The sequence below is a fragment of the Oreochromis aureus genome, linkage group 3 (assembly GCF_013358895.1).
Source record: "Oreochromis aureus strain Israel breed Guangdong linkage group 3, ZZ_aureus, whole genome shotgun sequence".
NCBI lineage: Eukaryota > Metazoa > Chordata > Actinopteri > Cichliformes > Cichlidae > Oreochromis > Oreochromis aureus.
The window spans coordinates 76,648,739-76,720,827 of NC_052944.1; the positions used below are offsets into that span (position 1 = coordinate 76,648,739).

Sequence of the window (72,089 nt, forward strand, 5' to 3'; positions counted from 1 at the left end):
TGCTGACGGTGGATCAAGGAGACCAGCGCGTAGGCTGCAGGCCCGGATGTACTGTCTACATCGGCTGTCTCTCACCCTTTACCCACCCCTGTTGCTTGTCATGTGTTTCTTTGGTGTATTAAGAGTTTTTTCATGTGCTATGTGCAGAGGTGTTTTTTTTCTGTTCTCAAACTGATCTCCCTATTGGAGCTCAGTCTGGGGGGAGTTATTTTTTTCTCCTTATCTTTCCTCATGTTGTGCATTTTCCATTGTCATACCTCTCTGACCTGTCTTCCCCATGTGATGTTTTTGAGTAATGTATGTACGGTCGGAGGGTAAGATGGCGCCGCCATTGCGTGCAATAGGTTGGCAGCCTTAACATGAAATTTCCCCTTGTGGGACTAATAAAGGTATATCAAATCAAATGATAAGCTTCATGTTATGGACACACAGTTTGAGCACTCAGGTCACATCAGAGCATCAGGCCGTATAGTGTGAGACCCTGCATCGTGACCTATGAACTTCTAACCCCTGATATTTAATTGTACAGTTTGAGCAGGAGCTGAATAACGTTCCTGAAAAAAATCATAGTGTTTGCCCAGCTTAATGCAGACTGTTCAAATTAAACAAGCTGCTGTTTCACATAATAAACCCCGTCAGCCGCAGTATTGCCTTCTGTTTTAACAGTTAAAGCAGTAGAGACGAGCTGTTTGCATGTTCGTGGAACTCTAGTGTCATTAGGGTTGCCAACTCCCTGAAAAATAAATAAGGGACACCTCGTGGCCAGGGCCAGGCGACGCAGTTGTCTTCACCCTTCCCAGTGTGGTGAATTTTGTAGCTTTTTTTTGTGTGTGAAATTATTTTTTTAACCATTTGACTTGAATTTGATTTAAGTAGATGCATATTCTTTGTGATATGAACACATGAGAAACAAATGATCATTTAGCCATTTATTTTTAGCTCAAAATGACAACATTAACACAATAAAACAGGTCTGTTTCTTAAACAGAAGCCTGTCATAATTAACTTTTGAGAATATAAGTAAATCTTTCTTTAAAAGAACTCTGTCCTGCTTAACTTAAAATTCTATAAATTAATAGAAAACAATAGAACAAAAAACATTCTTGTAACAGTGCACATTTAGTGCAATTGGCTTCAGTAGAGGTATTATTTCAGCTTTTGCTCCCGTTTGTAAACCTGCTTGTTCCCATGATTACACATCATAACTCATCATCATTATTCATCTATGTATTACTTTTATGTATTAGTCATCTATTTGTTGTAATCATCTATCCTTGCAGTTGTTTATTACACAAAATAAATTATATTATCACACTTCTGGCCACATAGCGCTGATATTCACTGCACATGCCCATATTAACCTTAACCAGAGGGTTTAAAAACAAACAAACCAGTGTTTACATACCATATCTGCTTCTGCCGTGGCCTGGTGGACAAAAAATTGGTTAAGGGTTCCCCGAGCTTTCACGCCCCTCATGTTCTTCATGTGCCCACCATTAGAAGCATGCCTAAGGAAAAAGTGCACCGGCACGCAGTACAGTGCGCTTTATAGGTGTTATGGTGACCTTTTTCCAGCCAGGTGTTTTACTTTTCCCATTCCTCCCTGTACTTTTGCAGCCTTTTTTTTCCTTTCTCGGAGGGGAACAAACATTGCTGGTCTGATGCTGGGCTTACACTGTTCAATTTTTGGTCCATTTTGAGCCGATTTTTGAGTCTTGCGATCGTGTAGTATATGTGGGGTACGTCCTCACGCGCAAACGTAAACGTCGTTGAAAAAGACGGAGCAGCACGGCTGTGCAGCATGTGATCTGGACACAAGCGATGGAGGCACAGCTTGTAGAACTTTGGAAAGCTCATCCGAGCCTCACAAAATTATCACGACCACAACAACCGTGAAAATATTTGGATTTACATTGTTGCTCAATCACAGCTGCCTGATCAATGTTTTTCATTAGCAATTTAGCAAAGTTGATGGTGGTGGTGTGCGTGTCTGTGTGAGTGAAAGACAGAGAGGGAGAGCGAGCGACAGCATTTCTGTTATAACCTTCATTTTATGGACGCACAGTGTGAGCACTCAGGTCGCATCAGAGCATCGGGCCGTATAGTGTGAGACCCTGCATCGTGACCTGTGAACTTCTAACCCCTGCGAGTCAATCGTGCAGTTTGAGCAGAAGCTGAATAACGCCACTGAAAAAAATCGCACAGTGTATGCCCAGCTTTAGGTGTACTGTCGTCTGAGACTTGCACCGCATTGTCGGCGTTTGTTTCCCTGTTGGCCATGCTTCTTGTTGTGGTCATCGGTTGTCTTCCGGTATTTCCTCCGTAAGCGACCTTTCCTCGACCAGTGAGATAAACGGTAATCTGAATTGTCATACTCGAATTGTCATAAGTGTGCTGTCAGCTCATTGGTCACAAAGCAGGAGAGGGGCTGGGAATTATGTTTTCAAACAAAGCATTAATTCCATTAACATTTATAGACTACTTTTGATTCTCACTGTATTACGGGACAAAGTACGTCCCTTATTAGCTCAATACTGGACGTGTACTTTTGTTTCTAAATACAGGACGATTCCGTTTTTTAAGGGACGGTTGGCAACCCTAAGTGTCATTAACCAGACAAGCTGTTAGCTTATAGCTCACGCTAGCTAACCAGCGAGCAGTTAAAAAGACAGCTGAAGCTGCACAAAACACCCACAAACTTATCTCACTACAACGTAGCACCGGAAATATGACTCGCAGCTTGACACAGCTGCTGTAACATAAGACTGACATCCAGCTAACCACAGCTAAAAAGATATTTAGAGAAAACTAAATAACCGTTTCCTCAGGTTACATGAGTTGAGTTGTTTCACGCTGAACAGTTGGTTTGTTTTGGCTCTCACCGAAGACACCAGCACTGCAGACACAGCTGTTCTTTTGTGCTGCGTTTAAGCGAAACATTCTTTGTATGTGAGGAAAATGCTGTTCATCCTCTTCAGCTCTAGCGTAGACTCTGCCATGTTTTCGTGTTTCTTCTTTCCGTGTGTCCGCTACTGTGAAACGCTTGGGCCGCTCTGCCCGCCACAGTTTCAAACTGGTCATGTGACTGTATGGCCACATCTCATTGGTAAAAAAGTTACCGGAAACTCCACTGGCAGCATATTATCTAATCCAGTCTTTAAGTCTGATGTCACTAGCCGTGTCTGGCCCTAAACTCCGCTGCAGGTTGAAGATATGCGTAGCTTATTTGTGAGGTTAAAAATGTGTAGATAGCAGGTAGAATTGTTGTGGAGAAATTGACACTGCCCTGGATGTAATAAAGGCCTGAGTGTGTCATGAATTTAGGAGTAGATTTCTAAGAGGCCCTCCCCCACTTTGGACTGTGAAAGTAAGACAAAGAGAAGTTACTGTTGAGTGGAAATTCCCCATGGGAGACCTGGGTGAGGGTCTCAGTGTTTGTAATATGTTAACTCTGTTTTCTCTGTTGTGTAGAGGCATTTGGTGTAGTTTGGGTGAGGAGATTACTTTTATGACCGGCAGGAAGTCACGTACGCAGAGACACACAGTGCTTAAAACTGTTACACTCCCACACCTATGTGCACACTTACTCACGTGCACTCACACATACACACAGGTACGTGCACACACAGGCGCTCATGTGCTCGTACCATTGACTGTAGACAACATGGACGACGCGACAGCTCCCCAAAAATGAAGCCAAAAAGTCTCTATCGCCCCCTGGTGTCTGGCTGCAGTATAGGTCATAAACCCCGCCTCCTCCATGTTAGCGGATGGGACTGGGGTCAGACTAAAATAAATTTTTTCTCCTCAGATAATTTTTTTCCAAAGATTCTTTCTTTTGTTATCAATAGTTCTCATCATGCTGATTGATGTCCAAGGGGTCTCCTCTCCCATAAGTTTGATTCTAATTCCTACCGCGGTGATGTTAAATTGGGGTGAAACGTCAGCTTTGACTGACAGCTGCAGTCACGGAGAAACTTGCGTGTCTCTGTTCGGGAATAGCAGATAGAGCGTAGGCTCTGAGAGGAGGGCCAGCGTTTACGTTACGAAAACACGACCGAGTGTTTAAACCTGACATCCTGAGGTGTTCTTCAGTAAACTGTACTACCCGACTGAAGGACCCGAGGCCCCGCTGCACTTTTTCGGTAAGTTAAACATGTTTAACTTACCGAAAAAGTGCTAATCCGTAACTACCGTCCTTAGCTAGCTCCTGAGACCTAGCTAGCTAAAATAAGCACTTGGCTGTCAGGGTTCGTTTAGCTAATCTGTGAAGGTGAATGAATTTATCCTGACTAAAGAAATCAAGAGAAACGCCCCAGGCTACGCAGTCACTAATTACTGTTACTGTACTTTTATTACAAGTATTATACTTCAAAAAACAACAGGCTGCACCCTGCTGCAGCTCCTGTGCAGAGGTGAATATTAAATATGTGCAAACAACAGCATGTTTTCAGTCTCTTGCCACATCTGTAAAGACAGTAAAAATGTTTTTTAAAAAAGCTTGTACTTCAGTAACTCCTCATTAATCAGGAACTATGGATTAAAGTACTGTAGTGTACTGTAATACTGAAAAAAGAGAAGAATGCAAGAGAAGAACTTCAGATCCTGAGTGTGTGAGGACAGAAGAATCAGCTTCATTTCAATTTTGAGGGATAAAATTTATATCTGAGTTTGATGGTTCTGTTCTCTTTGTGATTACAGGAGCTGCCCTCAGATTCAGACCTCAGCACCACCCAGTGACAGCAGACAGATCATCCAACATGTTCACATGTTAACTGCAAAATGAACTGATGAACTGACAGTACAAAGGTTAAAGTACCACATGTGCTGTCAGTGAAAGCTGCAGCTGTTTTATTGATAAAGTTAAAGACAAAAAAACAAAAGGATTAATCACTCATGTAACTGTGTCACTATGAATCAGCATTAACAGGACCTCAGTTTGGTGTTTCACAAAGCTGCTGATCTCAGTCCTGCACAGCTTCCGTTTTAAACACTTGATGTACTCAGCTGCACGAAGAGCACATGAGATTTTCTCTAACACAATTTAATAAAACATGACGAAGGTCAAAGGTCATCAGTTGTGTGTTGAACTACAAACTTGTCATCTGGAATTCTTTCACAGTTTTTTGCAGATAGTGTTATTTACCATAAAGTAATTCAGAGTTATTCATCCCAGAGTAACCAGAGAGGATGATATATTTTTAAATATATAACTTTCTACACGACCGAATATATTATGTTCATGGAAAAGTCCAGAGCCTCTGAGGATTATCGAAATATTTATAACATTACACAAACAAAAGGTCTCCATCACAGTGTTCATGAAATGCTGGGTTTATCCATCTCCTGGGGCGGGCCTACGGAGGAGTGCTGAAGATTTCCCTGTGAGGGAGCTGCTGGTGAAGATCATGAGTCCTGCTTGATCAATGCCATGAGCTTCAGTCTTCCTGTTGTTTCTTAAATGATGCCTCTTTCAGTGGGTCAACAGAACTTCTGGCACAGGACAGCTGTGATGAAAGAAAGGGAAGAAGTTTCTCCAAACCTCTGGACCCAGGAAACCCAGCTTGGTCCTGATGGTCTCCCTCACTAGTTTCTCTCCAGGGTGAATGTAGCTGTTGATATAATATGGATTATTATTAAATGAAAAGAACAAATCGCACTATACTACTGAAACCTCATGCTGCTGTTTTTAAAGTCTCCATGTTACCAGGCTGTAGAGGGCTCTGAAGATTTAAAGAGTTTTAGATCCATTACACTCACAGCCTTATGTTAAAATCTCAAAGGACAGCATTATATTTTTTATATTAACAGTAACTCTGGGCCTCTGTAGAGTGTGCAGCTGATCTCATCGCTGTCTAAAAATGGATAAAAAAAACATAAGAAGTGCTGTATCCTTCAATAATACAGACTATTAGATTAACAGGTGTGTAGCATCGCTAACTAGCTAGCAACAAGCCTCCAACACAGTGCGTATGCTAGCGGCTAATCTAGCAAACGAATTAACAACAGAGTGGTTTTAGAACTATAAGATGATAAGCTGTGTGTCTTTTTTTATAACAGTGACATGGTTGTATTTACCTTAATTAAACGAGTCGTCAGTCGCGGTAAACCAACAAAAGAACTGGAGCAGCCGGGCTACGTAAAAAGTGTAGGGGGGCGTGTTTGCGGTCACGTCCAGGGGGTGTGTGGGCGGGAGCGTTACACAGTCGCTCCACCTCAAGTCACTACTGCGCAGACTCTGGCTGTGTCCGAATTCAGGGGAAGGATGCTCATAAGGACACTACCTACCTACGTCACAAGGTAGTGTCCTTAGACGGACGGGTAGGGCGTTTATCAATATGTGTACTTGTGCGTACTTGCGTTCTCGTATACTCGTGATACGTCATCAGTTGGAGACCAAGTACTGTTCCAATTCGAAGGACGCATCAAGCCGAGAACGCGAAAAAGTCCTGGATGTGTTCTCGCTCCGCCCGTTTTATCGAGCATGCATCGGTGTGGACTTGGTACAGCTAAATATCCCAGAATGCATTTCGTCCAAAACTCAACAGCGGACTCCCGGCACATCGTTTTCAACCCCCCGCCCCCTGCTCGCGGACTTCTCACTACTCAGGTTAAAGAAACTCCAGCAGCTGTCTATAGTATTGAGTGTCCACTAAAATAGAAATAAAAGCGTTCTAACATCTCACCTGCTTGTTTTTATTAATGTATGTAGACGTATGTACATGTACACTATTTTTATTAATAGAGGTTTCACTACTGAGGTTAAAAATGATATATAAGTCACTTAGATCACTTCTAAATGTTAATGTTTGCTTTATTTCAGTGTTTTATTTGTTCCTGAGTAAACCGGTTTGGCTGTGATTACAGTTAAGCTTCATAACATGTTACTCACAGTTAAATTAGGAGGGGACGGCAGTAAAAACTCCCGACCTGTGACATCATCCAATGTACATATTGTTCCAATTGTACATATCGCGAGTCCGTGCTCGCGTTCTCGGCGGGTACGTACTCCCGTGGACCCAGAAATGTTGCTCCGTTGTTTGGACAATTTTATTTCTCGAGGAGCTAGAAAAACCTTATCGTCACCGCCCGCACGTTTTGTACCTTAGGCTCATCAGAGACAATCATATCCAGGTAAAATAATTTCCTTTAATCTACACGCATTTAGGAATTACTTAGCTAATTACACGGATAATTGAAATATTGCCGGCGTTGTGCCAAAAAAGTGTTCGCCTGCCTAAACCGATTTCCAGTGTTTCCGAGTGTAATATGTGTAATATCTTTATGTATATTGGTAAATAGACTTCGGTGAACATGGTTTACTAAGGGGTTTTATATATACAATAATTAGCTGTTGTTCACGTATCTTTATAACGCTGGTTATAATGTAGGTACAATTGATATATTTGTTGCGCTGTCTGCTGTCCTCTTGGCCAGATTACTCTTAAAAAATAAATTTCTAATGCCAATAAGAGTTTTTTTTTTAACTGGATAAATAAAGGATATATAAAAGTCACTGCCAAAAACTGATTGCAGCTTCTACCTTGTTACAGGAATGTTGCTGGTGGCTCAAGGTGACTTGATATCACTTATGAGGGACACATTTGACATGTTTCACGTATTATAGACCAACAAGTTATTCATAGCAGGTTAAATACGAGCAATGAGTTTAGGGCAAAAACCGGAAATCAGTTTTTGGCAGACGATCATTTTTTGCCACAACATCGGTCATTCTCACACATGTACTGTATCATATAAAATATATAAACTAAATATCTTTGAAACGTATAGAATCTAATCTTTTGTTTGTTTGTTTTTTTACATAGCACTTTATCAAACTGTTGTCTGCTACAGAGTTACAAGTATTATACTAATAATATAGCATCCACCATCTCCTGCTTGCATATTTCTGTAAACATCTTAGTGGTGTGGCAGCCATGAGTGAGCCAGCCCTGCAAACCCTGTGGATGGAGGATGCAGTGGACAGTGGGAGGAAGCATCCTAAAGCTCTCTTTGCAGACCACCCTGTGTGATTCTCCACACCAGAAAAGACAAACCGCAGGTCTCAGTTGCAGCAGCCCATCCACGTCTGATCTTGCTCGGGCAGATTCAGCAACACTGCCAGAGACTTCCTGTAATCTATTACAGTTGTTAAAGAAACGGTCCAGGAACAGGTCACTCAGGTTAATCCTGTGTGTACAACTGAAAATATTGTTTTTCCATCTTTACATACTGTGTATTTGAAATATTCTTGTTTAATTGTTATTGTTATTTACTTTGTTGGTATCAAATAAATATCCAAGTAATATTGTTCAAAGTTAGCATTATGTTCATACGTGTTACAAATGTCTGTAAATCAAATTGAGTTCAGTGACAATTACTGTTTGTTTGAATCAATTTATTAATAACATAAAAACCTTTAAACTAATGCAACACATATAACAATGTAACAAATATATTCAAATAAATAAATTTCTCAATACATAACTCATTTGGGAACTAATCTTTCTAGAAGTGAAAACAGTCTGTCCGTCCTCTCCCTGCTCTCCTCTCCTCAGCCTCTCTTTGCTACCTCATGTCCTCTCTGATGAGGTCTAGCAGCTCATCATCCCTGTCTCTTTTCCTCTTTCTCCCTGTCGTAGGTGGCTGAGCCGCCCGTCATCACTGTCGTTTTGGTCACCCACTGCTGCGCTTTGGCCCTGGAGTGTCCTCAGGGAGAGGACATTAGGACAGGAGGCGTAATGGAAGGCATCTGTCCTATCACCTCATCCATGAGGGCAAACCAGGGCCAAGTAGCAGCAGTGGGCTTCCCACTGACCCCTCTCCTGAGCCTGGATACTTGCAATCCTAAAGGCAGAGGAAATCAAAAATGACAGCAGGCAAATAAAAACACCACAACAACTCTTAGTAATTGCACATTTATTAACTTGTGTTCTTGAGAATTATCTTCTTGATAACACACATACGTACTTTGTATTCTTTAAAGTTTTCTCATGTCTTCTGGCCTGCAAGGGGGTGACTTTCCCCTGCAGGCCCATCTTCTCCAGAATTGTCCTGATCACACACAACAAATAAGAGAAGAAAGGACACCATGGCAACTATGTTAATCCCTAAGCACAAAGGTTTTCACAGCAGAACACCAGAGGAACACCGTCTGGACATCACAGGTTCTGTACAGCAGCGGTCCGTGAGTCGTTTGGTACCGGGCCACAGAGTTAAGGCTCCGGTGTGAAATTTATGGTTTTCAGGGGTTTTAACGTTAACTCGGTTTCCCTGGGTCTTTCCCTTGTTGTAGTTGTGCGTCTTATTTTGAAAGAAATATTTACACGTTACCATAGCGACCAGAGAGCATTAAGCGGCAGAGAGGAGGATGTTACTGTCAATATTGGCGCATTTTCAGGAGGACGCTGCTAATAAAGTTACACAATTACACAGTACAGTCACGTTTATTATTATATTTACAAAATACCACAGTTTTTGTCTTGGTCGGATCATTTTATGTGGTTGTATTTATCCACGATACCTTAAAGGCCGCTCCGTGTCTGACATAAACCGGTCTGTGGCGCAAAAAAGGTTGGGGACCGCTGCTGTAGAGCATGAGGGTTAATAGGACCGTACTCATATGAATATGATGCGTAAATTGATTTATTCTTGTACATCCACGCCGTAGCGGCCCAATTCTTCACCCCAGTGAAGAGGTGATCGTTTTCTCCTCGTTTTAATAAATTAAGCCGTTTGGTCTTTGTTCCTCACAACATATCACCAATTCGAAAAAAATCAAAATTAGCTGTATGTAAGCGGCAATACATGAAAAATCGCGGGACCCCCGATACAAGCTGGTTTATGGTTATTTTAAAGAAAAGAAACATGTCTATGCAGATACCCAAAGCTTAACGAAACGACCGATATAACAATTTAACTTTTGTACAACCAGATTTTGTGTTTTCCTCTCCTGCTTCGACCACCATCGTTATCAGAAACAAATCTCCTCTATGACCCGCAATGAATCCTGGGATATAGTAGGACATGAAGGATACATCGGACCATCCTTAGAATTCAGGGCAAAGTAGGACGCATTTGACGTCATTGCCTCCAAATATGGCATTGGCGCATCCTTTCCCTGAATTCGGACACGACTAACCCTCAAATTCGCGGAAAAGTAGGACACATTTGTCGCCACATTTTGAGTGCTCTTTGAATTCGGACAGTCCTCGTCGCGTCGCTGTGACGTCATTGCCTCCAAATATGGCATTTTAAGCATCCTTCCCCTGAATTCGGACACAGCCTCTGGCTCCAAATTTGCAAGATGGCAGCCTCCACAAGCGGGGTATTTTGGCTTCATTTTTGCACAATGGTAGGAGGCGGAGTCGCGTCGTCCATGTTTTCTACAGTCAATGGGGCATACACACAGACACAGAGTTTGCAGCACACCGTGGGGGTTTTATGATGGGGTCACTTCTATAAAGCTGGATGTAACTAACAAAGGAGTGAAGATTTTTTGCAGAGGGACACCGGTCTCGTCTTCCCTTCTAGAAGAATGCATGCTTAAATAAAGATGAATAAAGGTTTTGTGAAATAACTACTGAGTTCCGGTGCCGTCTCTGGATGCCTTGAGGAATAAAAGAACCAGAGTGAAACTGATTTCGCAACAAGGTCCATATATCAAACGATCACTGTGGCATTACTGAGAGTTGAAAAACTGTTTAAAGTCTTTCATCTTTAATAAAATGATCAGTGTTCTGCTCTACCAGGTGTAACAATTGAGTTTAACATCCAGGCATCCATGAAAACGGAATTTATCACATTTAACGGAGTTAAAAGCGATGAAAAATGTCAAGAGAAAATCCATGGGCAGTTACAATAACAGAGGCTCTGACTCATTTTATAGCTCTGGATGACCAGCCAATGCCGGTCTTGGAAAACATAGGATTGAACCGTCTTCTCAGCATACTCGAGCTGTGATATGAAATTCCCAACTGCTGTCAGTCCTCGGTTTAATGGCACAGTGGACTGATGAGGAGTTTGTTCGTCAATGCCAAATATTTTCGTTATTTTGTTTGTTTGTTTACAATATGGACACTGCAATAATTTAAAAGTTTATTTTATTCTCAAACCTAATTTGTATTTATTTTATTCCAAACAGAAGTGTTTATTTATTATTCTGAAAGCTGGAGACAGTGCCAATAGTTCAGTGATATTTTGTTAAATTACAATGTGGACACTCCGCAATAATTTAACAGAAGTGCTTATGATATGATATACCTTTATTAGTCCCACATGGGGAAATTTCATGTTAAGGCTGCCGACCTATTGCACGCAATGGCAGCGCCATCTTACTCATCCGACCATACATACATTACACAAAGATCACAGGGGGAAGACAGGTCAGAGGGGTATAACATGGAAAAGCACAACATGAAGAAAGATAAGGAGAAAAAAAAATAACTCCCCCCAGACTGAGCTCCAACAGGGAGATCAGTTTGAGAACAGAAAAAAACCACCTCTGCAGAAAAAAAACACCTTTTTCACTTGAAAATTTTTTGTGGTCATTTTTATTAACATTTTATTTTTTATTGGCAGAGAATAAAATAAAACCTCTCTTCCAATGTATTGCATTTGTGTGTGTGTGTGTGTGTGTGTGTGTGTTTGTGGTAGAAGTATCGTTTTTTGTACTCTGTATCGGCAAGTACTCAGATCCAAGTATCGGTATTGTATTGGTTTGAAAAAATTGGTGTCGTTGCATCCCTAATCTAAATACAATATAGCATGTCCTGACTGGGGGGTTTTGGAAAGAAATTAAAACATACAGCTCTGCTATGACTCCCAACATAAATGAAGACAAAAAACTAAACAGCAGTGACATTTGTAGGGTTACTGAAGTTTGGCTAGCTGGTATATCAGGGCTCTAGGCTAACTTTTTGCCATGGGCGCACCAGAGTGCACCTAACTTTAAAAAGTTAGCACTCCATACAGACAATATTCATTTCTAAATTATTAACTAACAATCTTGTGCTTAAAGTGCTTTGTCAATATTGTAGACAATGTTAAACTTAATCATCATCTCGGCCTCCTCGACCTGTTTGGTGTTGCATGCTGCTGAAAGGCAGTGGGGAGAGGGGACACTTGGGCAGTGCATTTATTGCAGCATATAATGTGTTTTCTAGATACACTGTGCTTTTTCAGCATTCAAAGATTGATGGCACCGTGTCAGAGCACTGGCTATGAACTTAACAAAAAAGTTATCAATAGTTCTTTTCATCTTTTCTTATTACCCATAGCTACATCCACTTCTGTCAGGCCTAGGCTACTCACTAGGGCTGCGTATCATCACTGATTTCTATAATCCATTCGATTCCGGTTCTCAAAGTCCTGATTGGATTCAATTTAGCCTCAGACAGTCAGAAATATTATAATTCTGATCACATAGATGGAAACACAGCGCGGACCCGACGCATCAGAATCGGTGAGCTCCGACAGCGTGTCCATCTATGTGCCGTCGGGTGAGAAAGCCGAGAAAGAAAAAGCTGATTCTGATGCGTCGGGTCCGCTCTGTGTTTACATCTTTGTGTGGAGTCCATGTACCTGCTCTCATTTACTGTTTACTGGTTGTAGACATAGTTTTGTGAGCTTTACTCTGAGAATCTGACGTTTCTGGCAAAACACATTTATATTTAAAAGTCGATTCAGGATTTAATGAATCGATAACGCTTTATACAAGCTACTCACCTCCCTCTTCCAACTGCACTTTCAACTTGACCACGGCCAGTCACAGAGGTCCCGCCCCTGACTATCTCTGATTGGTTTAGTCCACAATAGGTGGTCTGATGTTGACCACACGGAGAGTTGCAGAGATTTTTTTTTTTTTTTTTTTTTTGTTACCCGAACAGTTGGTCGGACTGGTGCGACCAAATATTTTTTTTAGTCGCACCATTGAAAAATATGGTCGCATTTGTGACCAAATTGGTCGCACTCTAGAGCCCTGTATATAATGATGTGCTACGTGACCGCTAGCGACACACAGTAGCGGTTTTTGATACGGACGACACGGGCGGTTGCCCGGGGCGGCATTGTGGTGGGGGGCGGCATCGCGGACATTGGCAAAGAAAAATAATAATTTTTTTTGCTCGTACTCATGCTTCCCCGACGTCAGCCAGCGCATATTGGGAATGTCATAGGCATCAATCGGTTTTCTATCGCCCATTTGCTGGGAGTAAGGGCGCCCTCGTTTGCGAGGTGCGCCTGCTGCGCCTGCTGCGCACGGCACAGGGAGGAGAGGGCGGGGGATTCTCTGGCTTTCTGGAGCAGCATCTAATAACCAACTCGCAAAATAAAACAAAATAAAAACAAAACAACAAACACAAAACCACCAGACATTATGATGCAGACTTATAATTTGCACCGATGTTTTTTTGAAATTCTATACGCGAAAAGTGAGCGCGAGAGCCCTCGGTGCGCCTGCTCGCTGCTGAAGTCAAAATAAACTTTATTGTCATCTCCGCTACATACAGTCCAGTATATAGAGAGACGAGACGACGAGGCTCCAGTTACAGCAGTGCAAGTAAACAAACAATAAATATAAGAAGAGTAAGAAAATAAATACACACTTTAGGACTCGGGGTAAAGGGATCAATAACAATTTAAAAAGTATCATTTACAGTTTGATGATTTAAAGTCTCACACACAACCCGTCAAAAGGGGAGGGGGGCCGGCTGCTTCCAAATAGAGCACATTTCATTCATAATGTTGTAAATCCAAACCCATTATGTATTCATGATAAATAAACCCTATAGACAAAGTGAATCTGTGAGCTAAGGCAGCGGTCCCCAACCCCCGGGCCTCGGACCGGTACCGGTCCGTGAGTCGTTTGGTACCGGGCCGCGAGAGTTGAGGCTCAGGTGTGAAATGTATGGTTTTCAGGGTTTTTATCGGTTATTTTGTTATTTTGTTATCGTTTTTATCGTTAACTCGGTTTTCCTGGGTCTTTTCACGTGTGTTATGAATAAATCTTCTTTTTTTCGGTACCGGCACTAGTTTTATTTTGTTGTATTTATCTGCGATACCTTATTGCCGGTCCGTGAAAATATTGTCGGGCATAAACCGGTCCGTGGCGCAAAAAAGGTTGGGGACCGCTGAGCTAAGGTGTAGGTCTGTTAGGTTATGTTGTTGTGATCCTCGAGTTGGGGGATGGGTTTTCATACTGGAGTGCAAAATTAAAACCAATGGAAGATGGACAAGAAACGTTCAAAGCCATCAGGTGCTCAGTTTAGAAAAAACAGAAAAGAAGAGGAGGAGAAACAAGCAAAAGATACAGGTAAGCAGATGTGTCATTGGATGGCAGGTCATCCTGAAACAATCAGAATCAGAATACTTTATTAATCCCTAAGGAAATTATGTGGGTTACAGTTGCTCCGAGAAGAAATTCTAAAAATAGTAACAGTAACAGACTAAACTCCAAACAATACAATATGTTACAGATTTTACACATTTAAGAAATAGCCAGGGGTGGATCTAGAAGGGTGGCATGGGGTGGCAACTGCCACCCTAAAATGATCCCTTGCCACCCCAAGTGCCACCCCAGTTTTGCATATGACAGTGTTGTTTATTAAAATAAGATAGCATTAACAGTTTGAGCGTAGTTACAGTCAACAGTGAATATAAATGCTAAAACTGAATATATTGCATAGTGTTACCCCCCCCTCCACCATTAACAAATGGTTCAGCCCATAGCAGGACCGGTTTTTTTCTTGTTTTCAGTAGCAAGCGATGCTTATGATTGTGCCAGAGCACATTTTGAACAACACCATGGGAATTTCGGATTTTACACAGGTGGTTGGATGTTACACTCTGGAAATGGAAGGAAGGTGAGTGTTATTAACCCTCTGTGGTCCACAGACACGCTGCACCTCCAAATCACATGACTGATGTAAGCTGGCATAGCAACAAGCTGCAGCCACGCTGAGTCTCTGTTTCAGCCCATATTGAAAGTTCGGAGTTCAAAGTTTTTAAATTTTAATTACAGGCCAGTAAATCCAGAGTTATGATAATATATATAAGCCACGCTTTTTTCTAAATACTGTCGCCACGTTTTTGTGTGTGTGGGTTTTAAGCATTTTCTAAGGACAGCGCGAAAACAGTAAAGAAAGAAAATGCACCATGTCGACCAATTAAAAAAAAAAAAAAAAAAGTCAACACGTGGGATTTGGTTGTTTAGGAAGAGGGGAGAGTTTTGGGAGTGACGGTAACGGCAGCAAGACAGAGCGAGCGAGTGAGACAGAGAGAGAGAGAGAGAGAGTTTTTAGATGTGGGAGATTTGTGACGTTTAGTGTGGAGTGTATACTTAGTGTGTTGTGTTGTCTTGTGTAGTTGTTCTGTTGTGTAGTCGTTTTGTTTTGTGTGTCAGTGAGGGCACTAATGAATGTCACAGAGGCACATTTGTAATGTAAACACTGTCACCAAGTAGAAAACCAGCGGAGTGATACACCTGTTGTCAGGCCTGCAGGTTTATCCCTGTGCTGTTCTCCTCTGTCTTTTGGTGGACCATCTTTTTTTTTACTGGCACACATCATTTGTGGGGCATCTTATTGCGACACCTGATTGTTCTCTCATTTTAGTTTTAGTAATATTTTTAATATTTTTAAAATGAAAAAAAAAACAGCAGGTGTATTGGCTGCATTTTTAGATAAATAGTTGTATATGTTTACAAAATGTACAATTTATATTTTCATTTCAAGTTATAAAAATTTACTCAACATGTCTGTGGGTTTTTTTTACAGTAAAAAATACTACTAGGATTTTAAGTTCTTTGTGTGATTTCAGATCAGTAATACTAATGCAGTATGTCAGTGAAAAAAACAACTAAATTCAGTTGAGCTGAAAAGAATGATACCAAACAAGGCAAGGGGAAAAAAAATCAAATGAAACAATTTGAGGGGGAAATACAAACGTAAACTCAAAAGGAGTCAAAAATGGCCGGTTGTATTTCAGACCTCAGTGGGTTAATCCAACAAATCATGAAAAATTAGGTTTAAATTTTTGCTCATGACAGTGCAGATTTCTGACATTTTGTGTAATTTAAGCTGTAACAATGTGACTGTTTTCTAACAAAAAACAGTGTGAAACTTAAGTTAGACTTGTATTTGTAAATGAACCGCCCCATGTTGTGTAGCTTTCTGGATTTCATACTTATTGGGCTACATATTTATTTATTATACAGGCTGTACAGTACATAACATCAAAACTCACATGTTTTATGTAACTAAAGTGTTTAATTATGTGGGCTACAGACAATAATTAAGTTATAGACTATATTTATATGAAAAACGTGTATACTTACTGCATTTGAATCATTTTAACCATATGTAACCACCTGCATATGTGTTTGGGGGAAAAAAAAGGCTTTGATTTTGCCACCCCGTTTGATTTCTTTGCCACCCTCATGCCACCCTAAGAAAATTTCTCTAGATCCGCCCCTGGAAATAGCACTGATATATACAGATCACTCAGTTCTAAATATCAAGGATTAACAGAGGTGATTATAAATAAATATCAAGAAAATTGGGGGGGGGGGAGCAGAGGGAGTGTTCGCCCAGGGCACCAAACAGGCTAGGATCGCCACTGGCGACACAGCTATGTTAGCATAATATAATATTATAAAAGTTAACATGAGGGTTCTCGGTGGTCAGGAAGAAATGTAATCACAACGCAGGATGCTGTAAAAGGACTAAACTTCAGCCAGGAGAACAAGTGAGATAATCCATCCACAATACGAGGTTAGTCATTCATATACTGGGCTGGGCTGTAGTTACATCTTAAGGTTTTAAAAACTGAGCTTAAATAAATGATTAGCGGTAATAAAAGCCGAGGGAGGTCAACAGTGATCACTGACTGTTTTTAGGAGCTTTTTGAGATTAAATAGAAGAAAATACAAAACATGTTAACAACACAAAAGCCATATTAAACGCAGACTACTTTAGGCCCGGAAGTAGGATTCGTCACATCATCACTTAAAAACCGGATATGTTAAACTAATTTTTTTTTTTTAAAGTAACGAGTCGAATTTTGCAAATGTAACGGAGTAAAAGTACCGTTTCTTCTTCACAAATATACTCAAGTAAAAGTAAAAAGTATCGTGCAAAAACGGTACTTTAAAAGTACATTTTTTTTCAAAAACTTACTCAAGTAAATGTAACTCGTTACTACCCACCACTGTCCAAGGCAACAACATTTTAAGGTCCATATCAGCTTAGAATGATAACATTTCAGTATCACTTTCTGCCATCTTTGATTTTTTTTCACGTTCTAATTTTTCGTCTTGATGCATTCTCAATCATCCAGGAAAGTAAATGTCCAAAAGTTGATTCTGTCCATCTGGACGTATTGTTTTCAGTGGGAGAAACGCTCCATCACTCATTCAAGTGACTTCTTCAGTCTCAGCTGACTGCAGGTTTCCCCAATCTTATAAACAGTACATTTGCATAATGAGTAAAACCTGCCCACTGAAGGAACAATGGGCTGGGAGGTCACTTCCTTAATCTTAATTATGCAAATTCTCATGAGCATCGACCATGTACTGACACATCAAATTCACCAGAGAGGAGGATAAGGTTAGCCTTCTTAGACTGTGAGATTTCCATCAGTAATGTGGGACATTACATTACCCTGGAAGTGTTTCAGTGAAACTAACACTGCAGATGAAATGTCTAAAGCAACAAAGTTTATCATTCGCACATTACAAAGTGAAACATTCAAGGAAGAGTACAGATGTATAAAAGAAAATCAGCCACTTCCAAAACAAAGCTGTCTTCAAAGGTTAAATCCAGTTATTAATGAAGATGGGCTCCTCAGAATAGGAGGATGATTGGCACCTGCTAACCTAACAAAAGATGAGAAACATCCACTCATTATCCCAAATGCTCAACATATAGCTGTTATTCTTATTAGATACCATCATGAGAAGGTCGCACATCAAGGGCGTCACATAACATACGGAGCGCTTAGAGGTTCTGGATTTTGGATTATTGGCAGTAAATGGCTTGTCTCTTCTGTTATTTACAAGTGTGTTCTCTGTCGGAAGCTTAGAGCACGACTTCAGACCCAAAAGATGGCAGATTTACCCGTGGACAGGCTGACACAAAGGCCACCGTTCAATAGTGTCGCACCAGAGGAGGAAGTGTAGACAGTAAACGCTGGGCTGTGCTTTTCACCTGCATGTCCACGAGAGCTGTGCACATTGAGCTCATTGAATCAATGTCAACATCCAGCTTCATCAATGCACTAAGGAGACTTTTCTGCATCCATGGACCTGCTCAAATACTCTGGTTCGATAGAGGAACAAATTTTATAGGATCACATTTGATCACAAAGACACAGAACAAAACTCATACCTACAAGAGAAAGGATGCACATGGCTGTTTAATCCCCCACACTCGTCACACATTGGGTGGATCATAGGAGAGACTTATTGGAGTTGCAAGGTGCATCCTAGATGGTATTCTGTTGAAAGCCGTACATATCCAACTAACACATGAAGTGTTTAGTACATTCATGGCAGAAGTAATGTCAATAATGAATGCAAGACCACTTGTACCAGTCTCAACAGATCCAGACAAACCAAACCTTCTCACTCCAGCAGTGCTTCTTACACAAAAGGTCAATATATTATGTGCACCAACAGGAAGTGTTGGACCACCTCTACTCAAAGCAATGGAAGCAAGTACAGTGTTTGACAGACTCTTTTTGGAAACTGTAGAAAAGTGAATATCTTTCAACACTAAAGCAAGGGAGTAAATGGACCGATGATAAAACAAACACAAAAGTTGGTGCTGCTGTGTTATTGAAAGATTCTCTCGCACAGAGAAATGACTGGTCCATGGGAAAAGTTGTAAAAACATTTGAGAGCAAGGACAATAAGGTTCGAAAAGCAGAAGTAAAGACTGTGAAAGATGGAAATGAAAAAGTGTTTTTGAGACCCATCGCTGATATGGTTTTACTTTTATCAAGTGATAAATTTGATTGATCAGTGGACTTTGATGTTCATGTGAATTTGTATAATTATGATGAAGGAAGTGACCTCCCAGACCATTGTTACTTCAGTGGTGTTAGTGTCAGTTATTATGCATGTTATGTTTATAAGATTGGGGAAACCTGCAGTCAGCTGAGATTGAAGAAATCACTTGGATGAGTGATGGAGCGTTTCTCCCACTGAAAACGCTACGTCCAGATGAACAGAATCAACCTTTGGGAGATTTACTTACCTGTATGATTGAGCATGCATCAAGATAACAAAGTAAAAAATATATTCAAATAAATAAATGTCTTCTTGCATATCCCATTTATGCAACTGGTCTTTCAAGAATTAAAAACAGTCTGCGTATCCCAGGGGTCGGCAACCCTAGGCACGCGTGCCACCGTTGGCACGCGAAGGGTTAACTGATGGCACGCGCGACCATAGCTGGACTGGACATCGGGCATACCGGACATTTGCTCGGTGGCCCGATGATTTTTTTTTTTTTTTTTTTTGTTGGTGGCGGATTGGCCAGACGCTGGTCAGTCTGTAAAAACAACTCGGTTGTTTGGTGTTGGCCATGGCGGAGCTTCCACAGATTCAGTAAAATTAACAAGTGGTGGAGGCCAGCAGGTGGATGAGGGAAGGGGAGGCAGGAGGAGAGACCCGAGGCAGCCGCCGGTCAGAGCGTCAGGTGAACTGAACTTCAGGTAAGAAGTTATGACCCGCAGTCTATCTGGGTCAGATATAAACCAAGTTTAGGTGGAGTTTATTTTCGTTGTGCTGACTTTTTACAGTCAGTTACAATAACTCGTACTGCGTACTAGCTAGCATGACGGAGTTTCTATACTGCTGGGCGGGTGCTATGATGTTACTGAGTGAACTTTATTTTATTCATAAGGTTAGTTAGTAGAGTTGCCAACCGTCCCGTACAAACGGAATTGTCCCGCATTCAGAGAAATTATTACGCGTTTCGTGTTGAGCTGAGAAGGAACACAGTTTGTCCCGTACTTCAGCCAGGATGGAAAAAGACACAAAGCTGGAATTATTCTGTGTCTTTGCTGCACAGCTGCATCTTCTTCTCCTCTCATTCTCTCCCCTCTCTCTCCTGTTGCTACTTCAATCATGAAACTGATCAATGATCAGCTGATCAGCTTTGCTCTCTATTTTGTTTATCGCTCACTTTGCACCAGAAAGAGGAAACCGCCGGATGTCGCACTAAACAACAGCAGCACGTTTAAGCTTGATCAGCTGTTGTTAGAATTTATTTAATATTAATTTCTAGAATCAGCTGAGGTTTTCTGGAGCCACAGCTGTAAAAGCTGCTGGTCATGATATCGGTTTGGTTATCTGGTGAGAGGGAAACATGAAGATGAAACCAGGAGATGTCCTTATTGAATCATCAGAGCTGAACAGGTGATGGAGAAACAGGTTTACCTTTTAGGTGACATGAATGTGTTGAAGGGAAGTTATCAACTGTTTCTGAGAGACAAATAACACCAGGATCCTTTTCTAAGTAGCTGACAGCTGGTAACTGTGCAGGGGCGGATCTAGCAAAGTTTTGCCAGGGGGGCCAGGTAGGGCATTAACAGGGAAAGGGGGGCACAAAGAAATACTTTCTTATTCTCATTTAAAATGTCTGGCTGTTATTAAATAATTATCTGAAGCTTACAACCAAAGTTTTTATCTGACGTAAAATGAATAGAAATCATACATTTACCAACAAGACGGTGTACATCACTGTCACAACAGCGTTTGTTTTCATTCAAAGGCTTTATGGCTTTAATATCTGGGGGGCCGGTCTCTAGTCAAAATGCATCCATAGACTTGAGACACAATGCATTTTTGGGACTTTCAGGTGTATGGACCAATGTTTTATTTTCTGATCAAACCAGAAATCTTTAATGAGCAGCTGGATTTGTCTCGCATTAACTGGCTGAGTTAATGCCAGTTAATGCGACATCGAAGCAGCTGGAATCCACAGCTGTGCGTGTTCATGGAGCTTGCATTTTCACCTGCTGGACATCGCTACCTGACAGGTTTAACTGTCTTCAGAACATTGCAGAGGCCTTATTGACAGTATTTGGCTCTATATATCTGTGTGAGCAGATTTTCTCTCACATGAGTGTCCTCAGGTCCTCAGATGATGTCGTTGTTGTTTGGAGCTCGACATGTAAGAGTGATGTTCTGTCCAGACTCAGCTGTGATGTTTCTCCTCACTGAAAGAGGAAACAACACAGAGCAAAGAGGTTAAAGGTCAAAGAATCCTTCATTTGAACAGACAAACTAATTCAATAAGAAAAATGTTGTATGTAAACTACACTGATGCTCTTTATGTCAGACACAAATTCTCTGTTTGGTTTCTAACACTTAAATCTCACCCGCACAGACAAAAAGTCAAGCTCAGCAGTACTGTGTTAGTTTTATTGCTGATTTTCATTTATATAAAATCTCTGGGTCTGTAGTTTTAGTCACAAACAAATAATCTGAGTGTAAATCTGAGTTTAAACCTGAGTCTAAATGTGATCAGATGAAGTGTGAGGTTGTGAGAAAGTCTCTGACTGCATTCATAGATGTGTCCTTTCAGTTGATTAATAAAGTATCTGGTTCTGATTCAAGTCAAAGGCAGGAAGCAGAGGAGACACAGAGAGGCGTTAGACAAATTAGAAAATCCTTAACACACAAAGAGAAGAGCTGATGGTTCATGGTTTTAAAACATAAAAGTAATTATACTATAATTATACTATTTTTCTTGTTTTTGTTGTTTGTTTGTTTGTTTGTTTGTTCTCCACGGGAAATATTTGCTAAAGGGGAAATGAGAAACAAGCAGAGTATCTTTGACTGTCTGCTCTCCTGATAACTGATGAGGAGAAGACATGAAAAACAAATCAGGCTGATATTTGTGTTCACTGTTATAAACAACAAACTCATAGACATGTGACCCAGACTGGTCTCCTTTTTGAATCACAGTAGTCCAGTTTAAATGACAAGCCCGGGAGCTGGCCCAATTCACCCTCATCTTCTCATCCACACCACCTCAGTCACAGCGAACTAGCCCTCTCACCCCACCGCAGCGGACGGAGCCCCGCTGCAGCAGCTGCAGTTGCAGCATCGGACTCCTTCCTCCCTCACGTCTGGTTCCAACCACTCCTCACCTGCCTCATGCCTGGCAGGAATGTGGTCGAAGGATGAGGGGCTAGTCACCGTTGCTTCAACGCCCTTTGTTTTTTCTATTGCTCCCGTTTCCAAGAAAAAGCGACATTGGTACTTGCTGGCTTGTGTAGCCACTAGGTAACAAAAGCTCAACACTGCGCCGAGCATCCTGGAGCACTTCTGTTGTGTTTTGTACGTGCTTCAGAGTTCGTACGTGTTTTGGAGTTTGTACATCCTTTGTCTCTAGGGGCCACCGTAAATATACTTTTATTTATTCACGCCACATAAAATGTAATAAATAAATCATATAATGCAAAAACCAGCTAGTCACAGTTCAACTTTTAACTATTTAAATTTTCAGCTTTTTCCTTTTAAACAAATTTAAAATGAAACAACACAAAACACTGCAAACCACAACACAATTAAATATAAATTAAAATATGAAAACAAAAAGAAGATGCACATTCTCTGTCATATGGACCTGCATGAATAAACTTTCTGAATCCTTTCTCATCTGCAACTGAAAATAGTTGTGGATGATTACTATATCTTTCTAATGTGATGTTGTTGTCCCTGGCTCTCTTTCTCTCTCTCTCCCTCCCGCTCTGTTCCTGTGCTGCTGCGAGTGTAACTACCGCCCCTCCCCCCTCTTACCAGCACAAAGCACAAGACTGGCGTGCGGAGTGAAGTGGGAAAAAAAGTGCGAGAGAGAGAGAGAGGGGGGGGTGTGTGTGTGTGAAAAAAACAGAGAAAAAAAACAAAACACCCACAGCTCCCAAAAAGGAACCGGCTCGCATCGTTCACTTCAAAGATCCGGCTCTAAGATCCGTTTCATTCGCGAACAACACATCACTACTGTCCTGGCCCAAGTATTTGATTCGTCCTGCGAGTTCTGCTCCATATGAGAAACTGTTCTCACTTGCAGGCAGTGTTGGTCGAAAGTTTTGGGGGGTTTTGCTGTAAAAAGAATTTTTCTTCCCACGCAGTGAACAGCGGACGCTAATGTTTTTGTCACTTTTTATGGAATCAAACTAAAAGTAAGGTCAGTACTTCCACGCTTTAAACGCTGCACAGTCATACTCTCTCCCGCACACGATATATTATCCATTTTTGATCTGCACACAGCTGATGCCACGAACGTCGCTCTTGCTTACATCATTGTCGTGAGACACTCACAAAAAAAATCACGGTTTTAGTAACGCAGTAACACAGCGTGCTTACGGGAAAGTAGTGGTAATCTAATTACCTTTTTTGCAATAGTAACCCCTTACTTCACTTGTTACTTGAAAAAAATAATCGGATTACATCTCTGCTTGCAGGTCACTTAGTAACAAAAAGAGAGCTGCTCTGAGAATGTGAACAGACTATCTAAGTAACTGGCTGAGAGAGACGGAGAGTAAATAAGAATGGAGGTATTGTGAGTCCAATGGGTTTTTATTATTTTATTTGCATTAAAATGTTTGAGACCACACTAATGTACAAAATAATGTTGGCTAAGGTTACTCAGTGTTTAAAGGTGAAGCTGGCCAAATAACCTTTCATGTTTCTGCCTTATTTTGTTAAGAAGAAAAACTGCACTTTATGCTGCAATTTTTATTATTATTATTTAACCCTGTAAAAGAAACTGCACTGTAAATAAAATAAACACAACAAGCAAACATACGACTGAGTGTCTGTGGTGCTTGTCTGAGGACTGGGAACATTATAGTATGCTTTTACTGTCACAGCAGTGAGTTTGGGATCATTGTTGTGCTGAAAAATAAAGCTGCCTATAAGATTTTCAGATGGTATTGCACATGCCTTCAAACCTCTTCACCCTCAAAGTCAGAATGAAAGTCTACAAAAACCAAAGGAGACTATAGCATTTCATTTCTGTTCAATTATACAATTTCAGGTAATAAAGGATAATAATAACAGACTCAACAGAAGTTTTTACCCACAGGCTGTCAAACATGCCCTACCTCCACCCTGACTGGAGGATAACTGCACTGCCAACACTCATGGACATTACACCTTATTAATAAATCGTATTTCTGTTTATACTTCAATGCAAACAACACCCTTACCTCTTTAAACTGTATTTATTATAACATTATTTAGTATAGTTCCAACAGCACCCCCCACTCAATGTGCAATATCACCCCCACACACACTCAATGTGCAATATCACTGATCACACTGCACCTCTCAATGCACCTGCTAGTTAGATGGCATGTATGTGTATGTATATAGATGTAAGCGTGTATGTGGAAATATGTGTGTGTATGCATGTACGGATGCTAATATGTATATATACATATATGTCTGTATGTGCGTGTATGTTTGCAGGTGTATGTATAACTTGTACATATCTTTCTTGTGTAAATGTAAATTTGTCATTGTGTAAATACTTACGCTATTGTGTACTTCACACACATGGAGAGATGCCAAACTGCCTTTCACTGTTCTTGTAACAGTGACAATAAAAAGCTATTCTATTCTATTCTATTCTATTCTATTCTAATAAGTGACATTTGACTGTCTGTCCAGCAGGGGTTCAGTCCAGTAAGCCTGAATTTCTTGTTCATATGGCTGTGTTCAGTTTAACGGCACATTTATCTGCTGACAGCACTTATTCAGGTGAGCCAGACACTGATAGTACTGATCGCACAAAATAGGAATGAGATGCTTTTTTCCAGGAGGAAAAATCACACATTTCAGTGCTTTTTTTCCCTGAGATGTCATACACTTTGGATTCTAGCCAATCATTTTACCTTTGCAAGCTTAGTAGGCAGGCCCAGGTATGTACGTTCTTTTAGAGCAGAGCTACAGATTAAAAATGCCCAAGGCGAAGCGGTCAAAGTCTGGCTGTACTTCACAGCAAAATATACAAACTCAGAAGCCTGCAACAAGTGCTTCAAGCTGATACTGTGCAAAGGAGGTAACACCTCAAATCTGATGAAACACCTGGCGACGCATAGCATTTTTTTTAAAGCCGAGAAATGCGCCGTGTTTGATAGCTTGCTGTGAGACCTCACACCGTGCACATCTACTGCGGGTGTGGTGCCTGTTATCGGACCTGGAGTTAGCAACATCCCCCAAAAACCCGAAGAGTAGAGTCCTGGCCCCTAGCCCTGTCAGCGTAGCAGAAATGATGAGGATGATGATGGCAGCAGCAGCTGTTCTTCTCTGCGTGAGTAGCTTCATGTTGTTCGTGTGTAATTTACGTTGAGTACACTAACCACGTTATTACATTAATGCATGTAAGGTGAACTAGCAAACACCGTCGTAGTTACATGTGGCTGTCTTCTTGTTTGATGGCAGATACTCCCTTCACCCTGGCCAAAAAGGCTAAAATGACCAAAGAAAAAGTGGGAAACAGCTAAACATGAGAGGCTTTTGGACAAAGTTTGTGTTTTTTCCATTGTTTAAGCACTGCTTCCAGCCAAGAGTGAGACCATATATGCCCTATAGCTGCAGAAAAGGCTAACATTGTTATCTTTTTACAAAAAAAACAGCTGAACATGAGAGGTTTTTGGACAATTTTGTGTTCTCCATTCTTTAAGCACCGGTTCGAGCACCGTTTAAGCACCGGCAGCGTTTCAAAAGTACCGGTTTGGCACCGTTATCGGATAAAACCTAAACGATACCCATCCCTAGGTGGGAGTGAGGAGAGCCACAAGAAGGAGTAGGTGAGAGGAGGTGGTGTCAAGACTGAGATTTGGATTATTATTATTATTATTATTATTATTATTATCATTATTATTATTGTGGAGCGGATGAAACTTTGGAGGATGTTATTTTGCAGTATTGGAATTATACGGTAGAGAGGAGACGATTGGTCCAAAATCTCTGTAGCATTGCTATGAAAATTGATCTTGTAGGGTTATTGCAGAAGTTGTCGGGGGATAAATGTTATCAGAATTTGTTTCAGTTTTTGAGAGAAGGAAGGTTGTTTGGGAGGATATGATTTTTTTATTTATTTTTTTTTTTAGCGTGATTTCTGTCCAGACTCCATCCAGTAGTGGCGGTAATGCACCATGCAGTTGTTTGCCAACCGCCAATAATACGTAGAACAAGAAGAAGAAGAAGAGGCGGGGCAAAGTGTGTGCGCAAGACAGGAGTTGAGCAGAGAGAGCTGCTTTTTCATGAAACGGGAGTAAAGTAGTGAACTTACAGGAACATATACCACTACCAACGTTTAGATCGATATCTGCATCGATCTGCACACCTTTGTCTCCTGGATCGTTGCTGAGATCAGCGTGAACCACGTGGGTCTCTGCTCCCTGATCTGTTTCCTGTGTTTCGAAAAACTTCCAGCTTCATCACGGAGTTTCTCTCGGTTTGTGGGCTCATCTAAAGGTAAGCACCGAGCTAACTTTAATGTGGGTTCAGTTTATGTTGAGTTTATCTCTGTTGCGAATAATAGATTGCTTGGTATACACTGGAGTTAGACAGACTGTAGAGTTTGTGATTGTCTGCAACATTATAATATGGCGGTTGCTAGGGGGTAAGAATACATATAGAAAAATAGTCTTTGAATATGAACAAAAGGATGGGGTGCAGGGCAGGAGAAGAGCCAACCCCCACCCCCAGGACAGGAAGCCACAGGTACAAGCCTGGGGGAGGGCAATCACCTTTTAGAATAGGATTTGTTGCTGTTGAACAACAAAATGTTTAAAAATGTCGCGAGTTGGTGATATTCTCATGCGCGACGCGATCGCGAAAACGGCAAACAATTAACACCACGCCGATATTGTTCACAGGACAGCAAGAGTAAACAATCGGGAGACTCTTGCCTTCGTTATCGTTCCCCTCCTACATTTTATTTCTCCGATTTCAGCGTTTTTGCTTCACAACTAAAGCATGCAGTTTACTTTGTGTGCACTAACATGGACTCGAATCAACCCTCGCCACCTCTGGCCAAGTGCCACAGCCTACAGCCAGATCAACTTGTTATAAAAAAACGCAAAAAAACCGTCGGCCCATAAAAACGAAAAATCGCCATCAGCCAGATGCACCCATAGCTGGCCAGTCCAGCTATGGGTGCGTCTATATTTTATTTTCTTCCAAGGCAAATAAAGACATCTGTTTTTGGAAATAAAAATATGCGCCTGATCGCTACCATCAAAAAGAATCAGTGAAAAACTTCAACAGCTCCTGAATGAAGTCTTCTGCTGCTCTCCTAGGTGTCTTGAGAGAAGGGTGAGAGAGTGTTTGCAGAAAAACATGAACTAATCATTAGCTCAGCATGCTGGGAGAAGCTGAGCGTTTGCTTGCTTGTTCAATTATTTCCATCTTACTTTGTCTGCAGCTGTGACCTGACGTATTCCAGCAGGATTTGTAAAAAGGGTTTTGATTAACACAAAGCTGGACAGCTTTTGTTCTGAGTCTAAGAAGCTTAGAAAGAAAGTGATCCGACTTCCTGTATGGCTAGTGCAACTGATATAAGACGCGGTAAGCTGAACACAGCTTCAACCGTCTGTTTGTTGAAAAATAGTAACGGACCGCATTTTCTTGTTAGTAACTGTAACGGCGTTGTAACGATAGGAATAGTAATTAGTTAGATTACTCGTTACTGAAAAAAAGTAACGCCGTTACTTGTAACGCCGTTATTCCCATCACTGCAAAACAGGTGTAGCTTGATGACATCATCAACATGTTCTATCGCGGTAAAGTGGTATAGCCAAAATCTCTACCGTTGGCCAAATTCATACCGTATACCGTTTATACCGCCCACCCCTAATTGTTTGTTTAATATTTGGGCATTGCTAAATTTGCCTCAATGCTGACATATATGTGTAAAAAGAAAATGTACGAGCTGTGATAACTGTTTCTGATAGAATGAAGAGTACAGAATAGATATCAGAGCCTTAAACAGGCTGACTTCGGCTAAATGGGTCAAACTGGGCAGAAAATATACAAACACATGACATCCTTATAGAATATGATGTAACACTATAGATCAACTTACCTCAGAATATATAAAGCGTATAAACAATTACAGCAATATGATGCAACAAACACAGCAGGACTACTAATCCAAAATACTCAAAGCTTCATAGAACTGAAACAAACATTTATTTTTAGCTCCATTCTGCTGCTGACACATACTTTAGGTTTCTGAATATTTGGAGTACACTTCAGATTGGGACAGCCGTTGTCGCGTCGCTGTGACGTAATAGGTCTCAAAATGCGTACTTCAAGTGCGCGGTCTCTTCACTGGGACACAGCCCCAGGTATATTGAGGGATATGTTTGATTGAATCTCATTGAGAGATTTATTTGGAAAGAAAACAATTTTCACTTGCAGTCAAAAAACTAATGTGCACGGTTATCCCTGCAGTTTTATTTTGTTAAATACAAACAAAATTGTAGCAAAAGTGCTGCCACATGTCTGGCCAGAACCTGTACTATACTGCTGAGTGACTGTCTTCTGCTCCTCAAATACATTTCATTTCAATGTTGACCCTGTCCTAACTTGCACATGAGAAATGAAACTGAAAGGCTTCAGATAGTTAAGAGTGAGAAAAAAAAATTGCGTTCATGTTTGCAATTTTGTCTTGTTACACAATATTTGGAATTAAATAAAACAAACAAAACACTACATTTTAGGAAATATTAGTGGGTGTTTTCGTTTGTTTGTTTTTTGTACTACTTGGACAGTAAAGATGATAAAATCAGAAAAACATGCTTAAAATCATCTGGTCTTCATGAGCTTTATTGCGTGTGTGTGTATGTGTTAGTAAGATTAATACATTTTGTGCTCATGTATGTCATTTTAATTACCCCCCCCTTCTTTTTCCCCAAACAAAAATCTGTTTGCTACACCTTCTTGTTTCAGAAACATGTAAAAAACATAAAAACATCTAGCGTCTAGGATGGTAATGAGGTGCTTGGAAATGTTGTAGGTGGCTGAGTTTATACTGCTACCAATGAGTCTGAGCGGGACTCTTTTTTTATATATAGGGTCTAGCATCCCCTGGGTAAAGGTGGTGATATACAGGACAGTCAGTGGGTTTTTCCCTTTCAAGTTCTTGTAGGCAACTGATGACTTTCTATTTGTAGCTGCTTCTGGGGTTTCACCTTGAAGCTTCATAGGTATTGTTGTCACTGAGGAGTTTAGTCATGTTTATTTGCTCTGCTTCTTTTTGTCGGGGATAAAATACAAATATATACTTTTTGTGTCCCAGCTGAGTAACAGGAGGAGAAGAGTCTGGTGGAGCAACAGAGGAACAATTTCAGCCATTTGGACTCAGCTCAGCCACTACAGAGGAAACAATGACTTCAACACAGAAAGTGAGAAAAATATCACAGTTACAATGTTATTGAAACTGTGTGCACAGCTGGTTGGTTTTTAAAAACACGTTAACAGCAGCTTTATCTTTTCCATCCTGGGCTCATCCATATATACAGAATCTACATTCAAAATCAAAAACCACAGAAGTTGCAAGAAAATACAAAGATTATATATTATCTACACACATTGAAACAACAATATCATCAGTTGAACTTACAATTCTTTATGAGTAAAAGATTTTCTCCACTTATCGATATTTCTTCAATATGTAATTTTGATTACAACTCTGATTGTAGCACACTCACTGCCTCTGTTTGTATCTCTGTCACTGCAGGACCAACATGGAGCGAGAAGTCAGCGCTCTCAGGAGGCAGACAAACGTCACAGAAGAAAGGGAGAGAAAAAATACAGCTGTGATGAGTGTGGGAAGGATTTTACCCGGACTGGAAGCCTAAAAAGACACCGACTCATCCACAGTGGAGTTAAAGCTTACAGCTGTGACTTGTGTGGAAAGTCTTTTACCCTGGCTGAAAGCTTAAAAAAGCACCAAGTCATCCACAGTGGAGTGAAAGCGTACAGCTGTGATTTGTGTGGAAATTCTTTTACCCAGGTTCAAAGCTTAAAAAAACATCAAGTCATCCACAGTGGAGTGAAAGCGTACAGCTGTGACTTGTGTGGAAAGTCTTTTACCCAGCCTGGAAGCTTAAAAACACACCAGCTAATCCATAGTGGAGTTAAACCTTACACCTGTGAGTTGTGTGGAAAGTCTTTTACCCAGCCTGGAAGCTTAAAAACACACCAACTCATCCACAGTGGAGTTAAACCTTACAGCTGTGAGTTCTGCGGAAAGTCTTTTACGAAGGCTGGAGGGTTAAAAATACACCAAGTCACCCACAGTGGATTTAAACCTTACAGCTGTGACTTGTGTGGAAAGTCTTTTACCCAGGCTCAAAACTTAAAAACACACCAAGTCATCCACAGTGGAGTTAAAAGTTACAGCTGTGACTTGTGTGGAAAGTCTTTTAACCTGTCTCAAAACTTAAAAAAACATAGACTCATCCACAGTGGAATTAAGGCGTATAGCTGCAACTTTTGTGGAAAAACTTTCAACGACAAACACTACAGAAATATTCACCTGCGGATTCACACTGGAAATGATGTTTCCTGCTGTGATCAGTGTGGGAAACTGTTTCCAACAGGTGCACAGTTACAACGACACATGTTTAGCCACTCTGTGGAGAGACCTTATAAATGTGACCTGTGTGAGAAGACTTTTAAATCTCCACATCACCTGAAAATCCACCAACAGATCCACACCAGAAAGTAACTCTACAAGTGCAGTTACTGTGCGGTATGTATTTATGTTTTATCTTGTAAAGATAAAGAGCAAAAAAGAAGCTTCCTTTTGGTCGGAGAGGAACAATACCAGCAGCTCAGAATCAGTGAGATGTCAACTTTCAGCCCCGTCCATATTCGTGCTGTCGGGTGAGGAGGCCGACATCTTACTGATTCTGATGCGTCAGAGGGTCCCCGCTTTGTGTTCACGTCTTTGTGTGGAATCTGTTTACGTGATCTCATTTGCTGTTTTTGCTGTTTGGTGGTTGTTGAAATAGTTTTGTGAGCTCCTGGCGTTTCTGGCAAAATACATTTATATTTAAAAGTTGATTCAGTATTTAATGAATCAATATCACGTTATTCAAGTTAAGATCCATTTTAATTGGAAAATCGATCATTGAAACCCAGCCCTACCACTCACCTCTTTCTCTCCGCCTGCACTTTCAAACGTACATACACATAGGCCGACAGGAATATCTAGACCACAACCAATCAGAGAGGTCCCGCACCTGACTATCTCTGAGGCATAGTGTGTGCTTGTTGTTCCCCACACGGAGACCTTTTTTTTACTCGAACTGGTGGTCGCACTGGTGAAACCTAAGATTTTTTTAGTCGCACCACTGAGAAATTATGTTGTATTTGCGACCAAATTGGTCACAGTATAGAGCCCTGACATGTGTCCACTGTACCATCTGGGAACTCTTCTTGTTTAGCACTCGTAATTACACAAACACTAAATCCTCCTTTAAATCCTCTCTTGTGCTGTTTTGTAGCAGTGTATACACCTGAGACTGTCACCTGTCTGTCTGTCCTGCACTCTCTCTCTTTTTCTTTCTCTCTGACTGTGGAATAAAAGTATGAACATGTATTTATAAGTTACACTTGTGTTTGAATCCTGCAGCTTATCACACATTTGACTTCCATGTGTGACAACTGCAAGTGTCCAGAGTGAGGACAGGCTGAGGGACCCACTGCTGCACATCATCTGTGAGGCAATATTCAGAAACCTAAAGTATGTATCAGCAGCAGAATGGACCTAAAAATAAATGTTTGTTTCAGTTCTATGAAGCTTTGAGTATTGTAGTACTGCTGTGTTTGTTGCATCATATTGATGTAATTGTGTATATACTTTATATATTTTGAGGTAAGTTGATCTATAGTTGTTGGAGTGATTTTTGATAAAAGTTGTCATTGTTGTACTTAAATTTGTAAACCTTTTCTTAAACCAGTGGTTCCCAGACTTTTTTTTAGCCCCCCCTTTGTTTTACAAGAAAAATCTTGATGTTATTTGTATCCCACTGTAACTTTACTGTATAAAGAGCTAACATCTCCAAAATGTCGGGAGTAGTTAGTCATTATAAGAAGGGTTTGTGAACTAAAAATCAAAAATATGGGATACTATTTGTCCGTGATTCAGAGAGCCCAGCGCATGCTCCCGACGCAGGGGAAACTAATTCTGTCGCGGAGACCTACCTTGGCATTTGTGCAGGTGAAGCCAAAGGAAAGATATGCTTCACCATATTTTCTAGTCTTTGGCTTGGAAGGAAGTTTGTTTGGAAACATATTTGTCGATGCTTCATCTCCTGCTTTGCGTTTGTGTGGGAGCAGCATCAAAAACCTGTCCATTATGCTAGCAGTGTCCATATATTTTCTTTTCCTTTTTCTGTTTTTTTCCCCTTTTCATCCCGCCATCCACTTGTATATGGTGGACCATTAAAGGGCTTAAGCCAGCCCAGCCCTAGATACCAAGAACCACTAACGCAGACCTCCCCCAGTGGCTGATTCCTGAGGGAATCAGCCACCGGCAGGGACTGTGGTGTGGGGACAAAGGCCTCCATATGTTGGAGGGCCTCTCTGTTCCCAGAGAGATAGTGTAAGACCTGATATATAGACAGACACAAATGTGCATTTCAACCCTCATGCACACAAAAACAAGTACTGGGCACTCACCCAACGTACAGACATCCACAAATGGACGCTCTACACACAGTGTCAAACTCCACAAACGTACTCTATACCCCAAGTCCAGGTACACTCGCCCCCAGAGGGGGAAACAGCAACTACACCCAGGAGATGCTACCTACTTCCTTCAGGTGGACACAAGCAGACCTCCCCCGGCTCTGCATTGTGTTAGTCTATGGGTCTGAGCAATTCCAGAGGATAGATTCATTTCCCGCTCACCTTTAGTTCATATTTAGTGATTTTACGTTTTAATTTTTTTTTCCATGTGTGTTATCCTTGCGTGGCAAAATAAAATCTTGTTTTACAGTGTTCCTTTGAGCCTCTGTGTGGTGTCTGCATCTGAGTCCTCTTCCTTGTATTGGCTGCCCGGTCGTGACAGAACCTGAAGGTGTCTAATGTTCTTGCTGATGAATATGGCAACATTGACACATATTTCCTGTCACTTTGATTTTCTACTTGTTTTCTATCTTTTTAGATAAATTATTTTTAGATCTATTGGAGTTAGATTTATTGATAGAAACCTTTGCAGAGAGAACAACACAGTGTGAACAGTCTTCTCACAGGTACTGATAAAGAAACAAAGAGTTTCTCTTAATTCTGCTTCAGTTTGATTTCTGTAATCTTGAACTTCTCATGTTAAGTTTGTAGATGGTGAGCTTAAGTTGCCAGAATAATTTTTCCTACAAAAATACAGGTTAAGTGTGTACCTGTGTGAGTGTTTCAACTGAGGAAGTTCAACTAAGCCAGTCCTCCTTTGTATTAATTGACTTGACAAAACCAACAAACCCAAGTGAGAGATAAAGGGTATCACAACAGTGGTTATCTGTTTTCTCTTATTTTAATCTAATACAGGAGTGTTACGGGTCCGAAATTGAGGACGAGAGTAAAACAATGATGGTCCAGAAGAGCTTGTTCAAACAATTGATTTTAATGAATACACGCAGCGTGGGGAGGTTTAAACTGCAAAACATCAGTTGTAAACCCCCGCCCAAAAATACACTTCAGATTGCTTTTATAACATCAGGGTATTATAACGCCCCCTCTTGCATTTACAAGCACATAATTTGCATCTTAAGAACAGTATTTGCCTCTTCTACAGACAATGATCATTTTGAAGAGATAAATGCAGACACAGAAGTTCCCCTTTCTGGCATCCTTTTCCAAATATGGTGATGAGGTCCCCATGGACTTGTCCTCCTTCCGTCACCTGTTGTCAAGTAAACTCTAGTGCAATATGTTGCTGAATACACTGAGGCCTTTGCTCAGCTACTATTTTACTGTAACAATATACTCAGCATATAAGCTTTTAAGATTATAGATTTAACTCAACGATTTAAAGTGGTTATAAGTGCACCTGTAATAAACATGTTAATATTTGATTATGATAACCCCTGTAATACAAATTATAACATAATGCCAACAACTTCAATAAATGCTTTGATGAAATGATAATTAATGCAATGATAAAGATGATGGTTATGTAAAATAATCCCTGTAATTCTACAATTCCCTCTCTTGACGTCTCTTCCAGAGACGTCACCACACCGTTTTCTTGTGTCACTCTTCGACTCACTCTGTCACCTCTAGATCCATTAATGGCATCATGGGCACCGAAACCACCACTCCCAGGTCCACTGCCTTCGCTCTGACCCTCTCTAGCCGTCCCCTGACTCAGCAAATCAGACAATAACCTCATGTCATCTAGGTGATAAAACGCCAGCTCCCACTTGAAGACACTTCATGCTTAAGTGGTCTCTGCTCCTTTTCTGGGTCCCTCTGTAGTGGAAATCTCCTGTAAGGGATAGAAAACAAACAGCCTCTCTCTGCTACACCTCACTAATCTACTGTGTTCATCTAATGTTCCTTTAATTATTCAAAGTTGGTTCACCATATCATGTTCTGGGCTCTATCCTTTATATTAACTTTACTTAATCTCAATGCTCTTTATGTGTGTGAGCAACGCTTTTAGTTCTATTAAACACACCCAGGGTAAAATATACACCATCCCCATGTCAGCCTAACTCTCCGCTAGAAAGCACACTTCAAAATTTCTATCAGGATTTACGCCTCCTTTTGCTTCAAGCATATACATAACATGCAAAAGTTACTGTTAATGCCAGTTAGACAAGTTTCCATTATCTACAACATTTTGTTTGACCCGTCTCACCCCCACACGTTTCCTGTTCACTTATTGCATACTTATCTTTAACACCTTCTGCCTCAGTAGTTGCTAAGCAGAAACAAAGCAACATGTGCTCCACCTTTACCCTATAAAATAAATCTATGTCATGTTTGTGTCTGTAAGCATGTTTTGCATTCATTCATTACACTCCACGCCATCCCTGCAAGTTAGGAGCTGTACAGTTAAAAGCTACATCAAGTCCAGGCCTTTGGCCTCGCCTATGTTTAAATCATGTGTGTTTGTAAGCGTGAATGCTGTTTTTCCTTCTGTTGCTCCAAGTCCCCCGCAATATATCAACTGAGACATCGCGCTCGTCGAAGCTTATGACCTTAAATGGACCGAACATCAACTCTGTTAATGAGCATGATCGCAATGTGTAAGAAAAATCATTTCTACATATATAATCTTCAATGTTATTCATTTGGTCAGCGACACTTTTAACACTCTCTTAAGAAGCTCTCTCCTCTACCCTAGAAATAAATCTATGTAATATCTGTATGTGTAAGCCTGCATTATAACCACTTATCCTAGGAATCAAAAAGAAATCACACATTTTCTACTCATAAACTCTTTGCTAGTTTTCCCCAAATCATATCTTTTATTCAAAAATGTCCCACAATTTCCCTTTAAATTTGGTGTACAACTTCTCATGGACACCGGCATTTTATCTTCTAAACAGGATTCACTTCATTTTAATCCTTTAACTTAAACATAACAATTTCTGCCCCAGTTTTACCATATCTAAATTATCAAAAACCCCAAAAGTCATAAAATGATCCTAGAACCCATTACAAATTACCCCTTAAATTCCCCCTTTATATTTGGACACACCAGATGTGTCCAAATAAATAAAAACTTAAAAAACTCAAAATGCATCACCCAAGCTTAGGAAATTAAAGGAAAAAAGTTAGTCATATCATTTCTCAAAACAGCTCAGCAATCCTCCTCTCTGCTCCGAGCCCGAAACCTGTATTTAGGAATAAAATCCATTATGTCAAATCTTCTCAAACTCCTTGCTCCATGCAAAAGTCTGGATCCTTGGAATTTCCTGGAAACAAAACCTGTACTTTACATTTCATACTCAACTCTCCCCCTTTATGATCCAATTTGTGTCATAACAAAAAACTTAAAACAGAACAGTTATCAATCATGTGTTTCTTCAGTTAATGGTAACGTAAGTTATATCAAAAAATGTTTCCCTTTTAGCATTTGGCCTACACCCAACAATATAATGTAATACCAAAATCTAACCCCAGTCAGTAGAACAGAAATTTCCCCAAAGCAACTCAAAAGTCAGCATCCCCAGAATTAAGTCTTCCACTCGTCCTGCTTATGACAAAAGCAAAACAAAGCATCCCCTTTCTCTTGCTGGCATAGTAAATTGTTTGTCCACATTTAGTCATCCCCACCTTGGTCCAGTCACACACATTCACTCCCATGCATTCACACTAGGTATTGCCAATAGTGGAGACTCCCGCACGAATAATCGGATTCTCCACATCAGCAACATGAGCTCATTCATTTGTTTTATTTTGTTTTTTAGAAAATAGTTCTTTATGCTTTTGACTGGATTGGCTCGCTGCAATCCTTTTAGACAGAGACTCACAATCTGATCAGGTCCCCACAGGTAGACTCCTCCTCAGCCAATTATAATCTGAAAAGCCCACCTTCTGATTGTTCTCCCAAGAATTTTGTCAGCGCTGTTAGTTCACTCTCTTCCAGGCCTGCTTCAGAACAAAAATGAGAAAAAGAGAGCTGATTATTAGCTCATGAAAACACAAAACAAAATCACCTAACAGGTTTTCTCTAAGTGCACTGTTACAAAACCAATGGGCCCCCTTAGACATGTCCATGTTTATTAAAACTCCCTCTATTAAAATAAAAACAACAACCTCAAAAATCTGAAACAATCTTAAATGTCACCCACATTCCAGTCACTTTAGTAAAATGTATTTAAATAGTTAAAGGTTATTGGCAATAACCTACAGATACAACTGACCTCTGTTCTAATTTGAGCCCTGCTAGCTGAAAATCACCATATTTTCATCAATCAACAAAATGCAGTGAATGAACAAAAGATGCATCTAAATCAATACTTGGTTTGAACACCCTTTGCCTTCAAAACGGCATCAATTCTTCTGGGTGCACTTGCACACAGTTTTTGAAAGAACTCTACTGGTAGGTTGTTCCATACAGTTTTGAGAACTAATCACGGATCTTCGATGGATATAGGCTTCCTCACATCCTTCTCTCTCTTCATGTAATCCCAGACACACTTGATGATGTGCTCTGTGGGGGTTGTACCATCACTTCCAGTACTTCTTGGTCTTTTTAACACTGAAGATAGTTCTTAATGACTTTGGCTGTATGTTTGGGATTTTTGTCCTGCTGCAGAATAATTAAAATTCACTGAATCATCATTTGAATAGAGACAAATACAGTCTTACTGCTCAATTGCAGCTGAGGATAACATGGGAAATTGTTACCTTCAGAAAAAATTGCTGCTGCAAGAAGAACAGAGTGTAATCAGTGTTTATTAGTGATTTCATGAGGGTCATTAATTGACTCTCTGACTCTTTTCAAGAATATTGGAAAGAAATCAAGATCACAAATCAAGAGCAAGTGTTGTAATCAGCAGTTTGACTACAGAATGTTTAAAATCTTTCAGTCACAAACTGACACTGAGCCTCTTCAGTAAATCCAGCAGCCTTTTAACATCAAAAGACGTCTTTGAGCTGCTGCAGATGTTAGTAAATCTGACCCTAAATGTTCCTTCTTCTTTAACATTCAAACTTTGTAATGAGGGGATATTTTTAACAGGCTGTTCTCATTTATATGACTGTGACAAAGTGGGTGAGAACACCGTTTGTCCATATTCTTAGTTAACATTCTTGTTTTGATTTAAACATATTTCACATGTAATCTGCAATAGGCAAACATTTACTATCCCGGGTTTGTTTATGTTTTGCACTTTTACAGATTATATAATATAACATCTTGGTTTACGTCAATTCCTACAAGTTTGTTAAGTTAACATGTTCTTTAGTTCAACTGTTAATTTGTATTGTTTAGAACTTACCTTACCTACCTGTCTTCCAGAAACAAAAGGAGGAAATGTAGTTTTACTTCCTGCTTTATAGCTTCTGGGTTCATCTGAGGTCACAGGAAGAGACCAAGTGCGGGAGGGGAAGAACTCTTGTAATTTAATAAAGTTGATTTTAGAGGGTTTATGAAGAAATAGATTTATTGTTGTAATATGTATTGATTACACCACAGGGTTTATGTTGTTAGTAAAGAGTGGCAGTAGAGGTTTGAATATAATCATGTTCATCTTACCTACTGAATGGAATAGTCCAGAGGAGACATTAGGCGTTTCTCAATATGCGTACTTGTGCGTACTTGCGTTCTCGTGTACTCGTGATACGTCATCAATCGGAGACCAAGTACTGTTCCAATTCGAAGTATGCATCAAGCCGAGAACGTGAAAAAGTCCCGGATGTGTTCTCGCTTCGCCCGTTTTATCGAGCATGCATCGGTGGTGACTTGGGGCGTTTATCAATATGCGTACTTGTGCGTACTTGCGTTCTCGTGTACTCGTGATACGTCATCAGTCGGAGACCAAGTACTGTTCAATTCGGCACGCGCATCACGCCGAGAACGCGAAAAAGTCCCGGATGTGTTCTCGATCCGCCCGTTTTATCGAGCATGCATCGGTGTAGACTTGGGACAGCTAAATATCCCAGAATGCATTTCGTCCAAAACTCAACAGCGGACTCCCGGCACATCGTTTCCAACCACCACCACCCCCACCCCCCCACCCCAACCGCTCATGAATTCTCACTACTCAGGTTAAAGAAACCCCAGCAGCTGTCTATAGTATTGAGTGTCCACTAGAATAGAAATAAAAGCGTTCTAACATCTCACCTGCTTGTTTTTATTAAGGTATGTACACGTATGTACATGTACACTATTTTTATTAATAGAGGTTTCACTACTGAGGTTGACAATGATATATAAGTCACTTAGATCACTTCTAAATGTTAATGTTTGGTTTATTTCAGTGTTTTATTTGTTCCTGAGTAAACTGGTTTGGCTGAGATTAAAGTTAAGCTTCATAACATGTTACTTACAGTTAAATTAAGAGGGGACGGCAGTAAAACTCCGCCCTGTGACATCATCACGCACGCTGGTGTTCCGACTGTACAAATCACGAGTCCGTGCTCGCGCATTTGAGAATTGAGAAACCGCCCACGAGTCCGTGTCGCGTTCTCGGCGGTGCGATACTCCGTGCGTTCTCGGGCGGTGCGTACTCACGAGAACGCGAGTACGTACTCGCGTATTTGGGCATTGATATATGGCCTTGGTACAGCTAAATATCCCAGAATGCATTTCGTCCAAAACTCAACAGTGGACTCTATAGTATTGAGTGTCCACTAGAATAGAAATAAAAGCGTTCTAACATCTCACCTGCTTGTTTTTATTAAGGTATGTACACGTATGTACATGTACACTATTTTTATTAATAGAGGTTTCACTACTGAGGTTAAAAATGATATATAAGTCACTTAGATCACTTCTAAATGTTAATGTTTGGTTTATTTCAGTGTTTTATTTGTTCCTGAGTAAACCGGTTTGGCTGTGATTAAAGTTAAGCTTCATAACATGTTACTCACAGTTAAATTAAGAGGGGACGGCAGTAAAAACTCCGGACCTGTGACATCATCACGCACGCAGGTGTTCCAATTGTACATATCGCGAGTCTGTGCTGCAGCGTTCTCGGTGGTACGTACTCCCGTGCGTTCTTGGCGAGTACGTACTCACCGAGAACGCGAGTACGTACTCGCGTACTTGAGAATTGAGAAACGGCCATTGTTTGGTTAAGTGGACTATTTAAGCAGAAAAACTCAGGTGTTTGAGAAGAAACGTTCAGGTCAGTGTAGCTGTGTGCAGTTTGACCTTAATTTCCGTTGATTTGAGTTCAGTTATATTTAGTTGAACTAAGTTAATAATAGAGTTGAGTTTCTTATTTATGTTTTTTTTATATTATTTGGGTCACAAAATGGTAAATAAATCGTTGCTACACTGGACAGCATCAGTCTCTTGCACTTCTTTGACCGCTTAAGTCAAGTCCTACCACAATGACCTCCATAAAACAACAGGGTTAGAAGACATTGTGACGAAGTAAGATGTTTGTTTTGTAGTCCATCTTCAGCACAATGTAGTTTCAACAGGCAGACATCCAGTGTCACATTGTTACAGAGAGACAAATGTAAGGCTGTTCCAATTCTCAGCCGCTCCTCTCTTTCCCTGAGTCCTTAGCAGTAGAGATTGAAAATGTGACGTCATTTCCGGGGTAAAACCGCAAAGAATTGTAGGTACGAGTGGCAAGCGGTATTAGCACACGCAGGCTTTCACATGAAAGCAGTCACACAGCGATAAAAAGAAACAAATAATGGCAAGAAGCTGTTGTATTATTAACTGCAATAGCCGGTCGCATGACAGTCACGGGAAGCCGACGGGTAAAGAGATCGGCTTTTATCGGATTCTGTCGTGGAAGAGAAATTGTTCAAGCCATGTTTCCGAAGTAACAAAAAGCTGACGGACGGCCTGGATTGAAGACCAATTATAACGTTTCAGGCACAATCCAGCTCACATGTTAGTCTGCTCCAAACATTTCCACAAAGGTAAGTCTTCTGTTGTAGTTATTACGTAAGTTATCATAACATAATTGTTGATGTAGGTTACAAATAAGTCTTATAATGATTTGTATTGAGTTCGTTGTGCTATGCTGCTTTGTTCACTGTGGCTTTGCGGGCTAATGTTTGTTGTGTTTTGTAGGAAAACCAGCCTACAAAATGCGATCCAGACTGGGCACCCTCTATCAACCTGGGTCAGACCGAGTTTAAAGCTGCTTCCATGGCAAGATTTGATTGGTTAAGAGAGAGAGCGATATCAAAACAGCCACAAAAACTCCCGCATATATGTGCCCAAGTGTTGTATTGAAGTAATCAAGTGATGAACAGTGTTGGTCAAGTTACGTGAAAAAAGTAATCAGTAACTAATTACTGATTATTTCCCCAAAAAGTCAACCCTTACTGATTACTTATTTTCAAAAGTAATTAATTACTTAGTTACTTTTTAAAAACACGATTTACAACCTGAATAGGCAATAGAATTTTCAGCCCAATTCTACTTTTTCTGCATAATCAATCATACAAAATGTAATCAAATGGAAAAGTCTCTTTTTAAAACTTGTTTTATTAGTTTTAATCTTTTAAGATTTTTAATTATATGCAACATTCTCTGACTGGAAGAAATTTGTTTAACATTTAAACCTATTTTCTGCACATTCTAGCACATAAAATAAATTTTTTTGTGTGTGTTTACACTCACTCTTTCAAATAGATGCAAGTAAAACACAGCAGGAAATAAATAAAGTCAAAGACTAGCGGTCCTGTTGCTCTATTTTCACCTGTAAAGCAGGAGTGGGGTAGGCGGAGGTTTACCCTGCACTCAGAAAAATAAAGGTGCCAACTGGAACCAAAAGTGGTTCTTTAGACTGATGCCATAGAAGAACCTTTTTTGGTGCCACAAAGAACCTTTCAAACAATGGTTCTTTGAAGAACCATTTCTTTCAGTGGTTCATTGAAGAACCTTTAAAGGTGCCCCAAAGAACCATCAAGAAATGGTTCTTTGGGGCACCTTTAATGGTTTTTCAAAGAACCTTTTTTTAAATGGTTCTTTATAAAACCATTTTATAGAACCTTTTTTGAAATGGTTCTTTAATGAACCATTTTAAATCTTTCAAAATAAAATGTATCATAAATTGAATTTGAGTAGGGTAAAATAAATACGAGCACAGCATAGACATATATTAATGGTTTATTGCCGTTTTGTAGTATACCAAAAGACAAAAAGGCATTTTAACCCTCAGCACCACATCACTACTAATACATGTCACATATTAGTCATTTAAACAGTAATAATTAAACATTTTTACTATACTATAAATAAATATATATAAATACTATAAAGATAACACAACAATTAATACATGTATTGTTTAATTAATAAAACATCTGAAAGTGATAAAAACACAGAAATAGCAATAGCTTCACAGACCAATAAATCAAGACATTTTCATCAGCAGATGTTTGCATGTTCAGTAAAAATATTTCAACAACAAGTTTTTTGATTAAAATTATCAATGAACTTCAGCCTTACGTTATGTAAGGTAAGTTTCATGTTGGACTCATGGTCCTTTGTTAGTCCAGTTTAGGATAATGTCTCTTAACGTATGTATCATATCAAATATATGTCATATCAAAACAAGCCCACACCTGCAGTTGTTTCAGTTTTTCACAGGTGTTTCCTCTCAGCTGGTCAACCTCACTCAGGCGGGCATCCATATCAGCCAACCAAACGACAAGCTCCTCCCTTTGTGGTTCAAATTCCTCCCACTCTGAGACAAGGAGCTGAGAGAGAGAAAACAAGGGTCAATTATAAAGAAGAGAGAAAAGTGAAACCCTCCTCAGAAGGTCTGACTCGCGTACCTGCAGTCGACCTGTGATGGACTCCTGTTTGGCGTTCACGTCATCCCAGTGGCGGCCGCACTCCCTCGCTGTTGCCAGCAGCCGAGTCTGCAGGGTGCCTTGGAAGAGCAGAGTTAAAGTTCTACTCCTCCTGGTCAGGCTCTCCAACTGGATGAGCCGAGGTCTCCCCTCTCGCCAACGCCTCTGAACACACACACGCAAATTGCATGTGAAGCAGGAGGTGCAGATTTTTTTGCTATTCTTTTCTAAATCCAGGCTTGATCACATGGAGGTATTTGGAAAACTTTTTTGGCCAGTGGACGACTGTTGTCTCGCAGAAAGTCAAATCAAATGTATGCAATACACAATTAATTCACAAGAACACATTATAAAAACAAGTCCAGTTCTTGCCTGATTTCAACTGAATTCTGCATCAAAACAGGGTAACACAATTAAAATGAGTGTTTGCAGCAAATGTGAGCACATAGCTTCACTTTGTACAAGCCTGCTATTAAAGTTCTCAATGCAGACGACTTTCCTGTTTTCAAGGCACAACTTGGATCTGCCATACAAATCTTATGGATACACGCTAAATGAAACAGTAGTGTGCACGACTCCAGATTCTGATTCCTCATCCTAATATGGTCCCAAAATAAAGAGATGGTCAAAAGCATGCTCATGGAAACATCGTCGGGTCTGCCGTGATTTGTTTACAATGGGACTTCTGCTCCTGAACCTCTGCGCACAGAGTCCGCAAATCGGGGCTATACGAAGTCAGTTTACTTTTTTTTTTTTTTTTTTTTTTACTTTACCAAATTGACCATCCCAGCCTTGCCGTAATGGTCCATTTGATTCACCTTTTATTGTTTATTTTATTTTCACTTGCTGAATACGGGACAGACTTAACTGGGGAAAGAAAGGGAGAAAAGAAAGAGGAAAGAAAAACAGCGGGGAAGAGGGACGGGGAAAAAGGGCAAAAACCAAAACCAACAGAATAAGCAGACAAAAAAATACATATATCGATCATCTGGATCACCTGTTGAGAAAAAGAGAAAGCAAGCAGAAGAAAACGAGAGTAATAAACAACATCACAATGATCTATGGGAATATGACAGTAAATACTAAATATTAAACATTATTGTGCAGCACGTAAGATCGACAGCGCACAGTGTGCTTTGAGGTAAGAGCCAAAAAGGGTGTAGTTTGTGTGTGATCACCTGTGTGTACACCTGTGAGCATGAACGCGCTTGTTTTTAAAAGGTTCCTTCATGTAATGATCTGCTAGAGGGTGTGGGGGGCCACTGCCCCGTCCTCCAGGGCATGAAGCAGGTATGGAGGAGATCAAAACTCCAGACATCCAGAGGCTCACCAAAAAAAAAAAACCCATAGCAATAGCAATAAAGCAAATGTTGAGGCTTCTAAATACAAAGTCCATAAACCAATGGCTGACATGGGTTTTATCATAAGGGTGATAAATATACAACATATGTTCTTAAGACTAAAAGTATAATACAGATTTTAGTCTGAGAGATTTGATGTTCATTTACCTGCAGATGCACTATACGTGCCTGCTCTGTGGTTTTCCACAACGTTTTGCACATCAGTATTTAATACAGGTGAACTAAAACAAGTCATCTTTCTTTGTGAGAGGATAATATTAATGAAACAAACCTCAATGACATCATAGAGATCCCTAAAGATGCTCCTGCTGCTTTTCTTCATCCTCATCCTAAGCTTCCTTCTCCTTGTCCTCGACTTCCATCCAATTGTAATTCCATCTAAGTGTGTTTCTACCCCTCCTCTTCATCATTTTGTTGGAGCTGTGAACAGAATTAGTGTGAATCTGAATTAATTTGTGCAAACAAGAAAAATCTACAGCTTTTCGGTCAGAGGTGGTCTTGTGATTTAAGCCGGGAAGAGTAGATTTATATTTTGATGCCTCCTGCTTCAGCTCTGGCTGCTGAGTGATATTTACACCCTGGCTGGATTACAAACTTTAACCACGTGCTGAACTTTGGCCCAGTGTTGATACCTCTTGTTAGTATAATGAACTCTTCTTGGCTTAATGTACGATGGTGGATAAATGAAATGTATAAAGAAAATTTAACTATATTACAAAAGGACATCCATCCTGGTAACATCAAATGGCCGGAGCATAACTTCTCAACTAGTCCGAAAATAAGTTATACAGGAACAGTCAAAGACACACCTTCTCATGTGTCACATTTCTATTCATTCAAAACACTTATGCATTGCTGTGTTTTATACAGCTCTTACAGAATGCAAAGTACAGGCTGATGTGAGTATTTAATGTATGGCTCAGCTCTAATGAATTTCTGAGTTTCTAGAGCAGACAGCTCACATGACAACAGGCTTCAGGCGCCATTTTAGTGACTTTAACAATATTATAAATTTTATCGGTCTAGCTGACATTACGTTATGTACGCAGCACGCAATAGAACCACATATTTTAAAAGTCGTTTCCTTTTGTTAGGAACAGTGATGGGAATAACGGCGTTACAAGTAACGGCGTTACTAACGGCGTTACTTTTTTCAGTAACGAGTAATCTAACTAATTACTATTCCTATCGTTACAACGGCGTTACAGTTACTAACAAGGAAACGCGTTCCGTTACTATTTTTCAACAAACAGACGGTTGAAGCTGTGTTCAGCTTACCGCGTCTTATATCAGTTGCACGGAAGTAGCTGTAAGTAATCTGGACGCTACAGCTTTAAGCAGCTGCGCGCTCCCGCGGACGGTAATCACGATCACTGTCTAGCACAGGGGTCTGCAACCTTTTACACCCAAAGAGCCACTTGGACCCGGTTTCCACGCAAAAGAAAACACTGGGAGCCGCAAATACTTTTTGACATCTAAAATGAAGATAACACTGTATATATTGTTTTTTATCTTTATGCTTTGTGTGAACAACTAAGGTGTGCTGCTTATGAAATCCATGAAGTGCTACAGAGAAAATAAAATTATATTTATGTAATCAACACATTTTGAAGTCTTAAAGAAATATAACAAAAGGAAAGACACCAACCTGAACTAGAATGATCCATGTAGCAAACAAAAACTGTCAGCCGCCACCCTTATATCACCTTTGGGCTGTTGGAGCCTTGACCTGACTCTTAAAAAATAATTGGAAAAAAGCACTATGCTGCTGAAAAATGGATATTTGCAAAATTCTGCCTAAATATGTATTTTACCTGGTTAATGCGTGCAGTGGGGCGTGGTTTGCAGTGCCGCTGCAGGGGAGGCGGACGCACCTGAGCGACACCCGCAATCATGCCTCACCGCCTTTACGTCTGTGCTGTTGTGTTGTTGGTGGTGCATGTCGGGCTGTGAGCTGAAAAGCTACAGCCGGCTGTATGCGTACAGCAACCGTGTGTGAAAAGTGCTCAATAAAGAGATGGTCAAAAGCATGCTCATGGAAACATCGTCGGGTCTGCCGTGATTTGTTTACAATGGGACTTCTGCTCCTGAACCTCTGCGCACAGAGTCCGCAAATCGGGGCTATACGAAGTCAGTTTACACAGGACTGTAAGCTGTCATCTGTCAGGCGTGAACAGTGTTTGTCTTTAACATAGTTCACGGTGGAGAACAGCTGCTGACATAATGTGGATCCAAAGATCCATAATTGGCCTACCTGGGGTTGAAAGTCTCGATAAATGCATGGCGTTTCGGCGGGTATATCGGCTTCCGCGAGGGTGACTCTTATTTTGAGCGATGAAAAAATAATAGAATATAATTTTATTTTTATATTTCAATATCACAATAATCTTCCAATTTAGAACTACGAGTAAAAAGAACTAACATAAATAAAATACACTTCAGCTAAATACTTCTAATTTATTTGCCCAAACCACGCGGAGCCGCACTATAAGGACTAAAGAGCCACATGCGGCTCCGGAGCCGCAGGTTGCCGACCCCTGGTCTAGCACAACACCTGGAGCTCAGGGGGTAAAACAATCGCATGAGTGCTGCTGTTTGAATGAGGAAGAATAAAGTAGTCGTGGTAAGTCAATCACATGACCACTTAAAGACAAAGCAACAAGGTGCCAGTTTTTAAACTGTGTTGATAGGCCATGTAAAACCAGAGTCATGATAAACAAGATATACGCGGCGTTTTTTCCTCAATAGTTTCGCCACATTAGCGCTAGCAAGCACTCTCTGCTTATGAGCAAAAAAACAAAACAAAAAAAAGTTTTAGGAGTGACGGAGAGAGAAAGAGAGAGAGAGAAAGAGAGAGCGAGGGAGAGAGAGAAAGAGAGAGAGAGCAGGAAAAGAGAGAGCGAGTTTTGAGATGTGAGATTTGTGACGTTTAGCGTGTTTGGAGTGTGTAGTTAATGTGCTGTCTTGTGTAGTTAGTGTGTAGTATTGTGGATAGTTTTGTGTTGTGTGTCAGAACAATGAGGCGACTGCTGTCTCCAGGTAGAAACAGGAGTGATACACCTGCTGCTGTCAGACCTGCAGGTATCAGGCTGTGATGTTCTCCTTTATAGTGGACAGAAATGATTTTTTTGGAGTGGCACAAATAATTTGTGTGGCATCTTATTGAAGAACAGCTGATTGTTCTTTAAATAGTTTGAAATGGTTATTTAAAAAAAGGGTAAAAGGTAAATGGATGCAAATAACTTTGTTGTTTGCAAAACTTGTGCATAGGATTTTAAAATTGACAATTAATATTTGCATTTGAAGTTATGAAATATGATTCATTAAACATGTTTATGGTTGTTACAGTAAAAATATAACTTTTTCTACTCTGATTTTATGTTTTTTGTCTGATTTTAGATCAATTCTGGTTGTACAGTATGACAAAACGAGAACATAACTGTAAATTCAGGCACGCAAGGTTGCGCTAAAAAGAATGATACCAAACAAGGCAAAGCAAATAGTTTTTAAAGGTAAAATGTGGAGAGAAAATCAAAAGTAGTAAAAAAAATGGCCAATTATACCCTGGACGCCAGGGGGTCAAACGCTCTTTGTTTTTTTTTAAAGTAACGCAATAGTTACTTTTCCAAGTAATTAATTACTTTTAGAATATTGTAACTCAGTTACTAACTCAGTTACTTTTTTGAAGAAGTAACTAGTAACTATAATTGAATTACTATTTCAAAGTAACTTGCCCAACACTGGTTAGGAAAACAGTTCTGTATACCGATACTAAATTGCGTTAACGTCAACGGCTAACGTATCTAACATAGCTAACCGTTATTGTTAGCACAACATTAACAGTAAGCTACAATGACGAGTAACAAAAACAAAACAGTAAAAAGGTTTTAATAAAAATGTTTTACCTTTTCCAACAGTCCCAGGATCCAGAGCTTCAAAGACCAGCAGGTACTCAAGACTGTTATCCGTTTCGCTCTCACCGTCCATGAGAAATGGTTTTTTCCCTTACAAAGTTCAAGGCCCACCGCCGCGCAATCTGCCTGCGCATGCGCATCCCAACGATTGAACCCCCTCCCTTTCGGGAGGTTGCCACATTACATGTTCTAACGTCACTCTCTGTCATTTATTTGGCTCGAAACACAACAAATTACTCAGTGATAAACAAGTACTGAGATCCTTTACCTAAGCAGTGTGCTTTGTCAAAACTAAGTGCGTCGGTAATGAACACATAATAATAATGCATTGGATTTATATAGCGCTTTTCAAGGCACCCAAAGCACTTTACAATGACATTATTCATTCACGCTCACATTCACACACTGGTGGAGGCAAGCTACGGTTGTAGCCACAGCTGCCCTGGGGCAGACTGACAGAAGCGAAGCTGCCATATCGCGCCATCGGCCCCTCTGGCCAACACCAGTAGGCCGTAGGGTAAAGTGTCTTGCCCAAGGACACAACGACTAGGACAGAGAGGCCGGGGATTGAACCGGCGACCTTCCGGTTACAGGTGCCCTTCCCAACCCCCTGAGCCACGGTCGCATAAGTGTGTTCATTACATTGACATTCTGTTGTGCAATTGTTATTTACTTGTATTTTATAATTTTAATTTACATTTCTTAAAACAGAATAACTGCTATGATGCCTTCCAGTCAGGTTTTAGACAGAACCACAGCACTGAAACTGCTCTGACCAAAGTGTTTAATGACATATGCCTGAACACAGACAGTGGAACAATGTCAGTCTTAGTTTTACTGGATCTCAGTGCAGCATTTGATACAGTTGACCACAACATATTACTCAAACGACTGGAGAACTGGGCAGGTCTTTCTGGAACTGTACTAAACTGGTTCAAAACATACTTAGAAAACAGGAAATACTTTGTATCAATAGGTAACTTCACATCTGAGCAGACAAGTATCACATGTGGAGTTCCCCAAGGTTCCATCTTGGGACCGCTTCTATTTAACATTTACATGCTCCCACTGGCACAGATTATGAAGAACAACAAAATAAACTATCATAGCTACGCAGATGACACACAAATATATATCACAGTGTCACCAGGAGACCGAGGCCCTGTACAGGCTCTAGGTAAATGCATTGAGGAAATTAATGACTGGTTGTGCCACAATTTTCTCCAGCTAAACAAAGATAAAACTGAGGTAATAGTCTTTGGTGCCAAAGAAAAACGATTACAGGTCACCAGAGAACTTCAATCTATACACCTAAAAACCACAAACCAGGCGAGAAATTTGGGTGTAGTGATGGATGCAGACCTAAACTTAGAAAAACACATTAAGACAATAACAAAATCAGCTTACTATCACCTCAAGAATATTTCAAGGATAAAAGATCTGATGTCTCAACAGGACCTGGAAAAACTAGTCCATGCATTCATCTTTAGTAGACTTGATTACTGTAACAGCATCTTTGCAGGTCTACCTAATAAATCAGTCAGACAACTACAGCTCATTCAGAACTCTGCTGCTAGAGTCCTCACTAAGACCAAAAAAGTGGACCACATCAGTCCAGCTCTGAGGTCTTTACACTGGCTGCCTGTCCGTCAGAGGATAGACTTTAAAGTTCTGATGCTGGTCTATAAAGCTTTGAATGGTTTAGGACCAAAATACATCAGTGACCTCCTGACCCAGTATGAACCTTCCAGATCCCTCAGGTCATCTGGATCCGGTCTGTTATCAGTCCCCAGAGTCAGAACCAGACACGGAGAAGCTGCATTCAGCTTTTATGCTCCTTATATCTGGAACAAACTCCCAGAAAGCCTCAGATCAGCTGAAACACTCAGTTTATTTAAATCCAGGTGGAAGACTCACCTATTCTCAGCTGCATTTGAATAAAGCACCAAATCCACACTTAAGTTTAAATTTCAAAACCTACTTTTTAACTACTGATTTTATCTACTGTTTTGATATTTGATTGTATATACTGTTTTGTTTGTTTGTTTGTTTGCTTATTTTAATCAAATTCAAATGATGTTTTTGTTTTTGATGTCTCTGTAAAGCACTTTGAATCACCTTGTTGTTGAATTGTGCTATATAAATAAACTTGCCTTGCCTTGCCTTGCCTTACATACTGCTGGGTGGTTTGTAAATTTTACAATAACTAGTATTATAATGATGCTATATTTTCTAATATATATAATAACCTAAAAAAGTAATACCTCGAAGCAGAAAATAGTAATACTTTATTAAAATTTAAAACTAAAGTACAGTATTTGAATGTGTGCATTGTGTCTACTGTTTGTTAACTCACCATATTCATAAATGTCTTAATAATAAATTCCATATTCTATTACCACATAATTTGTGATCAGTGGGTTTGCGGGGTTAGGGGTGTGGGGGGTAGGGTCTTTATGCTTTGGCCCCCACCCCTGCCACCAGTATATTTTTAAGCAAGTATTTCTAACTTTTATTTGAATATTCAGTTTCCTACCATCTGCTCTCAAAAGGTAATTGCCAGGTAACCCGCCCTCCCCTTTGCACACACATGCACACAAACAAAACACACAGTATAATTCACACCCTCATTATAGTGAATAAATATTTATGCCATTTTACACCATCAAACTTAGATAGCTAAAGATGAAGAACCTTTTGTTCTTTAAAGAACCATTTGTAATAGCTGAAGAACCATCTACAAAATAAAAGGTTATTTGACATATGATGGTTCTTTAAAGAACCATGAAGACATCTGAAGAACCATTTAAGAACCATAATTTTTCTGAGAGTGGTGCAGGTGTGCCGCAGCGGTCAGTAGAAGAGTCCACGAGTTTCTCTGTAAATTTCCCATTCCGTGGTAGCGCACTCCTGGTGCTTGCTTGGAAGTTTAGGGGGGGGGGGGTTTCCGCTGTAAAAAGAAGTTTTCTTCCCACACACAACGGATGCTAATGTTTTTGTCACTTTTTATGGAATCAAACTCAAAGTAAGGTCAGTACTTCCACGCTTTAAAAGCTGGACGCTCATACTCTCTCCCGCACTTGATATATTATCCATTGTTGATCTTCACACAGCTGTTGTGACGAACGTCGCACTCACTTACGTCATTGTCATGAGACATTCTCGCAAAAGAATCACAGTTTTTTGTAACGGGTTACTGCCCATCTCTGGTGATGAATAACTGTTTTCCAGTAAGTTGTTTTGATAGGTTTTTTTTTCTTTTTTGCATTGTTGATTTTCTTTTCACCGAAGCAGCTAATAAAGCATAATGGAATACATATACAATATCTTGCCTCTTTCTTGTAAGATTCTAGAATAGAATGAAACAATAACGCCAGTTATAAATAAAGACAATAAATTGAGTGAATTATGAAATACTTATTTTATTTCTATTAGTCTGAAAATGTTGTGTAATACTACAACCTGAAACGACAAATAGATTGTGTTGGCCTGTACACAAGATGGAGGAAAAGAATTTAACAACAGCTGTGAAATGGAATAGTCCAAATCACCAAAGTAAACTGGGGTCAGTGGCGGTCCTAGCATATTTGGCGCCATACAGAATTTCACCAGAGAAACACGCACATACACACATATGAAGAGAGAGAGTATGCATTGTATGCAAACGGCTACCAAACAGCCGTCATAATTCGTCATACAATGAGAACAGGACACATCAACAATTGACAATGACTAATTAATATTAAAATCTGTAACATAATGTATTGTTTGGAGTTTAGTCTGTTACTGTTACTATTTTTACCATTTCTTCTTGGAGCAACTGTAACCCACAGTATTTCCTTAGGGATTAATAAAGTATTCTGATTCTGATTGTTTCAGGATGACCTGCCATTATCCAATGACACATCTGCTTACATGTATCTTTTGCTTGTTTCTCATCCTCTTCTTTTCTATTTTTTCTAAACCGAGCATGTGACAAAGTGGAGGAGCAGTTGTAAAGCTTTCCATTTGTCCCATATGTGTTTACCTTTTTTTGCACATTGTACACATTATTCTGTTTCTATGTATTTGCTATGATTTGCTATTTGTCAAGTAACATTGCTTCACTCACTATCCCGGGTTTGTTTGTGTAAGCGTTCTGTTGCCGGCAAACCAAACATTCTGCAAATTAAGACAAATACTTAGTTATGTTTCTTTATATTTTATTATGTTACAGATTAGTGATGGGTCCAGCAACACTGACGCACCGGCGCTTGTATCAAGCTCACAGAGTGAAGCCTGTGTCGGTGCGTGCGTCGCTTTAAGAAAAAGTCACGTGATCGATACAGCTACTGTATCGCTCATTGCCAACGCGCCAAACTGTGTTTAAAAGGTACCGCATCCGTGTCTGCCAACGGAATGAGTCGCCACCAAAAAACACACAAAATTACTCTCGCAAAGATAAAAAAAAAACAACAACAAAAAAACAACAACAACAAAAAAACCCCACATCTCTCCAAAAACAAAAATGGAGCCCGAAAGAAAAAGAAATGTTTCTGCTGTGCGGGATCATTTTGATCTTTTCACTGCAAATAAGGTAACTGTTTGTCTGTCTTTGTTTCAGTGTAATCTATCAGAACAGGAAAAACAGCAATGTGACTTGAAGTGTAAATTATTTATTTCATTTTATCAGGTTAAATGTCGCATCTGCTCTGCATTTCTTACACAAACAAAAGCACCTCCTCAGTGTTTAGGCATTACAGAGCCAAACATGAAAATGAGGAGACAAACACACCGAGAATGAACACTGGTAGGCCTATATAGACACTGAATGGCTTTATCATCATTTTTTTTTTATTAATATGTGTTTTATTATTTTCAAATCAAGCAAGACTGTTCTGGACCAGGCAGTCCTGAATTTTATTATAAAGGACTGCCAACCCCTTAGTATTGTGGAGAGTGTCGGAGAGAAACATTCCAAGATCAGAGGATCTTTTAACGTACTGGGGGAATAGGAAGACATCTTATCAGAACCTTTTCCACCTGGCTTTATAGTTTTTATGTACCCCAGCTTCATCTGTGCCTGTGAGTTTTCCAAAGCTGGGGAAATGGTGTAAAAAAAAAAACGCAATAGACTGAATGCAAAAACATTGGATAAACCTATTTTTCTGAATAGAAATTTATAATAAACTGAGTCAAATGGGTAATATTACATTCACAATACTTTAATTTTCACTTAATGTCATTCACAATATATTTTAAAGATGTCTACAATATTTGCAATATAAAAGATATAAAATGATTCCATGGAAAATACAATACCTTACAGTGTATACACGTATGACTAGGTCATTGAATCAGTGTCTGTTGTGAGTCTCAAGTAAGTTGCCTGCAATGATATTTAAGGTCCAGCAGGTGTCAGTATGGAGCAAAACAGCAACACTGTGTCGACACAGTGTCGATGCAGTTTGGGGAATGTGCTGAAACGCTTCACGAGGTCTCATCTACCCATCACTAGTTCATACTTACTTTGTTTGTCTTTTCAGTCTTCATGAGGGTCAGGTGTGGGGAAACGCCCGCCTGGCATTTCCTCATTTTAAAATCCTGATGATGTCAAACATGACATCAGCAGGTCAAACCAAGTGGAGGGGTTTCTTTTTCCATAGAGATGCTTACTTTTGTTTGTGTTAAGGTTTAAAGGAATTTGTTGAATGTTTTTCTTTGTGTTAATACTGCCATTTAGTTGTGTAAATGTGCATATTAGAAGTGTGAAGAGGTTTTGTGTTTTTAAATCATCTGTGTAGAGTTTTAGATCCCTCAGTTTGAGTGAGTGGTACTGGCTGGGCAATTGGAGGGAAATTGATGGCCCTATTTAAAGCCAGTCTCTACCAGATGCAGGAGGGAGGAGAGGTGAGCTGTGTTACCAGAGCCATGTTATGTTGAGTTTTGTTAATTTGGGGTGAGGTTTTGTTAAGTTACGTTAAATTAAGTTCACTGTAAATAAATTGCTTACCTTTGGAAACCTGAAATGTAGTGATGGCCAAATGAAGCTTTCTGAAGCACTGAAGCTTGTATTGAAAAACGGTTCATTACTCGAAGCTTTTCAACACAGTCCTCTCTGGTGACATCTAGTGGCCAAAAGTATGAAGAGCAGCTTGAATCCACAAAATAAAACCAACTGCTTCATAATGATTGCCCACTCTACAGAGCGGAATTCTGTCTGATATTGGGCTGCTGTTGTGTTGCTTTGAATGCGTATTTTTTGGTGTTAAAAATGTAGTTTATGTGTTTAATAAATAACTTTGACCAGTAAACTTTACTTGTTTGAACATGCACCATGGTGTGGTCTTTCTTTGCTTGTGACTTCTTGATGTTGGTAAATACAATAATTGAAAAATACCACGTTACATATAACATACATATAATAATGCACATTATGGAGTATGCTTCTGCTGTGAGGTCCTGCCTCCATGTACTTATGCAATTAATCACTAGATGGGTATATTTATAAATAATATTATATTAGGGAAATTTTCCTATACATATTTTTGACCTGGGGGTAGAATTGATTATGAAATGGAAAGGGAAATGCTTATGAACTTTCAAATTAAAACCATGATGCATTTAAGGTAACCCTTTTTCATTTTTATTTGAGAAGAGAATTTGTTCCACTGTGCGATGGCCGAACTCGTTCCTTTTCGTGGAGATAATTTCTCCTGCCTTAAGGAAAATCCCTTCACATGTCACAGAAGAGGCTGGAGTGCAGAGAAACTGGTAGAGATGCAGTTATGGCTCCACAATCTATCAGCTAAAGAGAATAAATAAATTAAATTGCTGCACATTTTGTAGACTAACATTTTAAGATTATTTTTTTAAATAAAATATATCTTTGTATAACATTAAATGTTACGAGTCAAATGGAAGTTTTTCTAAAGTTATTTAATGATATTTATATTATGAAAAGCAGATTTTTGACATTTTAAGTTTTTCCCGTTTTCAGATGAAATAAACACGCACAAAACAAAAGCAAACAGCCAGAACACAAAGCTGGAAAACCCACCGACCAGAATCAACTCAAAATACTCCCACACAACAGAACCAAATCTCTCAGTAGAATGATCAGTGGTTCGCTATCTGTCACCATCAAAACACTCCACAAATCCATAAATGATTCACCGTTCCATTTGAATCAGGTACCGAAGGAATTACATGCGTAATGAAGCTTCGGACGTCACTGGTCACGTGACTTTTGCCAAACGAAGCAAGCCTCGACACAGTGCTTCTGAACCAGTGTGTTGTTTTTTTCGACACACGCTCCGGAGCGCCAGCTTCAAGCGGGCCGTCACTACTGAAATGTCTGCATAGTCTGCTTCCTTACCACCTTCCTTGACGTTCGAGTCTGACTACTTCACAGAGCACCTGATGGCTTTCAACTTTTCTTGTCCATCTTCCATTGGTTTTAATGTTGCACTCCAGTATGAACACAAATCCACCAACTCGAGGATTGCCACAACATAACCTAATAGACCTACACCTTAGTTCACAGATTCACTTTGTCTAAGGTGTATTTCTGGGATTTCACACAACCCAGGATTCAAATCATGAATACATAATGGGTTTGGATTTACAACATTATGAATGAAATGTGCTCTATTTGGAAGCAGCCAGGTCTCCTCCCCTTTCGACGGGTTGTGTGTGAGACTTTAAATCATCAAACTCTAAATTACAAATTTTAAATTGTTATTGATCCCTTTACCCCGAGTCCTAAAGTGTATATTTATTTTCTTACTCTTCTTATATCTATTGTTTGTTTACTTGCACTGCTGTAACTGGAGCCTCGTGGTCTGTCTCTCTATATACTGGACAGTGTTGGTCAAGTTACTTGAAAAAAGTAATCAGTTACTAATTACTGATTACTTCCCCCCAAAAGTAATCCCGTTACTTTACTGATTACTTATTTTCAAAAGTAATCAATTACTTAGTTACTTAGTTACTTAGTTACTTTTTAAAAACACGATTTACAACCTGAATAGGTGATAAAGCGATAGATCTTTCAGCCCAATTCTACTTTTTCTGCATAATTCATCATACAAAATGTAATCAAATGGAAAAGTCTCTTTTTAAAACTTGTTTTATTAGTTTTAATCTTTTAACTTTATGCATCAAGCAAAAATTAAATTATATGCAACATTCTCTGACTGGAAGAAATTTGTTTAACATTTAAACCTATTTTCTGCACATTCCAGCACATAAAATATTTTTTTTGTGTTTACACTCACTCTTTCAAATAGATGCAAGTAAAACACAGCAGAAAATAAATAAAATCAAAGACTAGCGGTCCTGTTGCTCTATTTTCACCTGTAAAGCAGGACTGGGGTAGGCGGAGGAGGTTTACCCTGGTGCAGGTGTGCTGCAGCGGTCAGTGGAAGAATCCGCGAGTTTCTCTGTGAATTTCACATTACGTCGTAGTACACTCGGTGCTTGCTTGGAAGTTTAGGGTTTTTTCGCTGTAAAAAGAAGTTTTCTTCCACGCACAACGGACACTAATGTTTTTGTCACTTTTATGGACTCAAACTCAAAATAAGGTCAGTACTTCCACGCTTTAAACGCTGCATGCTACACTCTGTCCCTTTTCGATATATTATGATCTGCAGACAGCTGTTGTCACGAACGTCGCACTCGCTTACGTCACTGTCATGAGACGTTCTCGCAAAAAATCACGGTTTTAGTAACGCAGTAACGCAGCGTTCCTACGTGAAAGTAACGGTAATCTAATTACCGTTTTTGCAATAGTAATCCCTTACATTACTCGTTACTTGAAAAAAGTAATCAGATTACAGTAACGCGTTACAAGTAACGCGTTACTGCCCATCTCTGATACTGGACTGTATGTAGTGGAGATGACAATAAAGTTTACTTTGACTTCAGCAGCAAGCAGGCGCACTGAGGGCTCTCGCGCTCACTTTTCGCGTATAGAATTTCGAAAACACATTTGTGCAAATTATAAGTCTGTATCATAATGTCTGTTGTTTTCGTGTTTGATGGTTTGTTTTTATTTTCTTTTATTTTGCAAGTTGGTTATTAGATGCCGCTCCAGCCAGCCAGAGACTTCCCCGCCGCCCCGCCCTCTCCTTCCTGTGCCACAAGCAGCAGGCACACCTCGCAAATGGAGGGCACCCTTACTCCCAGCAAATGGGCGATAGAAAACCGATCGGTGCCTATGCCATTCCCAATATCCGCTGGCTGATGTCGGGGCAGCATGAGTAGGAGCATTTTTTTTTTTTATTAATGATTACCGGTGCTGGAAAAGCTAGTGCTTGATGCAGTGTTTTGATGCAATGCGTGAAAGTCACGTGGTCTGTCAATCGCTATCCTCCTTCCCACGATGATGTTTACACCGAGGCCAAGGAAAGTTTAGAAAAAAGGGGATAGCCGCTAATAGAAAACTGGACCTGCAACAAGCCCAGGTCCAGTTTACTTTGGTGATTTGGACTATTCCATTTCACAGCATTATTGTTTCATTCTATTATAGAACTTACAAGAAAGAGGAAAAATTGTATTCCATTACAACAGTAGAGTCACGTGACCGCACAGCAACAAAACACAGCAGAGCTTGGAAAAGAGGGCGGAGCAAGGTGTGTGTATGTGTGTGTGGTCGTGTCCAAATTCATGGGCTGCATCCTCCTGAGGCCGCATTTGTAGACCGATTACGTCACAACAACGCGCCGAAGGCTGTCCAAATTTGTAGACTCCTCCGAATGCAGCCGACAAATGCATCCTCCTTTTCCCCGAATTTGAACGATGGGTCGGGTGTGTCCTTCGTGGCCCACCATATCCCAGAATTCATAGCGCGGCCCAGCCAAACTCCAGTTTCCGGCAATGGCGGCCGCTACTAAGTTTTAAAATTACTTTTATTAATCTTTCTGGGTCACAAAATAAATTTTTAACATATTTTCAGGCGAGAATGTAGCTGTGTAAACTTCAAATATCTGCTCAGTTTATCAAGGTATTGCATATTTGCAAAAGTGCACCGACGTTTTCGGAGACGTCTGTTACCCACCAGCTTGATAGCTAACCGATAGCTAACCAAGAGCTCGAGGGTCACTGAAGCCGCCGAGAACGGCACAACTCCCGGCACAACTCCCGGCACATCATTTTCAGATCACCGCGGCCTTTCGCTACTCAGTTAACGTAACGGTTAAACGTAAGACAACCTAAAAATGATATTGTTTGGCTTTTTTCAGTGTTTTATTTGTTCATGAGTAAATCGGTTTGGCTGAGATTAAAGATATTAGATTAGATTAGATAAAATAAAACTTTATTAATCCCCTGGGTGGTTTTCACACAGCTGAATAAACGTCAAACAGAAAACTGATTAAACAGAAGTGTGAGATGGTCGAGAATTTACGCCAGTGTCCTGTTATATTTTAGATAGCAAGGAGCAGACGGCTGAGTTTATTAAACTCCACCGAGACAGCGGTGACGTTAATCAGAAGGCTAGACCGTCCAATTTCACAGAAGTTTACTTCCGGCCTACTCGACCTTCTGAGGACCCGGCCCACGTAGACCGCGAAGGCCGGGTCCTCAGGAGGATGCAGCCCATGAATTTGGACACGACCTGTGGGTGTGTGTGTGTGTGCCTGCGTGCGTGGCGGGGGGTTGGGTCGTGCAGAGAGAGCTGCTTTTTCATGAAACGGGATTAAAGTAGTAAACTTACAGGAACATATACCACTACCAACGTTTGGATCGATATCGCCATCGATGTGCACACCCTTGTCTCCTGGATCGTAGCTGAGATCAGCGTGAACCACGTGTTTCTCTGCTCCCTTTTCTGTTTCCTGTGTTTGGAAAAACTTCCAGATGAGGATGTGCAGCTAAGCCCAATAGAATTCAAAAAGAAGTTTGGAGATGTTCAGCTGGCTAAAATTCTCAGGGATGGGAACTTGCTGATAGTGGTTAAGACAGAAGAACAAAAGAAGTGTTGAATGCTGAAAGTATTTGTAGAAAGACTGTAGGAGACAAAAGGATCTTAGGAGACAACAAAGTGACACGGGGGTGATTACGGGTATCCCTGTAGAAGAGGACCTGGAGAAGCTCAAGCGCTGTATTAATGGTGGTGAGGTCAGCAAAGTACAAAGACTGCTAAAAACGATTAATGGAGAGAGGGTGAATAGCCTGTCGGTTCTATTGGAATTCCAGGAGGCAGTCCTGACGGACAGAGTTAAAATAGGCTGCATGAGCTTTCCTGTTAGACCATATGTGCCACCACCCCTCAGGTGCTATAAATGCCAGAGATACGGACATATTGCTGCAGTTTGCAAAGGGAAACAGAGGTGCCCCAAGTGTGGAGGGGAACACCGATATGACGAATGTGGGGAGAGTGTACAGGATAAATGCAGTAACTGTGGGGGGCAGCACAGGGTGAGTTATGGGGGGTGTGAAGTAAGGAAGAAGGCTGTGGAGGTTGAGCAAGTCAAAGTAGCTCACAACTTAAGTTACGCTGAGGCTGTCAAAAGGGTACAAAAGGCAAAGGACGGGACAGAAAAGGTTCGACCATCAACGTCAGAAGTAATACCTCCACAGGGAGTTCGTACAGGACTGACAGTGGAGAAAATGATTTTGTTTATTGCCTATGTCATAAATTGTACAGACCAGGTGAAACACAAAACAGAGAAAATTAAAATAGTTGTGAAAGGAGCAGAGAGGTTTTTTGGCATTAAAGATATATCTTGGGAAACTGTCAATAAAAGACTTGGAGGGGAGGGGAAGGCAGGAGGACCAGAGGACAGTGTAATATGATTATTTTACAGTGGAACGCCAGAAGTCTGATTGCAAATGGACAAGAATTTAAAGGATTCGTCAAACACTGCAAAAAGAAACCAGACATAATCTGTATTCAGGAGACATGGCTCAAACCTACTTTAGATTTTGTTATTAAAGGTTATAGTAGTGTTATAGTTATAGTTATAGTTATAGTAGTGTTCGCAGAGATAGAAAGGAGGGTAATGGAGGAGGGTGTGCAATATTTGTGGCACAGGGGATTCAAAATAGAGTTGTAGCTTTGGGAACACAGTTAGAATATATTATACTTGAAGTCTGGGGAGGGACTGGAAGTTTCAGAGTGATTAATTACTACAATCCAGCTAATAAACTGATGTCGGTGGATGAACTTGACACATATTTAAAGGGAAAAGTAATTTGGTGTGGGGATTTTAATGCACACAGCACATTATGGGGTAATGGTACTGATCAGAATGGTGCAGTGATTGAGGAAGTGATGGAAATGAAGAATTTTGTGTGTTTGAATGATGGAAGTGGCACGAGAGTGGATGTTAGAACAGGTGCAGAATCAGCAATTGACCTTACATTGGTGTCAGACTCGCTGGCAAGTATTTGTTCATGGCAAGTACTGAAAGAGACAACTGTAGGCAGTGACCGTTTTCCTATAATGGCGATTATTGGGTTCAGTATAGCAAAACGAGACGTAAGGGGGGTGAAGCAGTGGTGTTTTAGGGATGCTGATTGGGATACATTTAGATTAGTTAGTGATCAAGAAATGCAAAAGATTGATATGAATGTGGGGGTGGATGAGTTAAATTATTTTATTTGTAAGGCAGTTTTAGAGGCAGCCAGCAGGGTGATGCAGAGGAAAGACGGTAGAGGGGAGAAGAAGATTGTGCCATGGTGGACACAGGAGTGTGATAAAGTGATTAAATATCGAAATAGGGCATTTAAGACTTTAAAGAACAATCACAGTTTTCAGAATTTCATTGAATATAAAAGATTGCAAGCTAAGGTAAAAAGAACCATTAAAAGTGCAAAGAGGGACTTCTGGAGGGGGTTTTGTAATTCAGTGGGGAGGGAGACAAGAATACAGAACATTTGGTCAATGATTAGAAGGATGAATGGTATGAAAAGGGAGTGTGATTATCCAATCCTGAGGGACGGAGACATCACAGCAGTAACAGATGAGGAAAAAGCAAATGTGTTGGCAAAAACTTTTGTTAAAGTCCACAGTTCAGGCAATGTTAGTGAGGAAGGGCGACGAGGAAGAGACATGACTATTGCAGAGAATAGTGACTTAATGGACCTGGTAGGGGATACAGATGATTCATTAAATATCCTTTTTACAAAGACAGAACTACATTGAGTACTACAGAAATCTAAATTATCAGCACCGGGAAAAGATCAGGTATGCTATACCATGTTAAACCAACTCAGTGAGTCAGCTAAAGATCTTTTGTTAGGGTTCTATAACAGAGTTTGGGAGGGTGGGAAACTGCCGCAAAGCTGGAAGGAAGCTGTGGTGGTACCCATACGGAATCCTGGAAAGGATGTCACGAATCCAGGAAATTTTAGACCTATAGCATTAACATCGCATGTTTGTAAAGTGATGGAGCGTATGATAGCTGAAAGATTGACGTACTATTTGGAAACTAGAGGATTTATCTCTAAATATCAAAGTGGGTTTAGAAGAGGGAGGAATACTATGGATCCAGTTTTATGTTTGGAACATGAAGTTAGAAAAGCACAAACAAACAGTGAGAGTGTAGTTGCGGTGTTTTTTGATATAGAAAAGGCCTATGATATGCTGTGGAGAGATGGCCTACTGATTAAACTCTGTAAATTGGGTATTAGGGGGAGGATGTACGGGTGGATAAAGGATTTTTTTAAAGGGGCGTCATATTCAAGTGAGGATTGGGAAGGTTTTTTCTGAAAGGTTTTTGGTAGAAAATGGTACACCTCAAGGGAGCATAGTAAGCCCTTTGTTATTTTCTTTGATGATAGATGATGTGTTTAATGATATAGAGGCAGGGGTGGGATGTTCACTTTTTGCTGATGATGGAGCAATATGGAGGAGAGGGAAGAATATAGAGTATGTTGTTAAGAAACTGCAGGGAACAATTAGAAGAGTTGAAGAGTGGTCTTATAAGTGGGGTTTTAAATTTTCAGTTGATAAAACCAAGGTGATGTTTTTTACAAGGAAGAGAGTTGGTAAGGACGTCAAGCTTAAGTTGTATGATCAAGAATTAGAAAGGGTGAGTAAATTTAAGTTTCTTGGATTGTGGTTTGATGAAAGGTTAACATGGGCTGCACATATTCAGAAGGTGGTGGACAAATGTAAAAAAGTGTTGAATATAATGAGGTGTTTAGTTGGGAGGGACTGGGGAGCGGATAGGAAGTCTTTGAGGGCCATATACACTGGGTTGGTCAGATCACTGTTGGATTATGGGTGTGTAGCATATAACTCAGCAGCAGACACAACTCTGGTAAAGTTAGACCATATTCAGTATCAGGCACTACGAATTTGCACAGGTGCATTTAAAACAACTCCAACAGCAGCTTTACAGGTGGAGATGGGAGAGATGCCATTAGGACTGAGAAGGGAGCAGCTCACACTTAATTATTGGGCTAATTTACAGGGCCACGGGCAGGATCACCCAACGCATGAAGTACTTAAACCTTGCTGGGAGAAAGAAAGGAGGGAAACGAAGAGCTTTGGATGGATTGTGGAGAGACATGCAACAGAATTTAATCTGGATCAGTTAAACATTAGTCACAGAGTGCCGTTACCAGCAGTGCCTCCATGGATACTTCCTGATGCTACAGTAGACTTAACATTGTTGAACAAGAAGAATGAGGATAAGGCATTTACTTTGAACTCTCATGCGGTACAGGCTTACATTGACCAATATTATAGTTATGTTCAAATATATACAGATGCCTCAAAGAACACAACCGGTCAAACCGGTGTTGCAGTTGTGGTCCCAGAGTTTTCGGTGGAAATGGGTAAAAGGATTAGTGATGGGCTTTCTGTATACACTGGGGAAATGATCGCAATATTATTAGCTGTTCAGTGGGTGGAAGACGTGAGGCCATTGCATGCTGTCATTTGTTCAGATTCAAGTTCATCATTGGTCAGTCTACAGCATAGTCACTCAGACAGTAGAGCAGATGTTTTGGCGGAAATTCAGCAGACACTTTTCCGGATACACATGATGGGACTTGCAGTCGTGTTTTTATGGGTTCCAGCGCACTATGGAGTATGGGCGAATGAAAAGGCAGATAGAGTTGCAAAGGAGGCCGTAAGACATGGGGTGGTTGACATGGCTGTTAGTTTTGGCCAAGCAGAGATAAGGAGTATGGTAAGGCAAGATATGAGAGCAAGATGGCAAAAGCAGTGGAAGGAGGAAAGGAAGGGACGAAGGTTGTATAAAATTCAAAGGAGGGTGGGAGGAATGAGAAACGCAGGACGGACTAGGAGGGAGGAGGTGATCATATCCAGACTGAGATTTGGACATACTGGCTTGAATAATACATTATTCATGATAGGGAAACATAGTACCGGAAAATGTGATTGCTGTGGGGTAGAGGAAACTGTAGAACATGTCATGTTGCAGTGTCAGAGGTATCAGGTTGAGAGGAGACAATTGATTCAAAATCTCAGTAACCTAAAAATCAAACTGGATCTTGTTGATTTGTTGCAAAAGGAATCGGGAAGTAAAAGTTATCAGGCCTTATTTCAGTTTTTAAAAGAGGGGAACCTGTTTGGCAGGATTTGAGTTTTTTTTGTTTTTGTTTTTTTTTGAGCGTCGTTCCAGACCATACTCCATACCAGTTGGTGGCGGTAATGCACCTTTCAGTTGTTTGCCAACCGCCAATACAAATGTAAGAAAGAAGAAGAAGAAGAAGGAAAAACTTCCAGCTTCATCACGGAGATTCTCTCGGTTTGTGGGCACATATAAAGGTAAGCGCCGAGCTAACTTTAATGTGGGTTCAGTTTATGTTGAGTTTAGCTCTGTTGGGAAATAATAGATTGTTCGGTATATATTGGAGTTAGACTGTAGACTTTCTGATTGCTTGCAACATTATGAAATGGCGGTTGCTACGGGGTAAGAACATGGCTGTGTCCCAAACTAGCGACCGCATGCTTTGTAGTACACACACTTCGCGTACTACGCTCAGCGGTACTACGAAGAGGCTTGTGAAATGGGACGGTCTGGCCTTCGTAGCGCTTTACAGATTGCCTAGCAACCATGATACTAACCGCGAGAAATGTTTCATACAGTATTGTTTGACACAAATGAAGGAGAAAAATTGTTTGTTTGTTTTTCCTTCACTTTGATTTGTTGAGTATCTGAGGCTGAGACCACGGGACTGTAAAAACATGATCTTAAGATTAGCTAATAAATTACAATTAGCTAATGTTGTTCATAAGACTACAGTCGTCTCAGTTTGGCAACATAAATATAATATGGCCAATATTATATTTATTGTCAGATTATTATGATATATTACAGCAGTGAGCTTGAACTCTGTGTCATTCACTGAGCTTCAGAAAAGATTCACGTGTCAGTTTTTTTTTATATCACCTTAAATCTTCACTCAAAGACAAGTATTTTTGACAGTGTATATATAGATTTATTATAAGAGGCAAGTAGTGTTCGTTCATTACGTTGGCATTACTAAATTTGGCTCAGTGCTTATACATGTTTAAAGAGAATATTTAAAGCATACAAACAATATAAGCAATATGATACAACAAACACAGCAGTACTACTAATCCAAAATACTCAAAGCTTCACAGAACTGAAACAAACATTTTTTTTTTTTTTTTTAGGTCCATTCTGTTGCTGATACATACTTTAGGTTTCTGAATATTAAACTTGTTGCTGCTTTTCATAGTGTTTAACTTCAAGGCCCTGAGTACTTTCTCCCACACTGAAAACACCGGAATGATAAAAATTTATTTGAACATTACCTAATAAGACTGATTCAGGACAGACAATTAGTTATTTTAAACTTTTCTAGCAGTCCTTCACAAACAGGGAACAGTATGTCTATTCTCTCCATCTGTCAGCTGCTGCTGGGAAAGTGATATTACTATAACTAATGTGATATGATTAAATATGTAATTAATACACGAGAAAAGAAATCTGCCATCACAGAGTGCTAAACAAGAAGAGTTCCTAGATGGTACAGTGGACACATGTATGACTCCTGTGATTAAAGCATCTTTCTTTCAGCTTAACGAGTGAACCGTCAGCTCATTCAAACACACATTAAAGTCCGTTTGGCTCGACACCACCGAACAGAGGCAGCAATATAACATAGCTAACATTAACAGTGCAGTGAATCCTGCTTGTGCTGTGATATTCAGGACTGCAAACCAAGCAGCATCACTGACTTTCAGCTTGTTGTGTTTGTGGATATATGACTGACTTAGTATCCATAAAATCATCACATTCTCTGTAATATTAAGGTCGACTATTAAACGGCGTATATTTTAAAATCAAAGCTTTAAAACCAAGTTAACGCACAAAGTACAAACATCACTAATGTCACATACCTTTGCCAACGTGTGGCCAACAGTAATGTTTTAATGTTCTTTGTTATTAAACATTTGCACGTAAATAAGTAGTATAACATTCAGTACTTAGTTTTAAAAGTTTACTTTTTGGCGACCACGCTTCAGCCATCTGCCGTTTTTTTTGTTTTTGTGAAAAAATTAGCCAAAACCACCGCTGCTCTATGAATTCTGGGATATGCTGGGCTGCGAATGATACACCTGATCCATCCTTCAAATCCGGGGAAGTGAAGGGCCCATTTGTTGCCTTCAAGGCTGCAGACCCTGAATTGGGATACAGCCATATAGTGGGGCGCTGGGCCTGTTCTCCAGGCTGGTACCTGTTTATCTGGCTTTTTTTAGACTTTATTTTCATTGAAAGTTTTATAGTTTTGACATTCATCCACATAAAAAAAAACAATAAAACACACTGACAATAACATATTGGCACAGTGAAACCAACAGATCTGCCTGGTCTGGGGGAGCCCCCCTCGACCTCTTAAGTCCCATGTCTTCAGGTTTTGTGCTACTGCCATGTAGCACTTTACAGTCGACCCCTGGTGATGTTCGGAAGGGTATTTCCAGTCTATTTTATGAGGAGCCTTCTAAAAGCAGTGGTCATGTCCTTAACAGGCTTTTCTTCTTCCAGTGGTTATTTGAAAATATTTAGCTAAACTCTGGTTATATAACCCACCACCCATCATCCCACATTGCTACCTTCAACAAATCTCTCCCACTTCCTCCAGTTTTTATGAAATTGGTCCATTTTGAGGTTCAAAAGAGATCACCATTCTGTATATTTCCTCCATTATTCCTATCCAATCTTTCTTTGTTGGGGGGTCTTTCTCCAGCCACTTCCTGGTAAGAGCTTTTTTACCTGCTCCCAACAGGATATTTATCAAATATTTGTCCTTTAAGGAGACTGCTTATGGGATATCGCCCAAATACACAGTACAGAAATCCAAATTTAATTCGGATTTCTGTACTGTGTACAGTCACCAAAGTAAATTGATTTACCAGTCACCAAGTAAATTGATTCGACAATTTCACTCCAGTATGATTGGATTACTGGGCATTTCCAAAATATATGAAAGTGATCTGCCATATTTTCCCCACGGTTTCTCCAGCAGTATCCATCTCTCGGTTGACCTTTTTGTTTGTATTTTATTTGGGGGGTTATTAAAAAAAGCTAATATAATTTCTCCATGTGAATTCCCTCCAATAACCCGAACTAGTAGTTTTCATCTGTGTTCCACATTAGGGCTGGGCCATATTATACCGTTCACGGTAATACCGGTACAATGTTAGGCAACGATAAGAAAATGAAATATCGCGATAGAATATGGGTAAAACGCGCATGCGCAGTGCCTTTGTTTTCATACGCACATGGCCGATTGTTGAGTGAAATGGATGAACCAGAATTGGTTTGTAAAAATGGTGCAACTTCAGTGATGTGGAACTGGTTTGGTGTTTGTCCATCAGATACACAACAAAGCACATTTTTTTTGTAGAACATGCAAGCGGGCCGTCGTTATTGCCGTGTTGTCGGACTAAGGTGCTCAGTAAATCTGGGAGTAACCTGGGTCCTAAACTCCGTCCGCTTCAGGTCCCAAAGTCAAACGAACACACAGCATCACTGAGAGTTAAAACTGTCTAAATTCTTTCATCTTTAATAAAGCGATCAGCATTGCTGCTTTACCAGGTGTTTAACATCCTGGCATCCATGAAAACAGAATTTATTACATTTAACGGAGTTAGAAGTTAGCAGGAAGCTAGCGGAAGTTAGCTCGCTAGTTACCTAAGCATGATATAGCATGTTCTGACTGAGAGATTTCTGAAAAAATTCAAGCGTACAGCTCTTCTATCACTTCCAACATAAATGAAGACAGGAAACTAAACAGCAGTGACGTTTGTAGGGTTACTGAAGTTGGGCTAGCTGGTATATAATGATGTGCTATGTGATCGCTAGCGACACAGCTATGTTAGCATAACATAAACAGTGAAGCTGGAGGATGAACGCTAACTTTTTCCACTCGATAAAAGTTAACGCGAGGGTTCCTGGTGGTTAGGGACAAATGCAATCGCATGGCAGGATGCTGTAAAGCGGACCAAACTTCAGTCAGGAGAACAACTGAGATAATCCATCCACAATACGAGGTTAGTCATTAATATACTGCAACAACATGGGAATAGAGCAGCTGTGATAGAATACAGCATTAATGAATCAATGGTACAGAAGTGGAGGAAGCAAAAGAATGAGTTGAATAAAGTTTGATTCATCTGACTGCTTTGTTTCGCTTAATGTGCCTTATAATCCCGTGCGTTATGGTCCGAAAAATACATATTTGGCTTTTTATTTGCACGCTGCAGTTTAATGTTGCAAAGCACCTCTTTTTAACTTCAGTGGATATTATACATGGTTATGCTCAGGATATGTCAGCCCATTTCTACTGGAAATGCCTTTTGGTTAAACTTTCAGCAAGGAATTTGCATTTGCACTGTTAAATTTTTATATAGCTTTAATGCATATAAAAAAACAGCTGCTTGTTTAAGTGAAAATAAATGAATGGGGGGTTTTTTTGCGCTAGTAAAGTTGTGGAGTTGTATTTTGTCTCGCATCAATTATATCGTCAGTTATATCGTTATCGCAAATTTTCAAATGTATATCGTAATAAATATTTTTGGCCATATCGCCCTGCTCTATTCCACATATATTTAACCAACTTTCCTCTGATATGTTGACTTTAGCCTCAATTTCCCATTTAATTTTAATATAATTGGTTGATTGACCCTTCAATGATTGTAGGTAGGTTCTTATAAAGTTTAGCCATCAATTTATTTTTAATCTTACCTTTGTAAGCCTCTATTATAAGGGGGACTAGGCCTCTACTATGTTCTTCTGTAGTTTTTATGTTATTGTTAAAATAGGACCTGACTTGGAGATATCAGAAAAAATATTAGTTTTGAAACCATAGGTGTCTCTTAGTTTTTCAAAACTATGTAATCCTTCTTTTCCTGACATTGAGCAAAATGGTCCAATCCCCCTTGTTAACCAATTTGTATAAAATCCATCTATTTGTGCAGGGATAAATTCCTTATCATATGTGACCCATCTGAGTTGTTTTATGTCGGCTACTGATTTGAGGCTTTTCCATTCATCATACCATATCTTTAAGGAGTTTTAGTCCACTTGTTTAGATTGTGTTTCTGTTCCAAATATAATTTTTTGTCTGCTAATATTATTTGTAGTGGTAATTTTAATTGTGTCACATCTGAATACTTCAGCAACTTAATCTCATTCTTGTGAGATTTAAGATGACATGAAATGTTTGCAGAACAATACCCCACTTTTATGCTTTAAACGGGGGTTAACAAAGTCATCCTAACAAAACACACACTTACAAATCGTATCGTTTTCTTCTGATCTACAGCCGCAGCCTATAGAGGTTGACAGACCACGTGACTTAGTGTAGTCAGGGTAAGTCAGTTAGTGTGCTGCCTAACTTTCATCACGCACATATTTATTATTATATGGTCTTAAGTGTGAGTGCATACACTCACAAAATGTTTAGTAACTTCAGATCCCTGCAACAAGCCCAGGTCCAGTTTACTTTGGTGATTTGGACTATTCCATTTCACAGCTGTTGTTAAATTCTTTTCCTCCATCTCGTGTACAGGCCAACGCAATCTATTTGTTGTTTCAGGTTGTAGTATTACACAACATTTTCAGATCTAATAGAAATAAAATAAGTGTTTCATAATTCATTCAATTTATTGTCTTTATCTATAACTGGCGTTATCGTTTTATTCTTGTATAGAATCTTACAGGAAAGAGGCAAAATTGTATTCCATTATGCTTTATTAGCTGCTTTGGTGAAAAACAAATCAACAATGCCAAAAAACATATCAAAACAACATACTGAAAAACAGTTATTCATCACTTGATTGCTTCGATACAACACTTGGGCACATATATGAGGGACTTTTCATGGCTGTTTTGATATTGCTCTCTCTCTCTTATCAAATCTCGCTGTGTTAGTAGTTTTAAACTTGGTATGACCCAGGTTGATAGAGGGTGCCCAGTCTGGATCGCATTCCTGCATTTTGTAGGCTGGTTTTCCTACAAAACACAACAAACATTAGCCCGCAAAGCCACAGTGAACAGAGCAGCATAGCGCAACAAATTCAATTCAAATCAATATAAGACTTATTTGTAACCTACATCAACAATTATGTTATGATAACTTACGTAATAACTACAACAGAAGACTTACCTTTGTGGAAATGCTTGGAGCAGACTAACATGTGAGCTGGAGTGTTCTAAGATGTTATATTTGGTCTGCAATCCAGGCCAGCCATTACTTCAGAAGCATGGCTGGTCTGCAATCCAGGCCAGCCATTACTTCAGAAGCATGGCTTGAACAATTTCTCTTCCACGACATAATCCGATAAAAGCCGATCTCTTTACCCGTCGGCTTCCCATGGCTGTCATGCGACTGGCTATTGCAGTTAATAATACAACAGCTTCCTGCCATTATTTGTGTTTTTTATCGCTGTTTGACTGTTTTCATGTGAAAGCCTGCGTGCGCTAGTACTGCTTGCCACTCGTACCCACAGTCCTTTGCGGTTTTACCCTGGAATGACGTCACATTTTCAATTTCTATTCTCTAAGCAAACCTAAGCGCATTCTGTTCTAATTGTTATTTTATTCTACTTACGATCCCCTTTTTGATCTCTTAGAGCAGTGGTTCCAAAACTTTTTTTGCTAGGCTCCCCTTTGTTTTACAAGAAAACATATTTGGCTATGCTTCATCTCCTGCTTTGCGTTTGTGTGGGAGCCCCGTGAAAAACCTGTCCACTATGTTAGCAGTGTCCAAGCGTTCTTTTTTTTCTTCCATACCGCGCCACCCCTGCAATGGCTCTGCCCCCCCCCCAGCGGGTGGGCCCCACACTTTGGGAAGGTCTGTCTTAGAGAGATCACACTATTCAGCGGCTGTTTCCACTTGAAGGTCACCATGGTCAACTGCAAGTAAAGGCCGTAGTGGACCCTAACGTAGTCCACGTCTATTCCATTAAAATATGCTCTACAAGTATTAGTCCATGTTGGGTGATTCTCTGCATTCTTCCTCCTCTTGCTTCAATGTCAGGGGTAGACTGCCCTGAGATCTGTTGTTCCAGAGACTAAGAGATTTTTCTGCCCCTGCAGTTGATGTCTGGGATTTTTCTGACTCAGTTGAGTCAGGGCTTTGGACCTGCTTGGTCAGATCCTTCTGGATCTCCGCAATGCGTCTTCCAGGCTCCTCAACTGCTGCGCACTGGGTCCAGTGAAACCATGTCTCTCCCTTGCTCTTCAGCCAGGGTGAGATGTCCTTTCCACCACCTAAAACCGGTCCAAGAAACTATACGCTAGAATACCCAAACTTGTTAAGTTTCTAGGAACCTGCACCCAATAATCGCAGCAGCAAGGAAGCAAGGCTTTCCCCGTTGGTCCAGTTGAAAATACTCCCTAATCAAAAACAGCTCACCATTGCAAATTCTTTTCAGTCCCTCTCTTGGTTCGTTAAAAATTCCTGCATGTGTGAGGTGCTGAAGGACATCTTACAGATGGGTCCACTGTGAATGTGCAATAACATGGGGCCCACTTGTGATAACATTCTACGTGAATCCATACAACTGGTGAACACTAAAGTGAGGAAATAATATTACTATTACTAATGTGATACGATTAATTCATAAGAAAAGAAATCTGCCACCACATCATGAATAACATACTGCTGGTAAATACACACAGAAATGAACAACTACAAGATTAAGTCTGCATGGCCCACAAGCTCATGCGATCCTAGGATGTCACTGTCATCTTCCTGCTCCTGAAAAAAACATGCATACATCCACCCTTTTCCTTGTCTGGGTGGAGAAGGTGCAATCCTGCATATCAGTGTAAAGTCAGTCAAATATTTGTCCCCATTATCAGTCCAGTCAGTCCCCATATGTTTATTGCTGATAGCAGAACTTCTTATGTCGAATTAAGTTTCTACTGCTAGCTTGTTGTTTCAGTAACATTAAAAAAGAAAAATAAAAGTCTCTATTGTAGTCAGACACAGCTAAATCCTGTTTGCCAGTTAACCTAGCCAACCACACTGTGTGTTGTTAACACCTTCAACAGGTACCCCCTCATGATCTGTGCCACTTCCTATCTGATTTTTGCTCCTCCTATATGAAGGATTACAATAGCCACACACATAAAAAGTAGAATTTTGTGCTTAGATAATGAATTGTAGAATAAATTCTGCAGTTATAAAATCATTTTTGTAGGGATGCACCGATCCCGATACTGGTATCGGGTATCGGGGCCGATACTGTAAAATGTGTGCGTACTCGTACTCATAAAAGTCAACCGATACCATGAACCGATACTTATGTAGCCCGGATGGGAATTTGGGAGTAGGTAATCATAATTCCCATGGACTTGAACGCCACATAAGGTGTTCACAGTTCACAGAAGAGAACGGCATGGAGAGATGCACGAGGTTAGCTGAACCAAAGTGAGAGACTTGGCTAGTTTTACTGAGGTTAACTTGCACAAAAGAGTGTGTGACTAGAAAGCTAACCGTGTGAGAGCTTCGCAACAGAGTGTGGGTGAAGTGACTTTTTGTTTCAATGGTCGCACCACCGTCCGTGGAAAACTGTGTTTCCAGCCATGACCGCCGAGGCTAAAGGCTAGCCCGGACTGCTTGGCTGCGCCACGGAGGCAGCTGCTATGGACTGTCGGAGAGCTGGACAGTGACTGGCTAACGCGCTGTAGCAGAGACAGCATCGGTCCGCAGGGAGTGGATTTAGTGTGGGACTGGTGAATGGCGACTCACCGAGCAACGGAACTGTAAGTCAGACTTTTGTGCTCTTACTGGGGAGAAGAGGATTTTTCTCCATCGTCCGGCGTGAGCAGCAAACAGGCCTGCAACAAGTGTGAATGTGAGTGTGTGTGGGGCCCATGTGTGAATATT

The 72,089-nt window shown here is 40.2% G+C and overlaps 1 protein-coding gene across 2 annotated transcripts; it reads left to right on the forward strand.

Annotated features, from left to right (window-relative positions):
• Nucleotides 1-26,437: 26,437 nt before the first annotated feature.
• LOC116325683 (zinc finger protein 98-like) lies at nucleotides 26,438-31,689 on the forward strand. 2 transcript variants are annotated; one of them, XM_039608676.1, is made up of 4 exons: nucleotides 26,438-26,497; nucleotides 29,328-29,433; nucleotides 29,769-30,785; nucleotides 31,671-31,689. In XM_039608676.1, exons 2-3 carry the CDS (start codon nucleotides 29,416-29,418, stop codon nucleotides 30,759-30,761), a joined length of 1,011 nt encoding a protein of 336 aa, XP_039464610.1. In that variant the 5' UTR covers nucleotides 26,438-26,497; nucleotides 29,328-29,415; the 3' UTR covers nucleotides 30,762-30,785; nucleotides 31,671-31,689. The 2 variants fall into 2 exon arrangements, with proteins under 2 accessions (XP_039464610.1, XP_039464609.1); XM_039608675.1 differs by lacking the exon at nucleotides 31,671-31,689 and having other exon boundaries at nucleotides 29,769-31,479.
• Nucleotides 31,690-72,089: the final 40,400 nt, after the last annotated feature.